Source organism: Salmo trutta, chromosome 32 (assembly GCF_901001165.1).
Source record: "Salmo trutta chromosome 32, fSalTru1.1, whole genome shotgun sequence".
Taxonomy (NCBI): domain Eukaryota; kingdom Metazoa; phylum Chordata; class Actinopteri; order Salmoniformes; family Salmonidae; genus Salmo; species Salmo trutta.
This window is the reverse complement of record NC_042988.1, coordinates 718526-784133: the sequence shown is the minus strand read 5'-3', so window position 1 is coordinate 784133 and position 65608 is coordinate 718526. Positions and strand designations below refer to the sequence as shown.

The 65608-nt window shown below is 42.4% G+C and overlaps 1 protein-coding gene across 1 annotated transcript; it reads right to left on the bottom strand.

Annotated features, from left to right (window-relative positions):
- Nucleotides 1-6390: 6390 nt before the first annotated feature.
- LOC115170642 (GDNF family receptor alpha-4-like) lies at nt 6391-29000 on the bottom strand. The gene is made up of 10 exons (XM_029726890.1): nt 28922-29000; nt 27980-28084; nt 21720-21845; nt 15890-16165; nt 15465-15545; nt 14403-14748; nt 12158-12267; nt 9362-9496; nt 7272-7435; nt 6391-6967 (listed from the first exon to the last, which is right to left on the bottom strand). The coding sequence occupies exons 1-10, from the start codon at nt 28998-29000 to the stop codon at nt 6827-6829; spliced, it is 1563 nt and encodes a 520-aa protein (XP_029582750.1). The 3' UTR covers nt 6391-6826.
- Nucleotides 29001-65608: the final 36608 nt, after the last annotated feature.

Here is a 65608-nt window from a genome sequence, read left to right as displayed (position 1 = left end):
AGCTGTGCAAAGCATAAAAAAAACTCACCCATCTCAATGGACAACAATAAAAACAGGGGCATGCTTTTGTAATGTGTTTTTTTTATGTATGTACAAGGTCAATATAGTATTACCTTTCCCCAATTCCCAGATTGAGAGAAAATACAAAGTTGATGTGAGCATTTGTCACGGGCTTTAGAGAAGGAATGCAAAGGGGTTTACCTCTGTGTTTCATTGTTAGGGGTTGAAATCATGAAATGGCTACAAACAAGTCATTACATAGGAGAGTAGAGCACAGAGAAAATTGTATTTACATGTTTCATGAACTCGGGCTATACTTTGTTGCAGTGTTTACAACAATGAGCTTGGCCAAATCGATCACATTTCTCCCAAGCAAAGGCAGGCGTTGGAAGGTAATTGAAAAAGCAAGCAACTCCTTGGAATACCACAATGTGATTGGTAAGAAACCCTAGGTAGACATTTTCAGGTGAACTCGGAACTCTGCAATAAATGGAAAGGGGTTACAACACCCCCCCGGGGTAAATGGAAGGAAATACAGACATATTGGATCAAGGGAATGGCAGAGGGGAAAAAAGATGTTGATCTTCAATTCACAATCAGATTTGTAGTTCAAAAGAGAGGGTGGCTTGGAACATAAAAGATGGTCACCATTAGCTTTTTTATTCTTCAAAATAATTTTCATCCCATCATCCTCCTCAACTTGTTAGGCCATCAGCCGCCACTGAGTTTCATCACTGTTCGAGTAAAACAAACAATTTTCACTCATCCTGTAGTGTACATAGGTTGTATCTTCTTGCAGGGGGTAATGTAATCACCTTGCAGTACGTAAATCATGTAATATCAGACCCATCTAAAAGGGAGGCCATCAAAGCAGTGTCCCTGCAGTGTCTGGTAATAAATAATTGAGGGATTCCATGTGGCCACATCAATCCATAACTAACGTTATACCATGAAATGTCCATTAACTGTGCATTCCTTTGGAGCTTTTACATGGGAGATAGTGCAACCATTTCAATTACTTGTGAAGTTTGGAAACCCCCGACTGTGACATAGCTGAAAAATCGCAGTCAATCCAATTAATTAAACTCTACTCGTACTGTTGAATTTCAGGTAACTTTTTTGATGTTTGTCAAGGGAGATATGATATTTCCCAACTGACTGCTAAAAGCACCATCAAATAAATAGCAAAAATCAGCATCAAAGTATAGATTTTTTTTTTTTAACAAGCATAGGTCTACATTTGATATTTTTTGTTTACACTTTTGTATCCCAATTAAAATAAATCCAGTTCAATCATGACCATTTTAATAGAAAATGTCAATGACACTTCCGTACTTTCGACGATGTCCAACCTAGTTTTTATGTTAGTTCTAATGCTCTATTATAGCTATTTTAGTAAGATCTCTTGGTTAAAAGAGTACTCTTATTTCCTCCTCCCCTGTCATTTCCTTGAAATAGCATTTACATTATTTGAGCAAAGTAAGCCAAAAGTAAACAGACCAACTCAAATTAATGGGAAACATATACCTAACTTATTTTCTTTACTTATTTTGTACATAATGGTGCTGCTGCCGTCTCTTAAAACCGATATAACTTCTGGACATCAGAACAGCGATTACTCACCTCTATCTGGACAAAGATTTTTTTATTTATTAACGAGTCCGACGCAAAGGATATACTGCTTTCTCGGGAACGGGCCCAAATCCCTGTCATTTGTGTGAAGATAAGACAGAGGAAAAAGGGGGCGGAGGTCAGGCTACGTTCTGAGAATTCGTAGGCGAGTGAGTAAATTTCCACTATCATCCGTTCTATTGGCCAACGTGAAGTCATTGGAAAACAAAATGGATGATATACGATCAAGACTATCCTACCAACGGGACATTAAAACTGTAATATCTTATGTTTCACCGAGTCATGGCTGAACAACAACGCGGATAATATAGAGCTGGGGGGATTTTCCATGCATCGGCAGGACAGAGAAGCTACGTCTGGTAAGACGAGGGGCGGGGTGTGTGTCTATTTATCAGTAACAGTTGGTGCGCAATGTCTAATATTAAAAAAGTCTTGAGGTATTGCTCGTTTGAGGTAGAGTATCTTATGATAAGCTGTTGACCACACTATCTACCAAGAGAGTGCTCATCTATATTATTCGTAGCCGTCTATTTACCACCACATACCAATGCTGGCACTAAGGCCGCACTCAACCAGCTGTATAAGGCCATAAGCAAACAAGAAAATGCTCATCCAGAAGCGACGCTCATACTGGCCGGGGACTTTAATGCAGGCAAACTTAAATCTGTTTTACCTCATTTCTACCAGCATGTCACATATGCAACCAGAGGACAAAAAAAACCTCTAGACCACCTTTACTCCACACACACAGACAAAGCCTCCATTTGGCAAATCTGACCATAATTCTATCCTCCTGATTCTTGCTTACAAGCAAAAACTAAAGCTAGTACCAGTGACTCGCTCAATACGGAAGTGGTCAGATGATGCAGATACTATGCTACAGGACTGTTTTGCTAGCACAGACTGGAATATGTTCCGGGATTCCTTTAATGGCATTGAGGAGTATACCACCTCAGTCACTGGCTTTATTAATAAGTGCATTGACGACGTTGTCCCCACAGTGACCGTACGTACATATCCCAACCAGAATCCATGGATTACAGGCAACATCCGCATCGAGCTAAAGGCTAGAGCTGCCGCTTTCAAGGAGTGTGACTCTAACCCGGACGCTAATAAGAAATCCCGCTAAGCCCTAAGACAAACCCTCAAACAGGCAAAGCGTCAATACAGGATTAAGATTGAATCCTACTACACCGGCTTTGACGCTTGTCGGATGTGGCAGGGCTTAAATTATTATGGACAACAAATGGAAACCCATCCGCGAGCTGCCCAGTGACGCGAGCATACCAGACGAGCTATATGCCTTTTATGCTCGCTTCGAGGCAAGCGACACTGAAGCATGCATGAGAGCACCAGCTGTTCCGGTCGACTGTGTGGTAACTCTCTCGGTAGCCAATGTGAGCAAGACCTTTTAAACAGGTCAACATTCACAAAGACGCGGGACGGATAACCAGGACGAGTACTCAAAGCATGTGCGGACCAAAATGTTCAACCTCTCCCTTACCGAGTCTGTAATAGCTACATGTTTCAAACAGACCATGAAGCGCTTTGAAAGGCTGGTCATGGCTTACATCAACAGCATCCTCCCAGATACCGTAGACCCACTCCTAATTCGCCCCAACAGATCCACAGATGACGCAATCTCAATCGCACTCCACACTGCCCTTTCCCGTCTGGACAAAAGGAACACCTATGTGAGAATGCTGTTCATTGACTACCACTCAGCCTTCAACACCATAGTGCCCACAAAGCTCATCACTAAGCTTAGGACCATGGAACAAAACACCTCTCTCTGCAACTGGATCCTGGACTTCCTGACGGGCCGCCCCAGGTGGTAAGGGTAGGCAACAACACGTCTGCCACACTGCTCCTCAACACTGGGGCCCCTCATTTTTTTGAGGGGCCCTCCTGTACTCCCTGTTCACCCAGAACTGCGTGGCCAAACACGACTCCAACACTATCACTGCGTTTGCTGACGACACAACAGTGGTAGGCCTGATTACCGACAACGATGAGACAGCCTACGGGGAGGAGGTCAACAACCCCTCCCTCAATTTGAGCAAGACAAAGGAGCTGATCGTGGACTACAGGAATAGGCGGGCCTAAATCATTGTCTCTACTATTATTCTGACATTTCACATTCTTAAAATAAAGTGGTGATACTAACTGACCTAATACAGGGATTTTTTTACAAAGATTAAATGTCAGGAATTGTGAAAAACTGAGTTTAAATGTATTTGGCTAAGGTGTATGTAAACTTCCGACTTCAACTGTATAACTTGGCGGTGTCAGAGGAAGGCCCAAAAAAAGTGTCAAAGACTCCAGTCACCAAAGTCATAGACTGCACAGCAAGCGGTACCAGAGCATCAAGTCTAAGACCAAAAGGCTCCTTAACAGCTTCTACCCCCAAGCGATAAGACTGCTGAACAATTAATCAAATGGCCACCCGGACATAGCAAGCAGTTACCCCTGTATTTAGCCTCGTTATTGTTATTTTACAGTGTTACTTTTTATTATTTTCGTTTATTTGGTAAATATTTTCTTAACTTTTTCTTGAACTGCATTATTAGTTAAGGGTTTGTAAGCATTTCACAGAAAGGTGTGCACCTGTTGTATTCGGCGCATGTGACAAATAAAGTTTGATTTGATTTCACTTTTTCAGAGGACGGCTATTACTTCTGTATTCTTTAAATGTCAAGAACTATTTTCTGCTCAGTAAAAACATTTTGAAACCTAGAATTATTAATGTTCCTTTTATACTCCCACTGAATTCTGATGTTGTGGGTTTTCTTTATTCCTTATGCATGTTTTCCTGGGCTAAACAAAAGTATTGTCAGTAAGGATAGTGAAAGCAATACTGACGCATACCTGGGAGTGCAGCCAAGTCCAGTGTTGTTCAACACCACACTTCCAATATTGCTATCAACCACATTCAGAATCATAGGTCACACCATTGTTCTATTTTGTGGTGTGTTATGCATGCATGGCATGATACACCACAATGAAAGGTCAGTGTAATTATATTTGAGAGAGAGAGAGAGGTCTTTTTTCTGTCGTACAAATTCAATTTAATACAATTGTAGCCAGGTACCATTTGAGGTAAGCCATGTGGACCGATTTCATGTTTTTCCTCACAGAACTTTGTGTATGAAAATTTAAAGCTATCAGTCATGCAATGTGATGAGTTGAGTATAGTCACACCAAGCCAATGTATTCCTCTCACTGTATTCCACTATGGTGTTCTGCTTGAAACATATTATATTACAGACTGGGTCAGGGGGTTGAAAGGTTGAAAATGTCATGGAAGACACTTGACACTTAGCAGGACGTGTACCAGGAGTACACTTCCTGGTAATCCATCCGGCCACGTGGCTTTGTGAATGTTGACATGTTTAAAGGTCTTGCACACATCGGCTGAACATATTCCAGTGTGTGCTAGCAAAATAGTCCTGTAGCGTAGTATCATGTCATCTGACCACTTCTGTATTGAGCGAGTCACTGGTACTTCCTGATTTCGTTTTTGCTTGTAAGCAGGAATCGGGAGGATAAAATTATAGTCAGATTTGCCAAATGGAGGGTGAGGGTGATCTTTGTATGTGTCTCTGTGTGTGAAGTAAAGGTTGTCTAGATTTGAAGTAAAACATTATTTAAGTTTGCCTGCATTAAAGTCCCCGGCCACTAGGAGCATCACTTCTGGATGAGCTTTTTCTTGTTTGCTTATGGCCTTATACAGCTCGTGGAGTGCGGTCTTAGTGCCAGCGTCGGTGTGTGGTTGTAAATAGGTGGCTACGAATACTATAGATGAGAACTCTCTTAGTAGATAGTGTGGTCTACAGCTTATCATGAGGTACTCCACCTCAGGCGAGCAATACCTCGAGACTTCTTTAATATTAGACATCGCACACCAGCTGTTATTGACAAATATACACACCCCCACCCCTCGTCTCACCAGACGTAGCTTATCTGTCCTGCCAATGCACAGTAAACCCAGCCAACTCTATATTATCCGTGTTGTCAGAAACCCATTGTCCTCCCCCATTGAACATAGCATCGTTCATGACCATATTACCATGAACAGGTCACATATACCCTTTCTACTGTATGAACTGTACTGTATTCTGCTATTGTCTCTGGTATTTTCTTTTCACATTGTGCATTCCAGCATGGTTTCAGCAACTATGGTGTATGTGTATCGAGGGCAGCATAGTACATTTCAGCTTGTCTTGGCTAGGCTCAGTAGTGTGGCAAGGGTTCAATATTGCCCAAAATGTTGAGACACAAGCCTTTGTTCCTATATGGCATACTAATTCAGACACCCTCTGAGAAATGTCCATTTACAAAATGAGGAAAAGAAGGCAGTCCTTCCACACAAACACAGAACAATGGTACTGTACACAGAGAACATGTTTGCTCATAACTTAATTTTAACAAAGTTCTAGGAGAAGAAATTGTTTTATGATGAACACTTAGCTAAGCATTAGCGAGAACAAATGAACTGGCGATGACAGCATGACAAAGAGCCCAATCTTCACTGCGTGCATGATAATCATTAGGTCAGAGCTATCCCACGTATTCTAAAGTTTCCACATCTCTTGCAGCCGACAGCACTTGGAATGATCAGAGTCAGGGTATTTGTCCAGAATGGCTGAATAAGCCGTAGCTCCACTGTCCATCTCTACCATTCCAGTATTGATCAGAAACAATGTTCCTCATTCAGTCAAGTCGAAGAGAGCGGTATTAAAGCCCTTATATCCGCAAGGGTCTTTTCCAATCAGTTTGTGCAGTTGAGTACGAAATAAAGACTGTTCACTAGAGTCCGTTTCTCGTGAGCTTTCCGTTTATATATAGATCTTAAAGAATAACCGTGTAGTTCCCGATGGCATTTTTACAATTCAGTCTTGTGCTTGGCTAGCTGGATGGTAGGTTAGTCCACAAAAAAGTACTTTCATCTTGACTCGAAGCGATAACAATGTACAAGTATACAGATTGGTTTCAATCTGTCTCAGTCTCTCCAATTCATACACCTAAGGGACTTGCAAGTGCAGCTGAACCCCTAACACAAAAAAATAGGAAAAGGACTATGCTGTATATGTTTAGGAGAAGGAGTAGCCTATATGCTAAAGACAAAAATGTATCCAGAATTTGTGACCAAATCCTCGTGCTTTATGGGTGGTCCTTGGCAGTGTTTCCTCATTTAGTGACCATATAAGAGCAGAGGTAGGACCAAAAGGCCAGTAAAGGAAGTTGGAGGCAGTAGGCCAAGTGCGGGGGCAGAGTTTGGGAGCCCATCTGATGGGAGGGTAGAATCTCTCCGCAATTGGTCGTTTCCGCTGGCCTAAGGGTGAGAAAGAGAGATCAATGTGACAAAAAACATTGTAGCCCCACATGGTTAGCCTGAAACATAACAAAACTAGGTAGGTATTATTCACTGCCGAGGGCCAAAACTAAGCTATGCATTATCATTCAGAAATTTCTAAACGATGTGTCAAAGGTGATCGGGTGGGAGTTAATAGCAAAGGTATTACCTCCTGGCAACTCTTTCTTTAGATGAAATACTGTACAAACACCTGAAAAACGATCTATTATATTCCATTTTATCTCTGACCCTGATGAAACAATCAACAAAACAATCACCACACCTGTGTTGGAATAATTGATTCCGGAATGTTCCGTGTGGTCTCTACAGTAGCAGGCAGAGGGTTGATGGCATGACTCTCTCTGCCAGTGGCTGGGCTGAGGTGTCCCGATTCGCTGGACGTGGGCATCACGTCTGTCCCGCTCCCAAACGCCAGGAGGGCATTCCCTGTTTCACAAAATGAGAAAAGGCACAGTGTGAGAAGAGGAGACAATTTACCTGAGGCTCCCGAAATGGACATGATACGTCTTAATGAATTTTCAATCACGGCCACATTCAATTACTGCACAGGACTCATTCTGCATTCTGCCTGAGCGGCTCGGCTCGGACCAATTTGGATTTGCTCGGTGGAGAAGAAAAATACTCAGTATTCTCTTCATGTTTCCCCAACTGCACCTGTCTCTCCACATCCTCTCATTAGCTCACAGACTAGTGGCATCGGCCAAACAAGTCTGAGACCTCGCTCTGTGTCCTATTTTGTCATGGAGAGGACAGGCCATAGGACAGGTTGCTATCTGATGGCACTAGATTTACCCGGGAGGAAGATAGCCCCTGTCTGTTTAAACAGGTGAGATGAAAAACACTGTAGCAAAGTCAATAATAAGGATGATTAATTATTAGAAAGGGCATGCGCAAGATTGGAATAGAAATGGATGACCGTCAGGGTGAGTGAGTCACACACAACGATGCATGAAGCTCCTAAAATAAAGCCAAAAATGAATGTCTGGGTCATGCGGTTGAAGGCACTCTTCATCTTCTAAGATGGATCATGAACATATCACACATTTGCTTACACCATCAGAAGGTTAAACTAACTTGTCTCCCAACATGAGATATTACACAATCATTGCATGTAGTAACATTACTATTACTGTGCTATTATGGTTATTAAGTCTGTAATCGACACAAATGGTCTCCATAAGGAACTCTATACAAGTTGCATATTATCAGCCAATATTTACATCAACTGTTGAAACGGGAATGTATGCATAAGCCAATAAGCTGGGGTGAATTAATAAATGTTATTACTTTAGGTTAGCCCTGTGATTCTATTTCCTTTTCACTCAGGAAAGGCACTGTGAACACCCAGGTGGAATTACCAAGGATACGGCATGAAGGGGATGATTAATGAGAAAGAGAGAGGGGCGAGAGAGAGAGGGGTGAAAGAGAGAGAGGAGCGAGAAAGCGAGAGAGTGAAAGAAAGGAAGAAAGGGAGAAAGGGAGAAAGAAATAGCACGAGATCATACTCTGACTGGTAATTTTCCCACAGAGGAGATAACTCTATTTAACACAATCGTTCACTGCTATTGAGCCTACAGGTAACTAACTGCTGTGGGACATATCTGCCTCATTGTATAAAATGTTCCCCTAGTCAAATTACTTCTCCTAGTGAGCCCAATTTGCTGTAGTCCTTTGGCACAGGTATACATCAATGCAAATAGGCTAGGATGAACGAGGAGTAACATCACCCAATATATAACATTTGGAAATAAGAGAAAAGCTGCATTCAATCCAACAGATAATTAAACAAATCTAATTATGCTTGGTTTCAATGGTAGCTCTGTGAAGGTTTTTTGTAATTGCAAAAGCATTGTTATGTAGACCAATTAATGGAAAACCAAAGTGTTGTTTTTGAGATGTTGGATAAATCATTCCTCAAAGGGAGACAGCATATGAGAGACATGACAAAAAAACTGAAGGGTAAAATCCCCAGAACTCATGGAGTAAATCGTCCCATATAATTTACCATTGGAAAATACAGAACAATATTTTATAGGGCATCTTGAGATACAAGAAGATGTTGCTCTTGTTCTTCTCCCCTATAAACCTGGGTAGTGTAACATGCTCATTAGGGAATACCATAGCAAAAGGTTTCAAAATGTTTCCAATAGTACCTTGGGCCGTTTTCCTCCATTGTGTGCCTAGTGAACACAACACTACACTAAGGCTATATCCCAAATGCCACCCTATTCCCTAAATAGTGCATTACTCTTGACCAGAGCCTTATGGAACCTAGTCAAAACTAGGCCATTTGGGATGCAGGCTAAGTCACTGGAGACTGATTTTTGTGATGACTTGATGGGAGCCACTCACTGAGACAGACGTTGTTGGTGAAGTATTCCAGGAAGTCGGAGCACTCTACTCTCTGGTTTCCACTGGCAGAGCAGGAGCACCATGGGGCCACGCTAGATGTGGAGTTATCCACATAGTTGGGAGTTATCGAACTGCCTGCAGAAACAATATGTTCTCAGTTTAGTATCAAATATTAATTCCCTCGAAAGACCCATTGTTATAAGACTATTATGCAACCTGAAACATTTATGAACCTTATTTGCAATTCACAGTTCAATCGCACAAATGTGAGTGGGGATGTTATTCAAGAAATGAGCAAAAATGCAGCTATGAGTACAAGTGTGTTGAGGGTAATTCTTGCAGCTGTCTGTTGCTCGTTTTTATGGAGTCAAAGACACTTTAATTTGCGCTTTCTTTGAAAACAGTTGGAAGTGTTTGTGTGCCATTTCTCTCCCAAGTTTTGAAATGGAATGGAGAGTTTAAGTGCTTAATAAATACAGACCAGGAATGAAAATGCCAATTGTATGTTTGTTGGCTGAAGTGCACCACAGGAAGCTCTTGAAACATGAAAGAAATGGCCAATCTTTGAGCAGGTGCATAAAACAAAGTCTACATTTCATCAAAGACACTTCTCAAAGCGTAATAACAGCCTTTACACTTCAGAGTCTGCCTTCAGAGGTCCTTATGTGTACTGCATATTAGGACATACAGTTGAAGTCGGAAGTTTACATACACTTAAGTTGGAGTCATTAAAACTCGTTTTTCAACCACTCCACAAGTTTCTTGTTAACAAACTGTAGTTTCGGCAAGTCGGTAAGGACATCTACTTTGTGCATGACAAAAGTAATTTTTCCAGCAATTGTTAACAGACAGATTATTTCACTGTATCACAATTCCAGTGGGTCAGAAGTTTACATACACTAAGTTGACTGTGCCTTTAAACAGCTTGGAAAATTCCAGAAAATTATATCACGGCTTTAGAAGCTTCTGATAGGCTAATTGACATCATTTGAGTCAATTGGAGGTGTAAATGTGGATGTAATTCAAGGCCTACCTTCAAACTCAATGCCTCTATGCTTGACATCATGGGAAAATCAAAAGAAATCAGCCAAGACCTCAGAAAAAAAATTGTAGACCTCCACAAGTCTGGTTCATCCCTGGGAGCAATTTCCAAACGCCTGACGTACCATGTTAATCTGTACAAACAATAGTACACAAGTATAAACATCTTGGGACCATGTTCATACCGCTCAGGAAGGAAACGAGTTCTGTCTCCTAGAGATGAACGTACATTGGAGCGAAACGTGCAAATCAATCCCAGAACAACAGCAAAGGACCTTGTGAAGATGCTGTCGGAAACAGGTACAAAATGATCTATATCCACAGTAAAACGAGTCCTATATCGACATAACCTGAAAGGCCGCTCAACAAGGAAGAAGCCACTGCTCCAAAACCGCCATAAAAAAAGCCAGACTACAGTTTGCAACTGCACATGGGGACAAAGATCATACTTTTTGGAGAAATGTCCTCTGGTCTGATGAAACAAAAATAGAACTGTTTGGCCATAATGACCATCGTTTTGTTTGGAGGAAAAAGGGGAGGTTTGCAAGCTGAAGAACGCCATCCCAACTGTGATGCACGGGGGTGGCAGCATCATGTTGTGGGGGGCTTTGCTGCAGGAGGGACTGGTGCACTTCACAAAATAGATGGCATCATGAGGCAGGAAAATTAGGTGGATATATTGAAGCAACATCTCAAGGCATCAGTCAGGAAGTTAAAGTGTGGTCGCAAATGGGTCTTCCAGATGGACAATGACCACAAGCATACTTCCAAAGTTGTGGCAAAATGGCTTAAGGACAACAAAGTCAAGGTATTGGAGTGGCCATCACAAAGCCCTGACCTCAATCCTATAGAAAATTTGTGGGCAGAACTGAAAAAGCGTGTGCGAGCAAGGAGGACTACAAACCTGACTCAGTTACACCAGCTCTGTCAGGAGGAATGGGCCAAAATGCACCCAACTTATTGTGGGAAGCTTGTGGAAGGCTACCCGAAACGTTTTACCCAAGTTAAACAATTTAAAGGCAATGCTACCAAATACTAATTGAGTGTATGTAAACTTCTGACCCACTGGGAATGTGATGAAAGAAATAAAAGCTTAAATAAATAATTCTCTCTACTATTATTCTGACATTTCACATTCTTAAAATAAAGTGGTGATCCTAACTGACCTAAGACAGAGAATCTTACTAGGATTAAATGTCAGGAATTGTGAAAAACTAAGTTTAAATGTATTTGGCTAAGGTGTATGTAAACTTCCGACTTCAACTGTATATACACTGAACAAACATTAGGAACACCTTCCTAAGGAACATTCCTAAGGAACATGCTTCCCACAGTTGTGTCAAGTTGGCTGGATGTCCTTAGGGTGGTGGACCATTGTTGACACACGCAGGAAACTTGAGCGTGAAAAGAACTGCAAAGCTGCAGGGTTTGACACAAACTGGTGCGCCTGTCAAATACTGCAATACCCTGTACAAAGCCACTTCAATCTTTTGTCTTGCCCATTCACCCTCTGAATCGCACACATACACAAGCCATGTCTCAATTGTCTCAAGAATCAATTGTCTAAAAATCCTTCTTAAACCTGTCTCCTCCCCTTCATCTTCACTGATTGAAGTGGATTTAACAAGTGACATTAATAAGTGATCATATCTTTCATCTGGATTCACCTGGTCAGTCTGTCGTGGAAAGAGCATGTTCTTAATGTTTTGTATACTCCGTTTGCCTTCTTAATTTGCTCTCAGGCTCTGTACCCACCTATCAGGCCTGTGTAGGCAAGTAGGCAGGCTCCATAGTTCCCCTGCTTGCAGCTGTTGGCAGACGACTCGGCTGGTTGGCAGTCGTACTGGAACTGAGCCAGACGGGACCTACACAGATCCAATACAACTAGCACTGTTTAGTAGCGAGCAACGGCTGGACACAAATTACAACGATGGTAAAAAAGATTGTTTTATGCAATGGTTTTCACTGGTGAACGATAGGGTTGTGCTATGAATTTGGTACCTTACTAGTAAACTCAGCAAAAAAAGAAACGTCCCTTTTTCAGGACCCTGTCTTTCAAAGATCATTCCTAAAAATCCAAATAACTTCAAAGATCTTCATTGTGAAGGGTTTAAATGAATGATAAACAATTAATGAACATGCACCTGTGGAACGGTCGTTAAGACACTAACAGCTTACAGACGGTAGGCAATTAAGGTCACAGTTATGAAAACTTAAGACACTAAAGAAGCCTTTCTACGGACTCTGAAAAACACCAAAAGAAAGATGCCCAGGGTCCCTGCTCATCTGCGTGAACGTGCCTTAGGCATGCTGCAAGGAGGCATGACAACACCTGCACAGGATCGGTACATCCGAACATCACACCTGCGGGACAGGTACAGGATGGCAACAACAACTGCCCGAGTTACACCAGGAACGCACAATCCCTCCATCAGTGCTCAGACTGTCCGCAATAGGCTGAGAGAGGCTGGACTGAGGGCTTGTAGGCCTGTTGTAAGGCAGGTCCTCACCAGACATCACCTGCAACAACGTTGCCTGGCAAAAAAGTGCTCTTCACTGATGAGTCGCGGTTGTGTCTCACCAGGGGTGATGGTCGGATTCACGTTTATTGTCAAAGGATTGAGTGTTACACCGAGGCCTGTACTCTGGAGCGGGATCGATTTGGAGGTGGAGGGTCCGTCATGGTCTGGGGCGGTGTGTCACAGCATCATCAGACTGAGCTTGTTGTCATTGCAGGTAATCTCAACGCTATGCGTTACAGGGAAGACATCCTCCTCCTTCATGTGGTACCCTTCCTGCAGGCTCACCTGACATGCCCCTCTAGCATGACAATGTCACCAGCCATACTGCTTGTTCTGTGCGTGATTTCCTGCAAGACAGGAATGTCAGTGTTCTGCCATGGCCAGCAAAGAGCCCAGATCTCAATCCCATTGAGCATGTCTGGGACCTGTTGGATCGGAGGGTGAGGGCTAGGGCCATTCCCCCCAGAAATGCCCGGGAACTTGCAGGTGCCTTGGTGGAAGAGTGGGGTAACATCTCACAGCAAGAACTGGCAAATCTGGTGCAGTCCATGAGGAGATGATGCACTGCATTACTTAATGCAGCTGGTGGCCACACCAGATACTGTCTGTGACTTTTGATTTTGACCCCCCTTTGTTCAGGGACACATTATTACATTTCTGTTAGTCACATGTCTGTGGAACTTGTTCAGTTTATTTCTCAGTTGTTGAATCTTATATTAATACAAATATGTACACATGTTAAGTTTGCTGAAAATAAACAGTTGACAGTTAGAAGACGTTTCTTTTTTGCTAAGTTTATGTGTAAGGCTATGTGGCATACTGCAGTGAGGGGTATTTGTTTATTTTATTTATTTCATTCCACAATCCAGAATCATTAGTACAGCCACAGAGCAGAAAAGGGGGAAGTAGAAATAATGGTCATGACAAGAGATCGCACTGAGCAATAACTTTAATCCATCTTACATTTGATCTGCGTAAAATATTTAATGTGTTCATCCAGCAGACTCTCAGGGTTGTTCTAAACTATGTTGGTAGACAGCTTGGGGGTAGAATACTGAACCATTTTGTTGATTGCTTGTTCGGTTTGTCTGACCTGATACAGATGTGGTTCCCAAATAATCAGTCACATCCCCACTGTTGGGTCACAGCTGGTACTGTCTGGGTCATGAAAATCATGACTAAAGACTGGGTTGAAGCATTGGTTTGTTGAGTTGGTGGTTCACAATAAATATCAACAGTTTTTCGGTAGAAGCAAAAATACGTTTGGGAGCCAATGTTATACATCTTACACTGTGAGTGTACAAGGCTGTGAGAGATGAGCTGGCAGAAATCAACCTCTCGGAGCGAGTCACAATATGTTGCCAGAAAGAAGTGGTAGTAGCTCATTGTGGCCTATGTCCCAAAAGAGAAAAGTACATACATGGGTACAGTACATTACACATTAACAGTATGTTGTGTTATTAGAGCTTCTAACTCACCTGCACACATAGTCACCCTTGCACATACTCATCTGTATGAGGCAGCTGGGTTTGTCTGAGTCCTCATAGGAGCAGCCGGGAACAATGGTTTGCCTGCGTCGCTCGGCGCACGCCTTGTCCGTGCAAGGGCAGAAAAGCAGCTCATGTGTGTAGGCTGGAGGGACGCGATCAAAGAACCGGCGTAGGGCCTTGTTACACTTGGCCTTGTTGCAGAGGCCTGACTTGGCCAAGGGTTTGATGCAGGCAGATACGTACTCTGTGCGGAGCTTCTGGCACAGGTCGTCAACGTTACATGCCTTGGCTGCATCCAGGCAACGGTTCACCGTCGCCACGTTGGCCTCAGAGTCTGTTGGCGCAAGGAATAGGAGGAACCAGGAATCAGTAGCATAGAATAAGACGAGAATGACCAAGCAAAACATTTGGGGTAAATGCTATATCACCTATCAGTGATACATGTTGAAAGAATACAGATGGATAATCAAGTTCCTCTCTTGTTCTAAGGTTAGTGGTATTTTTTGTTTGAATGCATTGCATTCTTTCCTCTGAGGAGGCACACCGTCATACTGTAGTCCTAACCTCTTCAAATAACCAAACAAATATATAAGTTATGGGTAGATATATTTGATGGTTAGAGCCTATTTAGGACATTTGATCCTAATTTCAATTTCCAAAGCATGAAACAATAATCTCATTATAAGTGAAAAAACCCATTCAGACATACAGTCTTGAGGGAATTTGCCATTTAAAAGTAGTAAACGTCTTGAGAAACCTAAATAATTATTTACGGGTATTCATTGTTCCTCTGTACTTCTCTTCCTGCAAATGAAATGTTAAATCAGATGTAAATGAGATGCTTGGAAGCAAAACATGAAATTTTTTATGATGCTAATTGTATTAATTTTTAACTATGCCTTCAGGATACAATGTGGGTTATTCTATGCCTAAGGCTGCCCTCCAGGGGGACCTAAAAGATACAAGATGGGTTATTTTCAACATGAAACCTCTGGCTCATGGTCAAAAGGTTGCGGTAAGATCAAAATAAACCGAAGTCCATGTACTTACCAGCCGTGATGGAGGCCAGACGAACGGAGTCGTAGTCTCTCTCCATGGCTTTGTAAGGGTAACTCTCTACCAGGTTGAGTCCTGAGGGGATACGGAATGACACATTATATGACACAGTAATGGCACTGTATCCCTTTGGAGCTAATGAACAGGACTTGCACATTGTTCATTTCCTGTAGTTGTTTATTATGACTCCTGCAGGTTATTAATACAGCAAATACTCCCCCTCTCCAAGGACCTTCAGTAATTTGTTACACGGTGACGCCAGGTGTGGTGACTGATGACTGACTATGTGCCAGGCATCATGACTAAGCTGCATCAGCCAGATTGTGTTGTGGGTAGAGAGTTAAATCTGTAACCTGTGTTACATAAATGGACTTGGCCGCCATCCCATCCGATACAAATGACAGAGCTAAGTTGCTCACCGTGTATGACAGACTGATGGAGACTCCAGTAGATGCTGAGGCAGTTCTTCTCCTTCTTCATGCCCCGTTTGCACTGGCAGCCATGCAGGGGGCTGGAAATCAGGGCTGAGACGGCGTTGGCGCACTGGCTCCGGGCCCCGGGGCCCAGCTTCATGCTGCCATCGCCTGCCACGCACTGACGCAGGGTCCGCAGACGTGGGCTGCAGGTCTCATCGCTGGAGCATGAGTCCCCCGCAACCAGACAGTCTCTGCCTGCGGACAGGACCTCATGCAGGGCTACAGGACAGAGAAGGGGATGGAGAGGGTGGTGGAGAGAGAAGAGTAGAAGGCAGGGAGTGGAGAACAATTATGATGTGCTTTATAGATATGGGAAGAATAGGACTTGACCTGGAACACAAAGACTCATCTAATGTTCAGTGCCAGTTCATAATGATACACATTGTGTATACAGATTATTTCAGGTCACGGTTTCAATTTTGGAAACCTAATTTCTCATTATGCAGATCACCCAACCCATCACCTAAACCACTTGTATAATCCAATTAAATGAAAAGCATGAGGCTTGTGAAAACGTGATGAAATGTAGAAAATATTTGACTACAGGCTATCTGTTGGTATATTACACCAGAGCCCGTTCTGTCCTAAAAGATGTTTGAGGCTGAATTGTGTCACTGGCCTACACACAATATCCCATAATGTCAAAGTGGAATTATGTTTTTAGAAATTTTAACAAATTAATTAAAAACGAAAAGCTGAAATGTCTTGAGTCAATAAGTATTCAACCCCTTTGATATGGCAAGCCTAAATAAATTCAGGAGTAAAAATGTACTTAAGTCAAATAATAAGTGACATGGACTCACTGTGTGGAATAATTGTGTGTAACATGATTTTTGAATGACTACCTCATCCTCGTACCATACACATACAGATAATTGTAAGGTCCCTCAGTTGAGCAGTGAGTTCAAAACACAGATTCAACCAGAAAGACCAGGGAGGTTTTCCAATGCCTCGGGCAACGATTTGTAGATGGGGACCAATGGTGACTTTAAAACAGTTAGAGTTTAATGGCTGTGATAAGAGAAAACTGAGGATGGATCAATAGCATTGTAGTTACCCCACACAATACTAATCTAAATGACAGAGTGAAAAGCCGCCTGTACAGAACAAAAAAATATTCCAAAAGTTGCACCTGTTTGCAATAAAAAAAAGGAAATAAGTTAACTTTATGTCCTCAATACAAAGTGTTATGTTTGGGCCAAACACAACACATCACTGAGTACCACTCTTTTCAAGCATGGTGGTGGCTGCATCATATTATGGGCATGCTTGTCATCGTCAAGGACTAGGATTTTTTGGGGGATAAAAATAAATGGAATCGAGTTAAGCACAGGCAAAATTCTAGAGGAAAATCTGGTGAAGTCTGCTTTCCAATAGACTCTGGGAGACAAATTTACCTTTCAGCAGGACAATAACCTAAAACACAACATCAAATATACATTGGAGTTGCTTACCAAGATGGCATTGAATGTTTGAGTGGCCTAGTTACAGTTGTGACTTGGCTGTCTATCAATGATCAACATGACAGAGTCTGAAGAATAAAAAAAATACTAACATGCAAATATTGTACAATCCGGGTGTGCAAAGCTCTTAGAGTCATACCCAGAAAGACTCTCAGCTGTAATCGCTGCCAAAGGTGATTCTACAAATGTATTGACCAGGGGTGTGAATACTTAAGTAAATTTGATATTTCTGTACTTAATTTTCAAAACATTTGCCAAAATTCCCAAACACATTTTCACTTTTTCATTATGGGTTATTGTGTGTAAATGGGTGAGATATTTAACACATTTTTAATTCAGGCTGTAGCACACATGTAGAATAAGTTAAGGGGTCATCAGACTTGGCCCCTTTTTTCTTCACTTCCTGTCTGAATGACGTGCCCAAAGTAAACTGCCTGTTACTCAGGCCCTGAAGCCAGGATATGCATATAATTGGTACCATTGGAAGGAAAACACTTTGAAGTTTGTAGAAATGTTAAAATAATGTAGGAGAGTATAACACAATAGATATGGTAGGAGAAAACCAACCAGAATTATTTTGAGAGAGAGACCATGCTCTTCCAATGGCCAGTACACTCAATTCTAGCTCCCAGGATGCAATTCCTATGGCTTCCACTGGGTGTCAGCAGTCTATGTTCAAGGATTCAGGCTTGTAACTTTAATAATGAATATGAAGTAACAGTTTTAGTACAAGGACACCGGCTTGGAAATCCATGTTTGCGTGCGCCAAGAAGAACCTACTAAATTCGGTTTCCTATTGAACATACTTCTTTCCATAAGAAATATTATAGTTTGATTACATTTTAGGGTATCTGAGGAGTAAATAGAAACGCATTTTGACTTGTTGAAACAAAGTTTAGGGGTAGATTTTTGGACTCCTTTCTTTGCATGGTGAATGAGTGGATTATTCAAATCGATGGCGCCAACAAAACTGACTTTTTGGGAAATAAAGAAGGATTCTAACACGAAACTACAAGTTATAGCTGGGACCCTTTGGATAACAAATCAGAGGAAGATTTTCAAAAAGTAAGTGAATGTTTAATCGCTATTTGTGACTTTATGAAACCTGTGCCGGTGGAAAAATATTTTGATGTGGGGCGCCGTCCTCAAACAATCGCATGGCATGCTTTCGCTGTAATAGCTACTGTAAATCAGACAGTGCAGTTAGATTAACAAGAATGTAAGCTTTCAACCGATATAAGACACTTGTATGTACCTAAATGTTTAACATTCATAATTTCCATGATTATTTATTTGAAATGTGCGCCCTCCAGTTCCACCGGAAGTTGTCCCGCTAGCGGGACGCCTTTTAAGGGGTATGAATACTTTCTAAAGGCACTGTAAAATCCCCATTAGGAAGACATTCTATTTGACCCAGTCCCTGACTCCACGACAGGGTTGGAGAAAATTGGGAAATTATATTCTTTACTACTAATAAAATCCTCAGAGAAAGAAATTTGGGAGTGATCTTAGACCATTCCCCCATACCTTCATCTGCTCTTCAATTCAAACCACAGGTTTTTGAAGGTGTTCAAGTCCGGAGACTGAGATTGCTGTTGCAATATGTTGATTTTATGGTCAATTAACTATTTCTTTGTGGATTTGATGTGTGCTTGGGGTTATTGTCTTGCTGGAAGATCCACTTGCGGACAGATGTCAGCCTCCTGGCAGAAGCAACCAGGTTTTTGGTTAAAATCAGGTCCGCCTCCAGGCATATGTGACATAAGCGGTCACTTAGATCCCCTGGCTGTAAGGGACTCAGTCCCGTGTAGCTTTGTTGGTAGAGCATTGCACTTGCAATACCAGTGTTGTGGGATTGGTTCCCACAGGGGACTAGTATGAAAATGTATGCACTCACTCACCCCGCCCTGTGCAACTGGGTCCTGGACTTTCTGACGGGCCACCCCCCAGGTGGTGAGGGTAGGAAAGAACATCTCCACCTCGTTGATCCTCAACACCCAGGCCCCACAAGGGTGCATTCTCAGCCCTCTCCTGTACTCCCTGTTCACCCATGGCTGCGTGGCCATGCACGCCTCCAACTCAAATCATCAAGTTTGCAGACAACACTACAGTGGTAGGCTTGATTACTAACAACGACGAGACAGCCTACAGGGAGGAGGTGAGGGCCCTCGGAGTGTGGTGTCAGGAAAATAACCTCACACTCAATGTCAAACAAACAAAGGAGATGATCGTGGACTTCAGAAAACAGCAGAGGGAGCACCCCCCTATCCACATCGACGGGACAGTAGTGGAGAAGGTGGAAAGTTTTTTAAGTTCCTCGGCGTACACATCACGGACAAACTGAAATGGTCCACCCGCACAGACAGCGTGGTGAAGAAGGCGCAATAGCGCCTCTTCAACCTCATGAGGCTGAAGAAATGTGCCTTCTTTTTGTCACCAAAAACACACAAACTTTTACAGATGCACAATCGAGAGTATCCTGTTGGGCTGTATCACCGCCTGGTACGGCAACTGCTCCGCCCACAACCGCAAGGCTCTCCAGAGGGTAGTGAGGTCTGCACAACGCATCATCGGGGGCAAACTACCTGCCCTCCAGGACACCTACACCACCCGATGTCACAGGAAGGCCAAGAAGATCATCAAGGACAACAACCACCCGAGCCACTGCCTGTTCACCCCGCTATCATCCAGAAGGTGAGGTCAGTACAGGTGCATCAAAGCTGGGACCAAGACTGAAAAACAGCTTATATCTCAAGGCCATCAGACTGTTAAACTGCCATCACTAACATTGAGTGGCTGCTGCCAACATGCTGACTCAAATCTCTAGCCGCTTTAATAAAAACAAAATTGATGTAATAAATGTATCACTAGTCACTTTAAACAATGCCACTTTATATAATGTTTACATACCCTACATTACTCATCTGTATATACTGTACTCTATACCATCTACTGCATCTTGCCTATGCCGTTCGGCCATTGCTCATCCATATATTTATATGTACACATTCTTATTCATTCCTTTACACTTGTGTGTATAAGGTAGTTGCAGTGAAATTGTTAGATTACTTGTTAGATATTCCTGCGTGGTCAGAACTAGAAGCACAAGCATTTCGCTACACTCGCATTAACATCTGCTAACCATGTGTATGTGACCAATAAAATTTGATTGAAAGTTGTTCTGGATAAGAGCGTCTGCTAAATTATTAAAATGTAAACAACTCAACTTACTGTTAAGAGTTAAAGTAGTAGAATACAGAAGTTTGACATTTGGTTGTGCATCAGCAGTTCTCTTGTTTTGTCAGTCGCTGACAGTCAATTAGCCATGTCAGCTAACAATTTTTAGATCAGTAAGTTAGTCTAGCCAGTTAACTAAAGTTGTAGTAATCATGGCCAAATAACGACCCTGGGGCCCTGACCTGCAGGGGGCACCCATTGATTTTGTTGGTCACTTTGACTCATATCATTACCATTGCATACATCATGGCAAAATGTGTATAATTGCAGGAAATTAGCTTTAAAACAGAAAAACAAATTCTCCACCCCATGGCAAAATGGATAGAATTGCTAGAAATTAGCAATAAAACTTTGGGGTGGCAGGTAGCCTAGTGGTTAGAGCATTGGGCCAGTAACCGAAAGGTTGCTGGATCGATTACTTGAGCCGACAAGGTAAAAATATGTCGTTCTGCCCCTGAACAAGGCAGTTAGCTCACTGTTCCCCAGTAGGCCATAATTGTAAATAAGAGTTTGCTCTTAACTGACTTGCCTAGTTAAATAAAGGTTCAACAAAAAAAAGAGGGAGATTTTACTGTCATTCTGTTACCAAACTTTGTATCTGAACTGTTCATCAAGTAAATGTGTTTGGGTGTTTTAGGGGCCTATTTATCAATATTGCATATAAATTATTCTAAATACTACTTACGACCGAATTTAGAATGTTCATAGGCATAGAAAATGCATCAAACAATCCTACGATCATCACCATTGATAAATACCAATTGTTCTCAGCCTCAGTGCTCATGCACAACCTAATTAACCATATATGGTCAAAATCATCCCTTTAAAGCCTGTGGGGAATATACAATGCGTACCATGAAATACAACGGTGCAACCAAAAAAGTGTTTTTTTATTTACTGAAATAGAGGTGCTAGTGTCAGAGGTTGCGAACAACCAAAAGGTTTTATTTGGCTCGATCAGTTGCGGCTTGACCAGTCAAAATCTAAACACAGCGACAAAGAGAGGACCATCAGGACAATTCAAGTTGCTTTAGCAATGGCAAATATACTTCAAAGTAGTAGGCAACACTCACCAATAAGCCATCCATCCTCAACAGCTCCCTCCTGTAGGCATATAGACCAACATTGTTCTTCTGCAGAACGAAGGGGTTGTACATTGCACCTGGCCACCACATTCAGCACCGTCTCTTGCACATCACCTGCACATTAAGTGAGTGGAAGCCTTTTCTGTTCACATAGCTGAACTCATTTTGGGATGGTGCTTTAATGGCAATGTGGGTGCTGCCTATTGCTTCGTTCGTATTTGGGAACTCAATGCTGGCAAACGCCCTTCACTCATCAACCCCGAACTTGTCTCGTCATCATTACACACACCTGGTTCCAATCCCCACTCTATCACTGTATATATACTCCCTCTGCCATTTGTTTTTGTCGGTCATTATAAATGTTAGTTGTTTTCCTGAGAGTAATCTCTCCTACTATTTCCTGAGTACTTTATATTTTGTACTTTGGGTTCGCCCTGTGCCTTTTTGTTTATGAAGATATATTTTGAGCACAACAGCGTTTGGGTTTCGTCCAGCTTTGTTCTATGGTGCTTAAATAAATTCAGTAGTTCTAAACCTGTGACTGCCTCCTGCCTACTCCTCTCTACACCTGTCACAACGTCGACTGAAGGTGGCGCCTCTCCTCTTTCGTGCGGCGCTCGGCGGTCGTCGTCGCCGGCCTACTAGCTGCCACCGATCCTCTTTTCATTTTCTTTTGGTGAGGTCTGGTTTATGTTTGCACCTGTATTGTGTTAGATCGTTAGTGGGGGGGTTATTTAGTCTCTCTGTTTAGGTTTGGGGATTGTGCAGGATTGTTTTTGTCTGGTTTGGTTAGGTTGGGGTTTAGGCATTCCCTCTGCATTTTTGTGTGTTAAGGCATATGAGTTTTCTGGGCTGCGCCCCTACTCTGTTTTCGGGCTCTTACTGTTATTGTCTTTTCGCCCTGCCTTACATGTTGTTGGCAGTTTTGGACTGTTGCCTATTAAAACGTGTGTTCACGGACCTTGGTCTCCTGCGCCTGACTTCACCCTTCCTGCTGCTTTGAGTTCCTGACAACACCAGTGACAGGTTTCCTCTGCCAGGATGCTGAAACTTGGCCGCAAGTGAATCTTCCAGCAAGACAATAACCCCAAGCACATATCAAAATCCCAAAATAAATGGTTAATTGGCCACAAATCAACATTTTGCAATGGCCATCTCTGCATCAAATCTGTGGTTTGAATTGAAAAGGGCAGTCCATAAACGCAGACTAAGTATATCAAGGATCTGGAAATATTCTGTATGGATCTAAGATCACTCCCAATGTGTTCTCCAATCTCATAAAACATTTTAGAAAAAGGCTCAGTGCCGTTATCCTTGTCAGGTGAGGTATTGAAAGCTTTTGAAAACAGGGGTGTTAATTTTGACCCTTTTTGAGAGAAACAAATGTTGCTTGTTAAACACAATTTTATTATTTGAGCAATTGCATTAGTTTAAAATTATAACATTTCCCAGTTTTTTTTATAGCTCAGTCTTTGAACTATTTATGATTTTATAATTTTTACTCATCTTTCTCTAGGCTGTCAATAATTTTGGACCCACTGTATGTTTTGTGCGGAGCATTCAGAGGACATAAAGACTGTAACAACACTGTAGATATATATCTATCTCGGCTGTGTCCCAAGTCCTTTTAAGGCTCTCTATCTGTCTCAATACGTCGACATGACAGCTGACAAAATGAGACTTCTATCTTAAAGTTTTTTTCTGAATCTGCTCTTTCTGTAGAAGGATTAAGCAGGGATAACCGCACTTGATACAACCCTGGCCGGTGGTGCACTCATCAAATGAAACGCAATGAGACAATGCATGATTTATACCCGACTTCCACATTCCCTTTCTTTCCATGCTGCTTTGAAGCATATTAATGAGGGATTTTCAAATACATTCATTACGCTACTCTTCATACTCTGTCTTTTCATTTGTATTTCTCGGTCTAATTTAAGAGTAGTCTTTTTTCAGGGAGCCTTGTGCTGATTGATCAAATCATATGTTATTGGTCACGTACACATATTTAGCAGATGTTATCGCGGGTGTAGCGAAGTGCTTATATTCCTAGATCCAACAGTGCAGTAATACTTAATACAAAACAATACACAAACCCCAAAATGAAAATAAAAAAAATAAAGGAATTAAGTAATATATAAATATTAGAACAAGTAATGTCAGAGTCTGGAATATAAATATACACTCAGTGGCCAGTTTATTAGATACAAGTACTATGCTGGTACTTCCTGGTTTGGGGGCTTATCTAAACTTATGAAGGGGAAGCTCCAGATAGCCCAGAATAAGCTGATCAGGGTAGTATTGAAGGTGAGTCCACGTACTCACATAGGCAGGAGCTGCTTTCAGGAACTAAACTGGCTGCCTGTTGAGGCTAGGGTGTCCCAGATTAGACTAGGTTTGGTTTACAGGAGTATTTATAGTCCTGCGCCCAGATATCTAAGTGATTACTTTCCTCGTGTTAGGGATGCACACAATCACAGCACCAGATCAGGTGTTGCTGATGTGTGCTTATACAGGCTCAGGAGTAATGCTGGGAAAGGTACTTTCTTGTATACTGGAGCCTCAGAATGGAATGAGTTGTCTCTGCCTATAAAAACAACGTCCTCTCTGGACAGCTTTAAAAATAAAGTAAAAATATGTTTGATGTCTTCTGTGCCAATATGAATAACCCCTATGATGTAACTGGAATGAGATATATGTTCTTCTATGTTTTTGTTTTATTATTTCACTTCCATACTGTGTTTGATCTTGTCTAGCCATCTTGTCTCAAGAGGACCACAATGGAAATAAGTCCCAGACTTTATTGTGTTATCCTCGATTATTTTATTAATGTCTTGTCTAGCCATCTTGTCTCAAGAGGACCACAATGGAAATAAGTCCCAGACTTTATTGTGTTATCCTCGATTATTTTATTAATGTGCTTTTATTTTATTAATGTGCTTTTAAGTTTTATGTGTGCTTGTTTTTTTTAAGTGGTCGAATTAATAAACTAAACTAAAAAACACCACCTCATTCACTAAAATGGTTCGCTCCTACAGACATTGAGTCACGTGGCCGTGGCGTGCTATATAAAGCAGGCAGACAGGTATCAAGGCATTCAGTTACTGATCGATTGAATGTTAGAATGGGCAAAACAAGTGACCTAAGCCGACTTTGAGCGTGGTATGATTGTCGGTGCCAGGCTCTGCTTTCAGTATCTCAGAAACATTCGGCCAACTGGGCTTTTCACACACGACAGTGTCTAGGGTTTGCTGAGAATGGTGTGGCCAACAAAAAATATCCAGTCAGCAGCTATCCTGTGGGCGAAAACAGCTCATTGATGAGAGGTCGAAAGAGAATGACAAGAATCATGCAAGCTAACAGGCGAGCCACAAACAAGCAAATAATGGCACAGTACAATAGTGGTGTGCAGAACGGCATCTCGGAAAGCACAACTCGTCTGTCTTTGTCACGAATGGGCTATTGCAGCAGACTACACCAGGATCCAGGTTCCACTCCAAGAAGAAGCTGCTCCAGTGGGTAAACGATCACCAACACTGGACAATTGAGGAGTGGAAAAACCTTGCCTGGTCCAACAAATCCCGGTTCATGTTGCATCATGCAAATGACAGAGTCTGGATTTGGCGCAAGCAACATGAGTCCATGGCCCCATCCTGCCTGGTGTCAACGGAACAAGCTGGTGGCGGTGGTGTAATGGGGCAGGGAATGTTTTCCTGACACATGCTAGGTCCCTTGATATTAATTTGGTAGCATTGCCTTTACATTTTTTAACTTGGGTCAAACATTTCAGGTAGCCTTCCACAAGCTTCCCACAATAAGTTGGGTGAATTTTGGCCCATTCCTACTGACAGAGCTGGTGTAACTGAGTCAGGTTTGTAGGCCTCCTTGCTCGCACACGCTTTTTCAGTTCCGCCCACAAATATTCTACAGGATAGTGGTCAGGGCTTTGTGATGCCCACTCCAATACCTTGACTTTGTTGTCCTTAAGCCATTTTGCCACAACTTTGGAAGTATGCTTGGGGTCATTGTCCATTTGGAAGACCCATTTGCGACCAAGCTTTAACTTCCTGACTGATGTCTTGAGATGTTGCTTCAATATATCCACATAATCTTCCTGCCTCATGATGCCATCTATTTTGTGAAGTGAACCAGTCCCTCCTGCAGCAAAGCATCCCCACAACATGATGCTGCCACCCCCGTGCTTCACGGCTGGGATGGTCTTCTTCGGGCTTGCAAGCCTCCCCTTTTTTCCTCCAAACATAACGATGGTGATTTCAAGCAAAGAGGCACTGCATTTGAAGATAGTCCTTGAAATACATCCACAGGTATACCTCCAATTGACTCAAATGATGTCAATTAGCCTATCAGAAGCTTCTAAAGCCATGACATCATTTTCTGGAATTTTCCGAGCTGTTTAAAGACACAGTCGACTTAGTGTATGTACATTTCTGACCCATTGGAATTGTGATAGAGTGAAATAATCTATCTGTAAACAATTGTTGGAAAAATTACTTAGTAGATGTACAAGTTTTAATGACTCCAACCTAAGTGTATGTAAACTTCCGACTTCAACTGTATATGTACGTATAAAAATGAACGTACATTGGTGCGAAAAGTGCAAATCAATCCCAGAACAACAGGAAAGGACCTTGTGAAGATGCTGGATGAAACAAAATTATCTATATCCACAGTAAAACGAGTCCTATATCGACATGGAGATGGTGTTCTTGGGGTCATAGGCAGCATTCCTCCTCCTCCAAACACGGCGAGTTGAGTTGATGTCAAAGAGCTCCATTTTGGTCTCATCTGACCACAACGCTTTCACCAGTTGTCCTCTGAGTCATTCAGATGTTCATTGGCAAATTTCAGACGGGCATGTATATGTATTCTTGAGCAGGGGGACCTTGCGGGCGCTGCAGGATTTCAGTCCTTCACGGCGTAGTGTGTTACCAATTGTTTTCTTGGTGACTATGGTCCCAGCTGCCTTGAGATCATTGACAAGATCCTCCCGTGTAGTTCTGGGCTGATTCCTCACTGTTCTCATGATCATTGCAACTCCACGAGGTGAGATCTTGCATGGAGCCCCAGGGCAAGGGATATTGACAGTTCTTTTGTGTTTCTTCCATTTGCAAATAATCGCACCAAATGTTGTCACCTTCTCACCAAGCTGCTTGGCGATGGTCTTGTAGCCCATTCCAGCCTTGTGTAGGTCTACAATCTTGTCCCTGACATCCTTGGAGAGCTCTTTGGTCTTGGCCATGGTGGAGAGTTTGGAATCTGATTGATTGCTTCTGTGGACAGGTGTCTTTTTTACAGGTAACAAGCTGCGGTTAGGAGCACTCCCTTTAAGAGTGTGCTCCTAATCTCAGCTCGTTACCTGATTGAGAGGGGGTCAAATACTTATTTCCCTCATTAAAATGCAAATCAATTTATAACATTTCTGACATGCTTTTTTCTGGATATTTTTGTTGTTATTCTGTCTCTCACTGTTCAAATAAACCTACCATTAAAATTATAGACTGATCCTTTCTTTGTCAGTGGGCAAACGTACAAAATCAGCAGGGGATCAAATCCTTTTTTCCCCACTGTACATAGAGCAGCAGTCTCTAAGGTGCAGGGTTGAGTGCCGGGTGGTAGCCGGCTAGTAACAGTGACTAAAGTTCAGGGCAGGTTACTGGTTGGAGGCCGGCTAATGGTGACTATTTAACTGTCTGATAGCCTGGAGATAAAAGCTGTTTTTCAGGCTCTCTGGCCCAGTTTTGATGTACCTGTACTGTCTCTGCCTTCTAGATTGTAGCGGGGTGAACAGGCCATGGCTCAGGTGGCTGAGGTCCTTTCTTGTCCTTCCTGTGACACCGGTTGGTGTAGATGTCCTGTATGGCAGGCAGTGTGCCCACAGAGATACATTGGGCTGAACGCACCAAACTCTGGAGAGTCCTGCGGTTGCAAACGGTGCAGTTGTGGTGATATGATCCTTAACTAGCCTCTCAAGGCACTTCATGATGACAAAAGTGAGTGCTACAGGGCAATAGTAATTTAGTTCAGTTACCTTCGCTTTCTTGGGTACAGGAATAATAATGGACATTTTGAAGTAAGTGGGGACAACAGACTGGGATAGGGAGAGATTGAGTAAACACTCTGCACATGCTCTGAGGACATGGCTAGGGATGCTGTCTGGGCCGGCAGCTTTGCAAAGGTTAACAGCAAAGGTTAAGCTTTACAAGATTAACAAGACTTAAATGTCTTACTCGCATTGGCCACGGAGAACGAGAGCTCACAGTCCTCGTGAGTGGTGGTGGCCCGTGTCGGCCACACTGTGTTTTCCTCGAAGCGAGCCAAGGCTTTTAGCTTGTCTGGGAGCAAGGCATGGTGTCCGCGACATCCTGTTCACCCCGTTACCACCAGCTGGTTTCCCTTTGTAATCCGTGATTGTCTGGAGTCCCTGCCACATACATCTCATGTCTGAGTCGCTGAATTGCGATTCCGCTTTGTCTCTGTACTGACATTTTGCCTGTTTGATTGCCTTATGAAAGGTAGCTGGACTGTTTGTACTCATCCATGTTCCCAGTCACTTTGCCGTGCTTAAATGCGGTGGTTCGCACTTTCAGTTTTGTGCGAATGCTGCCATCTATCCACATTTTTTTGGTTTGGACAAGTTCTAATCGTCACAGTGGGAACAACATCCTCTATTCACTTCCTGATGAACTCAGTCAACGAGTCAGTGTATACTACAATTTTATTCTGAGGCAACCCGGAACATATCCTAAATACCAGTCCGCGTGATCAAACAATGAAAATGGTTGTCATGATTGAACTTGGTTGATGTAGATGGGTGCTCATTGCTGAGGCTTTTACAAACAGTAGTGAAGTACAGGGGTCTTCACGCTGAGCATGCCAAGATAAGATAATGATCAAATGGTGGCTCTGGATGGTGAATTAAATGGGGAAACAACGGCGAGTGGCTAGAGTACACTGATGCTGCTTTCAACTGTAACATCAGTGTTACACTAGTGTATACAGTACACCCTTGTGTTATACTATGGGAAATTGTGTTACCATAGCTAGGGCTGACAGTGAGGACTTGTGAAGAGCAGAATCAACAACCTCTGCATAATCAAAACAGTTGCTTTGAGAGAAGGTGTTAAGATTCACGGTTAGCCATTGTTATGTAAATGGCAGCTGAAAAGTACCATTGGCCTGGCTTTGGCCCCAAGAGACAGCAGGTCCGCCGGAGGCATGGCCCAGTGAGACATGCGTGCCGGCCCGCATAGATCGAAACAGAAAGTCTGAGCCTTTTGGGTAAAATGGAGGTAAATCCTGTATGGAAATGTGCCATGAAATTACGATTAAGTCTTGAACCACATGGACAGCACACTATTTCACATCATCTACGTAATTATCGCAGCACATGAACAGCTACAGTCATCTACAGTGTTTTAATTAGGATACATGTGAATTGCTTAACATTGATATAAATAGATGCATTTACGAGAACTTAACATTAATATGTTGACCCCCACCTGTTTTAGAAGGTGCTTATTTGCTGATAAAACATTTTGAGTGCCGATATCTTCTTACAGAGTTTAGGTATAGCTGTAGAGCAGCGATTTAGTGGTACGCAGTGCCTAGTGTTTAATTGGCTATATACAGTTGTTCACGTTGAACGTATCTTCAGTTTCATTGTGCTCTGAAGTGTTACGTAATTCCTGACTACATTCATATGAAGCAACAATATATGCCAAAGTGTTTCGGAGGTGGTACTGTGTACCACGTTTATGTGAGTAGCCTTGCCTGAGACCTGAAGACTTATGGTAGCTCCCTGAGCTCATACCTAGGCTTTAGCTCAGCTGGCTAACATAAGACCTGGTGCCATGACCCAGATGGTTCTCTGGGAAGTGGAGGTCAAAGTGGGGTGAAATGGAACAGAGGTGGGGAAAAACCGGTTGAATCAACAAATGTCATTTCAACAAAAAAAATGTAATGTGATGACGCTGAATCAATGTGGAAAACGGATTCGATTTGAAAAAAGTAATCAACGTAAGGACTTTTAACCTACATTTTTAACCAATGACGTTGTGGCATTTGTTGATTTCACATTAGTTGACAACTCACTCAACCAAATGAAAGTCAAAACTAGATGTTGAAATTACATCTGTGCACTGTTGGTAACCTTGCCTGAGACCTGAAGACTTAAATTAGCTCCCCAAGCCAATGTCTAGACATTCATTTAGTGGTCTTACAAAGTCTTGTGGCATGCAGGATACCCAAGTTTGAACCCAGTCGGTCACCAAAGCACCACATGCTTCACAACAAAGATGTTCTATGGATACCAAATAGATAGAGAGCAAATTGTAGTTTTAGTAGATGAGTCTGTGACTTTGTTAAATACATTACTGATCCAAATGAGAATTTGTTTTGTATATACAATAAAATTTTACTGTGAGCCAGGTTGTGTGGAACTAACTTCCTGAGACGAAAGGAGATCCCACAACAATAACTCCAGTCAACACCACCACCTACAATCGTCATGACAACAACAATGCTCCATTTGAACATGCTTCCTCCATTTCTACACTGTGGGAAATTGTGCAGCAAAATTACACCGTGAAAGTTCTATCAATTTCCCACCGACACACTGTTCGATGAGGGGCACCTAAAACATTCAGGTATCGTCAACATCTTTTTATCATGTTATGTGTAATTGTAACAACACTGTTCGTTACCTTAACTCCTATAGGAGTATTGACCCTGAGTAACAGCATAGCACTTGTCCTCTATTCAACCAAAGTCAGCTAAGCTCAATGGATAGACTAATGTTAGCCCTTGTTGAACAAAAAAGTGGAATCTCAAAAGCGAGCCAACCGCTCGGAAGGACAGATGGTCAGTTACAAATTTGAGGCAAAAGTCCCAGCCCTTCTCTATCACAGTTTGTGTCAGTTTGTGCTGCCTGGGCAAAAGTTGTAATAGACACCATACATCATGAATGCAAATGAGGCGCTTGATTTGACATTTCCAATAAGCCCCATCTCAATTTATCAGTGAGTTTCGCCAATTAACCAGGTCAGTAATCAATGCCTTCAGAGCCTTAGTTAAGTCCTCAGTTTCCTTGCCACATAAATCATGGGGAGATTAGCCGATCAGTTAGCCAGATGGCCCACTTCAGCAGAGATCAAATGGAAAGGAAACTTAATGAACTCTGGTGGAATGTTAGACCTTGCCTATCCCTCTTTCCAACATACTTACAAGGCAGTACGGCTGTGAGGAAATGTATCGGTGTACTTAATGCCTATCAGAAAGAGTTTTAGAACTCTGAATGTACAATTACCGAGTTTGACATAAAAGCCATATTCGGGAGGGATTAGTTTTACTGGGGGAGGTCGGATAATGTAATTATTTGCACGAGCGCAAAACACCACATCGTAATTTTAGTCGCATGCGAATCTGCCATTTCAGTTATTTTTTTACATGGCGGGAGAGTACCAATTCCAGCAAGAAAATAAAAAAAATGTTTGTCGGGTAACTCCAAGGTCCTCTGATAATACTAGTCCTTTGCGTATTGCCATCCCTGTGTTTGACAGGTGCTGCTCGCAGTTTGTGCAAGAAAACAAAAACTGCTTTATATAAATTGATGCTTAAAACAAAGTGCTGTGCATACATTTCATATGACTGGCCTACATTTATCAACTTTCACAGTGAATAATTTTGTTTTGTGCCAATTATTTGAAGCTGAACCTTGCCAAATGCGTCCGTTTAATTAAATGTGCAATAAAAAACTATTGTGCCTAGCCCTATTTAATGAGACCCTGACTGTTGATGTAGGCAATAGTTCGCAAAGCAGGTCATCCCTGATTCCCCAGTGAGCTAAACTTTTTGGAAATGGCAAGTTCACTTTCTCATCCGTAAACGCATCTTAAGTGAAAATGCACTGCTTAGCAGCACATATCAGCAGGATGGGGGGGCATTTTCATTAGTAGGGACGTCGCTAAAATAATGATTATGATCACCCTTCCTCAATTTAAATAATATGAGGACACCAAGCAAGAGTTATCAGTGTAGCTTATTATCATCTACACATTATGTTGAAATACCTTCATGTTTAAAAACCTCCAGGCGTCCGTCATAAGTACATTTGAATGGAGAAAAAAAATGACGGGCAGTTTGGAAAAACTAAGCCCGTGCAAATTGTCCTCTGGAATAACACATATTCTAGGTAATAATTACACAGAACAAAAATATAAACACCACATGAAACAATTTCAAAGATTTTACTGAGTTACAGTTTATATAAGGAAATCAGTCAATTGAAATAAATTATTTAGGCCCTAATCTATAGATTTCACATGACTGGGAATACAGATATGCATCTGTTGGTCACAGATACCTTAAAAAAAAAGTAGGGCCGTGGATCAGAAAACCAGTCAGTATCTGGTGTCACCACCATTTGCCTCATGCAGCGCGACACATCTCCTTCACATAAAGTTGATCAGGCTGTTGATTGTGGCCTGTTGTCCCACTCCTCTTCAATGGCTGTGCAAAGTTGCTGGGAACTGGAACACACTGCCGTAAACGTAGATCCAGCACGTCACAAACAGGCTCAATGGGTGACATGTCTAGTGAGTATGCAGGCCATGGAAGAACTGGGACATTTTCAGCTTCCAGGAATTGTGTACAGATCCTTGTGAAATGGGGCCATGCATTATCATGCTGAAACATGAGGTGATGGTGGCAGATGAATGGCATGACAATGGGCCACAGGATGTCATCACGCTATCTCTGTGCATTCATATTGCCATCAATAAAATGCAATTGTGTTTGTTGTTCGTAGCTTATGCCTGCCCATACCATAACCCCACCCTGGGGTACTTTGTTCACAACGTTGACATCCTCAAACCACTCACCCACACAATGCCATACACTCTGTCTGCCATCTGCCCGGTACAGTTGAAACCATCCGTGAAGTGCACACTTCTCCAGCGTGCCAGTGGCCATCGAAGGTGAGCATTTGCCCACTGAAGTCAGTTACGACGCCAAACTGCAGTCAGGTCAAGACCCTGGTGAGGACATCGCGCATGCAGATGAGCTTCCCTGAGACGGTTTCTGACAGTTTGTGTAGAAATTCTTCAGTTGTGCAAACCAACAGTTTTATCAGCTGTCCGGGTGGCTATCTCAGACAATCCAGCAGGTGAAGAAGCCGGACGTGGAGGTCCTGGGCTGGAGAAGTTGCCCGTGGTCTGTGGTTGTGAGGCTGGTTGGACTTAATGCCAAATTCTCTAAAACGACATTGGAAGTTGCTTATGGTAGAGAAATTAACATTACATTTTCTGGCAATGGCTCTGTTGGACATTCCTGCAGTCATCATGCCAATTGCACGCTCACTCAGAACTTGAGACATCTGTGGCATTGTGTTGTGTGACAAAATTACACATTTTATAGTGCACCTGTATAATGATCATGCTGTTTAATCAGATTCTTGATATGCCACACCTGCCAAGAGGATGGATTATCTTGGCAAAAGAGAAATGCTCACTAACAGGGATGTAAGCAAATTTGTGGCCAGAATTTGATAGAAATATGTTTTTTGTGCATATGAAACATTTCGGGATCTTTTATTTCAGCTCAAGGGACTAACACTTTACATGTTGCGTTTACATTTTTGTTCAGTATACATAACCAACACCTATAGTAATACTAAAGTATCAGTGAGATAAATCTTTCACAACCATCCAAACCCTAATAAACAATGTTGGATCCTTGTTTGTTAGTATTTAATCTAGCCTACTGGTATGTGTCTGCATATCTGATATGTCAGGAAAAGTATGAGTCAGCATTTAACTTTTTTATTATTATTTTTTAAACCTTTATTTATGCAGGAAGTACCATTGAGGTCAGAATACTTATTTTACAAGTCAGACCTGGAAAATGCAATACAATTACAATGGGAAGGGGTGGAAGGAAGCACTTTGAGAGACTTCTTCAATTGAACTTTAGATTTCCTCTCATTTTTATTGATTCCCTGCTGGTCTTATTAAAGTCCTTAATAATAAACTCAGCAAAAAAAGAAACGTCCCTTTTTCAGGACCCTGTATTTCAAAGATAATTTGTAAAAATCCCAAAACTTCACAGATCTTTATTGTAAAGGGTTTAAACACTGTTTCCCATGCTTGTTCAATGAACCACAAACAAATAATGAACATGCACCTGTGGAACAGTTGTTAAGACACTAAAAGCTTACAGACGGTAGGCAATTAAGGTCACAGTTATAAAAACTTAGGACACTAAAGAGGCCTTTCTACTGACTCTGAATAACATCAAAAGAAAGATGCCCAGAGTCCCTGCTCATCTCATCTGTGTGAACGTGCCTTAGGCATGCTGCAAAGAGGCATGGGGACTGCAGATGTGGCCAGGGCAATAAATTGCAATGTCCGTACTGTGAGACGCCTAAGACAGCGCTACAGGGAGACAGGACGGACAGCTGGACGTCCTCGCAGTCTCAGACCACGTGTAACAACACCTGCACAGGATCGGTACATCCGAACATCACACCTGCAGGACAAGTACAGGATGGCAACAACAACTGCCCGAGCTACACCAGGAACGCACAATCCCTCCATCAGTGCTCAGACTGTCTGCAATAGGCTGAGAAAGGCTGGACTGAGGGCTTGTAGGCCTGTTGTAAGGCAAGTCCTCACCAGACATCACCGGCAACAACGTCGCCTATGGGCACAAACCCACCAACGCTGGACCAGACAGGACTGGCAAAAAGTGCTCTTCACTGATGAGTCACGGGTTTGTCTCACCAGGGGTGATGGTCGGATTCGCGTTTATTGTCAAAGGAATGAGCGTTACACCAAGGCTTGTACTCTGGAGCGGGATCGATTTGGAGGTGGAGGGTCCGTCATGGTCTGGGGTGGTGTGTCACAGCATCATCAGACTGAGCTTGTTGTCATTGCAGGCAATCTCAATGCTGTGCATTACAGGGAAGACATCCTCCTCCCTCATGTGGTACCTTTCCTGCTGGCTCAACCTGACATGGCCCTCCAGCATGACAATGTCACCAGCCATACTGCTTGTTCTGTGCGTGATTTCCTGCAAGACAGGAATGTCAGTGTTCTGCCATGGCCAGCGAAGAGCCCGGATCTCAATCCCATTGAGCATGTCTGGGACCTGTTGGATCGGAGGTTGAGAGCTAGGGCCATTCCCCCCAGAAATGTCCGGGAACTTGCAGGTGCCTTGGTGGAAGAGTGGGGTAACATCTCACAGCAAGAACTGGCAAATCTGGTGCAGTCCATGAGGAGGAGATGCACTGCAGTACTTAATGCAGCTGGTGGCCACACCAGATATAGACTGTTCAGGGACACATTATTACATTTCTGTTAGTCACATGTCTGTGGAACTTGTTCAGTTTATGTCTGTTGTTGAATCTTGTTATGTTCATACAAACATTTACACATGTTAAGTTTGCTGAAAATAAACGCAGTTGACAGTGAGAGCATGTTTCTTTTTTTGCTGAGTTTAGTAGTACTTAGCCACTGGAAAGACAAATTAAAGGGTTGAGTGAGTAATGATGAATCATCCAAATGTTCTTGAGCTTTCCCAGAATGCTTTGAGCATAAGGCACCTAATCATGGGTACCATTATAGTATCCACATGCACCACTTGAGATTCCTCAGACATTTATGTAGCTATGTGCCTACAGCCTTATTTTGAGAACTAGAAGCATATGTGAGGGGTCTACCTTATATTATTTTGTGAATCGATTTGGTGATGATAATTCACAATGGTGCTGCGTGTTTGATTGAATCATTAATTTGGTTTCCCTTTTAATTCCCAATGAATGTAATCTTTAGAGATTGTTAAAAATAAAAATGATATTTATATTTCCTTCATCATAATATGACATTAACCATGTGTGCCCAAAAAGCCTTTAGGCTTTACTTTGTTGTGTTTTTATCCTTGATTTTTAATGTATGTAATGTCTCTGGCTGGAGCAGCATACTACTGTTAATTATCTAATAAATTCAATCAATCAGCATACTTTACAGTAAAGAGGGGCTGCAGAGAATGACTTACTGCACTGAGCTTTCTTCAAGTCCCTCTCTACTGTAAAGTAATATGATACTGTTTGGCCACAAAGGATTAACATGAGGGGGTGTGGGGTTGTTTCTTGTAAATTAAATCTTGTGAATTGGTGCACAGGATAAGACGATATTTGCATTTCTGGCACAAAAAAACATGAATTATAGACATCAAAGGCAAATAGATTGCTTTTGAAGAACTGAGAATGCAAAACACTGAAGTTCTCATAAAATGGAGGCAATGTCAGCTCTCCTCAATCTCCATATTCAACATCAAACATATTCTGGTATGCTGGAGAGGTAGCCAAAAGGAAAGACAGATTAACCTGCATTGCTTTTACAGAGAATACACTTTTCTCACGCTGATTTTCAGGGGGAAATGTGTCCTCATGCGATATTAAAAAGCAGATTTGCGAAATGCTCTTTGTCAACTGTAACATTAGTCTCTTGAAAAAATAATGCACTCGTAAACTATAGCCATTCAAAAGCGCTGTGACTTTCAGCATAGCTACTATGCCTTTGATCTCGTACAAAGGCAATCCAGGAATGAAGGATGACTGTGCGATGGGCATGGACAGTCACATGAATCAAAGCAATTGAGCACCTGAAAGGAAATGGTACTGTAGCTTAGGGTCTCCCTAACTCGGTCCTGGGGACCCCACTGGGTGCACGTTTTGGTTTTTGCCCTAGGACTACACAGCTGATTCAAATAACCAACTCATCATCAAGCTTTGATTATTTGAATCAGCTCTGTAGTGCTAGGGCAAAACCCAAAACGTGCACCCAGGGGTGTCTCAGGACCGAGTGCTGTAGTGTATGCAATCTAGAAGTTTAAGATCATGGGCCCATTTGAAAGATGGCAGCTTGAACACAGCACACACACATACGCACGCGCCCACACACGCACTCGCAAAAAAACCCACACACACATCCCCAACCCCATATCTGATGAAGAGTGAGAAGCAGCAAGATTTAGACATTGAAAGATCTTGATTCCCCTAATTGGCATCTTACACTCCACCTAGATAAAATCATCATGTCAAGAATGACAACTGTGTAGGTCTCTGATAACAATCTATTTTCCCTATCTCCAGTCGATGCCTTTGTTGAGAGGTGCTTTCATTTGAAAGGTGAGGGTTTTGTCCATGGGAAGCCGAACTGAAACAAACACACACTGCTTTCGTATCTCCACTCTGGGCATGAGTGTGCTGTGCAACATTACCATGGGGTATTCAAATCCATCCATAATAAACAATATTGTAAGTGCACAATACAGTACATGTAATTATTTGGTCATAAACCAAGTAGCAGTGAATGATCCACACTCCTGCCCCCTTTCCACTCCTTAATTGTGTAGTCTACGCATGCTCGTACACTATGCATTTTCCCCACGGCTTTCTGGCATTGACAAACATGGTCCTAGTTATTAATCATGGCCCGTCACTGGAGGCAGGAGCATAACGTTGCCATAATCTCAAACTCCCATTACAGGGACTCAATAAATACACAGACTAGGCTCCTCTGGGAATATGAGAAAACATCTGTGCCTCGCAATCTTCCTGTTGATTTCCTACATGGCACTGCTTCCCTGATAAGTTTCAACATATTCCAAATTCCAAGCCCCAGTGCACATTTACAAATGCCTATAAATTGCAGTGTAATGCAGCTGCTTCTTTGAAATCATTGTAAGCGAAAATAAACAAAAGATTATATCAAGAGACACCCTCTATCAGTTATTATTCAGCCTGAACTCGGTGCTTCAAACGAGCATCCATATCAGCTTGATCCAAAGGCTAGATTTTGAATGATTGACACTGTAGCCATGTAGCTGGCTGCATGCAAGGCTTGTTGGAGTGTTTGTGGAGTCTGCCATGTGTGCACACATGTAACAGCCTGTGTGCCCAAGCCTTAACCCCCGGTTCCCCTTCAGGTGTTTTCCAAACTGCCAGGGGCTTATATATCACCGCATGGTTGCATGCTGCTAGCAGTCAGGGTGCACTTTGCTCATTGCCAAACAGAGTCAAACACACAGCACAGGACAACATACATAAGGACAACAACAAACCTTTGTTCTGAGGCAATAGGCTAATAACTCTCGAAACCCATGGCATGTTTGATTTTATTGAACTGTAAGGAAGACGCCGGTCTCCACAGAATAGGCACTCTGGACCCTGTATATACAATTAGTGACAGACAATTTGCCACCTCAAAGGGTGACACGAATCTTCATCCACAGCCAATTTGCTAAGGATAATAGGTTGGTGGTTGGACTGTGACAGCAATCATTTATCTCCCCCATCTAAAGGCACACGTAAAGCGATGAAAGGACAATGCAGGAGATCACAATTGCTCGATGGTTTATGTACTGCACTAGAGAATGGTACAAAAGGGCAGTACGTGGCCTGGCAGATGCCGTCAATGCAAAGGAGGCATCTGAATTATCAATGCTAACGCTATCTACAGAGACAGAACAGTGTCCTGTGGAGAACAAAGGAAGATGCATGAAACAGTTCAGTAAGATACATATTATTTGAGGGACAAAATGGAAGAAAAGAAAACATGAAATAAATGTCAAATAATTATAAAGCGGAGGGTGTTTCTTAGGAGATATTTGAGGATGGATTATTGTGTGAAGCTAGCATGCTATCTTAGGGCATGGTCCTTGATTAGTTATTCATTCATGCCATGTTGATTTGTTGAAAGAAACGTATTCCAATCACATCTAGAACAACAATAATTTCCACCTGGAAGCCCTTCACATTGCAACTCCCTTTAAAGGAATAAACAGCTGCTGACATTTCACGAGGAGGAGACACAACTAGTCGTTAATGAAAATGTGTAATCGTGGAAGCATTAATTTATGTATGCAAAATAGAGCATATTTTCTTCAGACTCTGCCTTGGAGATTTTGATGGTATCAAGTGGTGACCAATTCTAATGATGTGTGTGATGGCTTGTCGAGTCTCAATGTCACGCCACAATGGCGCTTTATCTCAAGAATGTAACGGTGACATTATAACAGCATAGTCTATTGGTTTGTAATGGTCGCAATTAACTTATTAGAATATCGTCCTACGCTTGGTGAGAGTGAGAGCGTGACTCACCGGATTTCTCCCTTTGAAAGTAATTAATGCCCACCAGCACATAGCAGAGGGTCACATGGTGTCCAGAGCACCAGTTGTTTGGACTGCCAAGATGAAGGGTTTCGGAATGTGACATTCACACTTTCCCTGAATCATCAATAGAGCATTTGCACATATCAACATAAAGTAAAAGGGGGGCAATTAACAACCACATTTATAATGAGACCGATATGTTTCCTCAAAAATATGCCACAAGTTATCTTAGTCTATATCATTAATCAATCCATTAGGAGTAGCCTAATAACTATTCACTTCAGACATCAATGGGATCTCATGCACAGTGCAGAGCAAGTAACACTTTTCTAATCACATCCAAGAAGAAACATGATCTTTATCTCACAGGTTGTGACACACAAAGACAGACACACAGAAACACACTAAGAAAAATGTCTTATTATGGGTTCCACAAAGTCTTGTAGACTGCACAAATAGAGTGATACTGAATAAATTACTTGGAGGAAAAAGCTCAATCCTGAGTTCTCCAATATCAATGCTGATGGAGAGGTAACCTAGTGCGCTCAGTCGGTGATGTAGCAGACAGAACCACCAGTTGTGGCTGTCACTCCAGAGCCATCGCAGTGGGAGGGAGGAGCCAGATGTTAACTATTCGATCAGTGTGAATAATGAGCACCTTTGCTGATGAGACTCTTAACTACGGCGGCGCTACAGCTCTATGTGGTCCCCTTGCTGCCGAGCATGCTGGGTAAAGTGCCTGCTTTCACACCAGGCTTCGCTTTGGCTCCGCCTCCTGTCCATCTCAGGCGTTCGGCGTCCCCGACCTTCTAGCTGCTGCCGAACCTGCTGCTGGCAAACGCCCTTCACTCATCAACCCCAGACTTGTCTCGTCATCATTACACAAACCTGGTTTCCATCCTCACTCTATCATTGTATATTTACTCCCTTTGTCATTTGTCTTTGTTGGTCATTGTAAATGTTGCTTGTTTTCCTGAGAGGAATCTCTCCTACTGTTTCCTGAATACCTTATTAATTTGCACTTTGGGTTTTGTCCCGCTTGTATATATATGGTGCTTTAATAAACTCAGTAGTTCTAAACCTGCGACTGCCTCCTGCCTACTCCTCTCTACACTTGTGACACCCGCAGGCTATGGAACCGGCAGCAGGCATAATGCGTGTTTGAGGTAAAAAAGAGAGAGACAATTAATTGCGATACTCTTCAGTTATGAGGCTTGATGACAATCAGCTTTAATTGAGGTCAGGCGAATAAGGTAGAATCTGGTTTCATCTGGTTCGGTCTTAATCTTCACTCAGATCACCATTGTTTTATTCCAATGGAACATTTATTGTCATGACTCATGTTCTTGAGGCCAACTCTGCAGAGTAGTCAGTAGCTGGCACAGCCACAAAGTCATAAAATTAGATTTTAAACCTAACATTAACCACACTGCTAACCATAATGCCTAACCCTAACCTTAAATGAAGACCAAAAGCACATTTTTGTTTTCATGAATTTTTACAATCTAGCCAATTTTGACTTTGCAGCTGGCCCATCTAGTGGAAATCCCTCAGTGGTGCTGGAATGGATAGCTGCCGTTTTACAGGCTATTTAGTGTGTGTTTTTTTGAGCTAATCTTAACTTTTTTTGTACATTAATGTTTCTGCCATCAAATCCTATAACCGAAAAGAGATTTTGGACGTCAAAACAGCGATCACTAACCTCGATTTGGATAAAGATTTCTACTACAATGAGTCGACAGCGCAGGAAATACTGCTCACCTCGAACCAGCCCCTAATCCCCGAGACTCGGAAGAGAAAGAGACGGCACAAGAGAGGCCGACGTGCGGGCACCCTGACGAAACTACGTCGGAGAGTAAATAAACTGCCTCTACCATCCATTCTATTGATGAACCTACAATCACCGGAGAACAAACTGGACGAGCTCGGTTCGAAACTATCCTATCAACGGGACCTGAAGAACTGTAATATTCCAAGTTCCTCGGAGTCCTGGCTGAACAAGGACATGGATAATATACAGTGGTTCTTCCTTTAAAATTTGTGTCGTACTGCAGCCCAGCTTGTGGGCTGCTGCAAAATTCTATGGCACATTATTTAAGTGTCAGCCATCGTTGCCATTAATGGTAGTAAGTGCTAGTTTGCCCTCCAGAGGGCATCTTTGAGAAGCTAAGTCATTGAAATGACATGGAGCTGTAAGCCTAAGAGAGGGAGCCTTGAATAGAACAGACTATATGGGATAGATTTTTAGAAATGTAGCTTAATTAATTTGATGAATATTATTTATTTTTCAATTCCCCCAAAAAAGAACATGCATTTCTTACTGTAGCCAATGTACTGTAGGCCTAAGGTTTTCTGTTAGGAAAATATGACACTGTACAACGTGTTTCTATTCCAAGAAAACTAAAAGGCATTTGTTACTGTAGCTGTTTTAGCGTAACTTACTTTTTGGCATAAAGACCTACTTAAATATACGGTACAATCAATCACTCATTAATTTGTGCATGTCATCCATGTCTTTAAATACAGTCAAGCATTTTAATTATAAAACTAAATAACAAAGGGAGCCTTGATTAATTTTACAATCACTACTAAAGTGATTTAATTAAGGGTTTCAGTTCAGACAATATGTTGCTGTACAACGTGACCAGTCGGCAGTAGGCCTAGGCTACTAAGTGACTGCGAGTGAAGAGCAAAATAATCCTTACATTTCCACATAAAAATCTGATTGATTTATAAAGACCAGGCTCAATGCTCTGTCATTCAGTGATATTTATTCCCTTAGTAATTCGTTATGGATCCATCCAGATGTGGTTAGAAAACAGTGCATTTGGTGGGCTATGCAAAAGATATGGGAGAAGTGACATTAATAATGTACATTTAAAGTCCCTAAACTCGGCAAGAGTCTATTGTCCTGCTGATAGCCCATAAAGGGTGGATGGCTTCTAGCCCATCAAGGACACGTTGTTTGCCGAGTCCACAAACAGGAGGTGGAGTTCCAGAGCTCACAGGTGTGTCTAGCATGGATTGTGACTCCATCTCGTTCCGCGCCCTCTTCAACGCGCCATTCTCCGCCTGACTCACCGCCAACGACGCGTGACTTTCCGCCAATACCACCTGGCTCTGGACCAATGCATCAGGTGATTCATTTTAGAATCACGGCTAAAGCGATTTAATTAAGGGTTTCAGTTAGGAAAATATGACACTGTACAACAGGACTGGTCGGGAGTAGGCCTAAGCTACTAAGTGACTGCAAGTGAAGAGCAAAATAATCCTAACATTTCCAAATAAAACTCTTTGATTTATCAAGATCAATCCCCATGCTCTGTCATTCGGTGATATGTATTCCCTATTGTCCTGCTGATAGTTGAAATAAACATCTGCATTTTGAAAGAGTATTTTTATCATTATTTTATTAACAAAGGCATAAATACTGTACAGTATTTGCTTGATCTGACATTTTGCGGTTGCATGAGGTTTGGAGTTAGAAATGTAAAATGTAATACATTGCAAGTTGGGGGGATTTTTTTGTACACCTACTGTAGCCGAGCTATTAGACTATCTTTTTGTAAAGGTTGTAGAGTCTATTTTCCTGCTAATAGCCCATCCTGGAAACGTTGTTTGCAGAATTCACAGGTGCTATGCATGTGAAAAACAAAATGCCTCCAGCTGTCCATCACTACTGTAAATTAAAACACAGAATATCTAAGGGGCTTTTATATAATTACAATGCATGGTTAATAATAATAATAATAATAACAATCGTTGGATAACAGATCGGCTATCAGAACTCAAGAGGCGGCTTCTATCTTCAATATAATCATCAACTCAGAAGGTTAAACCCATAGGTTTTAGGCCTGCAGTAGGTTATAATAAACTGAAATTTGCGTGTCAATTCATAAACCATGTGCCATGGAATCGTTACATCGAAAATCACTTCCTATCTATTTTGCAATCTATATGGCACAGCTGTCAATTTTTTGGTTCTTAAATGAAACTGGTATATATTTTAATTTATTACATTTTCTTTAACCAATTTTGGTCTTTAATGCAGGGCCGACAGACAAGTTCCTTACTTTTTCCCCCTTACACTTGATAAAGGTTCCAATTGCAAAAGTTTTTTTTAATCAATTAGTATATTTGAGTTTAACAACAATATTTGTTGTATTATTTGTTCTGTATTTTCTGGTGGATTAAACTGAAATTGCAAACAACTTTCTATGGCTTGTTTAAAAAAATAATTTCAAAGTTTTCAAATAACCGAAAGTGAGCGGTTATAATCTGAATAAATGCCATTCTTGAACATGGGGTGAGACATTCTTACTCATTTGTAAGTAAAGCCAGTTTGTTATTTAGAATGATTTATTCTTGTTTTAAGAGGGAGAGAAACCAAAAGCCCACTATGCCTATTTTTCAAAAATCGTCAGTCCACATGTCAAGTGTAATTCCCCCATTGTATTTACCCAAGTTCTCTCTTAACTCCAGGACAAACGACAGTTTTTTGTTGTTATTGCCTGATGCAGGACTCTAGTGCCAGAGAAGAGAGACTCTCTGACTGAAAACACCTCCATTAATTTACAAAAAGATTGGCAATTTGTGCCACAGTTTAGACTACCGATAGATCAGCATTCTAACTCCCCCTTGTGATAGTGTGGTGCAATGACAGAATGCCACCATCTACCACTAACGGTCACGGCATAAGCTCGTAACTTTTAAAGGAAGAATCTACTGTACATCTAGCTGTTTTTTAATGCGTCGGCAAGACAGGACAGCAGATTAGGGTGAGCTTAAGGGGGGAGGTGTCTCTTTGTTAACAACAAATCCAATCCAGATGTGTTGGTCATTACTAAGACGTGTTTGAGGAGGAGTGTTTTGAATACTGATGTTAACCTTTCTGGTTATAACCTTTTTCGGCAAGACAGATCTTCCAAAGGTGGGGGAGTGGCAATCTTTACCAAGGATCACCTTCAGTGCTCGGTTGTCTCCACCAAGTCTGTCCCCCAAACAATTTGATTTGCTGGTTTTAAGCATTAAACTTTCAAATAGCTCTTTGTTGACTGTTGCTGGGTGTTATTGTCCTCCATCAGCACAGGCCTGTACCCTACCTGCCCTAAGCTCTCTAATGGCCCCTTACACTAAATCTGAATTTGTCCTGCTAGGTGACCTAAACTGGGACATACTTAAACCACCTGACCGAGCCCTAAAGCAATGGGACTCCCTAAATCTTTCTCAGATTATTACCAATCCCACAAGGTATGACTCCAAACATCCAGAAAAGGCTACTCTCCTCAATGTTATCCTCACAAATAATCCTGATATGTATCAGTCTGGTGTTTTCTGTAATGACCTTAGTGATCACTGTTTTACAGCCTGTGTTCGTCATGGCTGCTCAGTGAAACGACCTGTCCTGATTTGTCATAAACGGTTGGTAAAAAACCCTTCTAATGCGAATAGCCCCAATGCTCCTTCCTCTTTTTCCCCTGCCCCGCTACAAAGTTTCTCCCTGCAGATGGTCACTGAGTCTGAGGTGCTAAAGGAGCTCCTTAAACTTGACCCCCCAAAAAACTCTGGGTCAGATGGTTTAGACACTTTCTTCTATAAGATTGCTGCCCCTATCATCGCCAAGCCTATATCTGACCTTTTTAACCTGTCACTCTTCTCTGGGGAGGTTCCCATTGCTTGGAAGGCAGCCACGGTTCGTCCTTTATTTAAAGGGGGAGATCAAGCTGATCCTAACAGTTACAGGCTTATTTCTATTTTGCCCTGTTTATCAAAAGTGTTGGGAAAAACTATATTCTTGATGTCTATAGTATTCTCTCTGGTATGCAATATGGTTATGGATGTGTCACTGAAACCTTAAAGGTCCCCAATGATGTCACCATTGCTCTTGATTCTAAGCAATGTTGTGCTGATAATTTTATTGACTTGGTCAAAGCTTTTGATACGGTAGAACATTCCATTCTTGTGGGCCTGCTAAGGAGTATAAATGTCTCTGAGAGGTCTTTGGCCTGGTTTGCTAACTACCTCTCTCAAAGAATACAGTGTCAGCCACTGCTTGTCACCAAGGGTGTACCCCAAGGCTCGATCCTAGGCCGCACCCTCTTCTCAATTTACATTTACATCAATTTACAACAACATAGCTCAGGCAGTAGGAAGCTCTCTCATCCATTTATATGCAGATGATACAGTCTTATACTCAGCTGGCCCCTCCATGGATTTTGTCTTAAACGCTCTACAACAAAAGCTTTCTTGCTGTCCAACAAGCTTTCTCTGCCCTTAACCTTGTAATGAACACCTCCAAAACAAAGGTCATGTGGTTTGGTGAGAAGAATGCCCCTCTCTCCACAGATGTGATTACCACCTCATACAAGTACTTGGGAGTATGGCTAGACGTTACACTGTCCTTCTCTCAACACATCAAAGCTGCAGGCTAAAGTTAAAACTTGGTTTCCTCTATCGTAATCGCTCCTCTTTTACCCCAGCTGCAAAACTAACCGTGATTCAGATGACCATCCTACACATGCTATATTACAGACATGTAATTTATAGATCAGCAGTTAAGGGTGCTCTCGACCGGCTAGATGTTCTTTACCATTCGGCCATCAGATTTGCCACACCAATGCTCCTTATAGGACACATCACTGCACTCTATACTCCTCTGTAAACTGGTCATCTCTGTTTACACATGGCAAGACCCACTGGTTGATGCTTATTTATAAAACCCTCTTAGGCCTCACTCCCCCTATCTGAGATATCTACTGCAGCCCCCATCCACATACAACACCCGTTCTGCCAGTCACATTCTGTTAAAGGTCCCTAAAGCACACACATCCTTGGGTTGCTCGTCTTTTCAGTTCGCTGCAGCTAGCGACTGGTACGAGCTGCAACAAACACTCAAACTGGACAGTTTTATCTCAATCTCTTCATTGAAAGACTCAATCATGGACACTCTTACTGACAGTTGTGGCTGCTTTGCGTGATGTATTCTTGTTTCTACCTTCTTGCCCTTTGTGCTGTTGTCTGTGCCCAATACTGTTTGTACTGTGTTTTGTGCTGCTACCATGTTGTGCTGCTGCCATGTTGTGTTGCAACCATGTTGTTGTCAGGTTGTGTTGTTACCATGCTGTGTTTTCATGTGTTGCTGCCATGCTATGTTGTTGTCTTAGGTGTCTCTTTATGTAGTGTTGTCTCTCTTGTCGTGATGGGTGTTTTGTCCTATATTTTTATTTTACTTATAAAAATGTTTAATCCCAGTGCCCGTCCCCGCAGGAGGCCTTTTGCCTTTTGTTAGGCCGTCATTGTAAATAAGAATTTGTTGTTAACGGACTTGCCAAGTTCAGTAAAGGTTCAATAAAATAACAGATAAATAAATAAACAACAGCTACTGCGCGATCTCTACTGATAAGGAAGTCTCAAGTTTTGCTCGCCTGAGTTTGAATACCTCATGATCAATGTTCCCTAAAAATGCATGAAATGAAATGAAATGTATGAAATGTATGCATTCACTACTGTAAGTCGCAATGGATAAGAGCGTCTGCTAAATGACTAAAATGTAAATGTAAATGTAAACAGCACGCATGCGCCCCGTAGCTCCCCCAGGACTGCCACAGCAGAAGAAATATCAGCCCACAGAGAGAAGCACGAGATTGAACTTCACTCAACTTTCTAGAGTTTTCCCTGTTAACACTATCAACGTTTCTCTTTAATGTGGCAACTGTGATCGATTCAATGCAATATTAGCCACTTACAATGCAACATACCGAAACAAAACAAACTATGCAAGAGATGTTGTTGTAGGCAGAATGCATCAGAGTAGAATTCTATTGCACATGACTCAAGCTGTACTCTACACAGACCGTGCGGCATAACCAATCAAAGCTGCAGTAGTCCTATATGCAAATAGACCATTGCCATATATGGATCTGTGCCATTTACTTTGAACTTGGGTTCTGATGAGATCTCTGAATTGCATTCGGGTGTGCAGTCTGGCAGTGTCAATTATGCATGTGCTTTGAATTTATGGCGACTTGTGTAAAGTGAATAATCTAGACTAAAGGCTTCCATGCGACAACCTGTTTGGCAAAAAATGTAATAGCACATTATCCAATCTGCTGCTGGCATGTTGTGTATTTTGTGGAATTGCATTAGTGCGACATAGGGGGTACATTTTGTAATTTTCCCAGACTTACATTTTTCGGGAAGGTCACGGGAAAGTCACAGGATCCCGGTTACCAGTGTTAATCGCTACTTTCAACAGGTTAACATTCACAAGGCAGCAGGGCCAGATGGATTACCAGGATGCGTACTCAGAGCATACGCTGACCAGCTGGCAAGTGCCTTCACTGACACAAGCAGACCACCATAGTCCCTGTGCCCAAGAACAATAAGATAACCTGTCTAAATGACTATCGCCCCGCAGCACTCACATCTGTAGCCATGAAATGCTTTAAATGGCTGATCATGGCTCAAATCAACACCATCATCCCAGACGCCCTGGATCCAGTCCAATACGCATACCGCACCAACAGATCCACAGATGACACAATCTCTATTGCACTCCCCATTGCCCTCTCCCACCTGGACAAGAGGAACACCTATGTGAGAATGCTGTTCATTGACTACAGCTCAACATTCAACACCATAGTGCCCTCCAAGTTCATCACTAAGCTTAGGAGCCTGGGACCCTGCTACTGGATCCTGGACTTTCTGACGGGCCGGCACGCTGATCTTTAACATGGGGGTCCCTCAGCGGTGCGTGGTTAGGCCACTCCCGTACTCCCTGTTCACTCACGACTGCATGGCTGAGCACGACTCCAACACCATCATTAAGTTTGCTGATGACACAACGGTGGTAGCCCTGATCACCAACGACGATGAAACAGCCTATAGGGAGGACGTCAGAGACATGGCAGTGTGGTGTCAGTACAACAACCTCTCTCTCAACGTCAGCAAGACAAAGGAACTTATCGTGGACTACAGGAAACGGAGGGCCGAGCACACCATTCACATCGTCAGGGATGTAGTGGAGTGGGACGAGAGCTTCAATTTCCTCGGTGTCCACATCAATAAGAATCTATCATGGTGCACACACACCATCACAGTCGTGAAGAGGGCACAACAACATCCCTTTTCCCTCAGGAGACTGAAAAGATTTGTCAAGGCCCCTCAAATCCTCAAAAACTTATACAGCTGCACTACTGAGAGCATCTTGACTGGCTGCATCACCGCTAGGTATGACAACTGCTTGGCATCCGACCGCAAGGTGCTGCAGAGGGTAGTGCGTATGGCCCAATACATCATTGGGGCCTGAGCTCCCTGCACTCAGGACCTCTATACAACGCTGTGTCAGAGGACGGCCCTAAACATTGTCAAAGACTCCAGCCATCCTAGTCATAGACTGTTCTCTCTGCTACCGCACGGCAAGCCGTACCGATGCACCAAGTCTGGAAACAACAGGACCCTAAACGGCTTCTAACGCCAAGCCATAAGACTAGTTAGTCCAGGTAGCAATTTGGTTAATTATTTAACTATCTGCATTGACACTTTTTGACTCATCACATACGCTGCTGCTACTGTTTATTATATGTCACTTTATTCCTTCTTATGTACATATCTACCTCAATTACCTCATACCCCTGCACATCGACTCGGTACTGGTACCCCGTGTATATAGCCAAGTTATTGTTACTCATTGTGTATTTATTATTGCTTTTATTATTATTATTATTATTATTGTGTTATTACTTTTCTATTATTTCTCTGGTTTCTTTCTCTCTGCATTGTTGGGAAGATCCAGTAAGGAAGCATTTCACTGTTAGTCTACACTTGTTGTTTATGAAGCACATGACAAATAAAATGTGATTTGGTTCCGCCTCCAGGGCAAGACAATAAACATCAACCTGCATCACAGATGCCCTTTGGGAGCCGATGGTGATTTGCAGTGGTTGAATTACAAGGCCCCCACCGAGTCTCTTGTGATTCACTGCATTAGAGCTCCCCATGGAAAGGCCAAGCACTGATCGCAGGGGCCCTTTACAACTTTAACCTCAAGATCAAAAGGAAAGTACTTCACTGAGTCAATACGAGCTGGAATCAAAGAAGTTGGATACCGACTTTGTTGAGTCAGAGTAGCTTTTGTACAAGACATTTTAAACTCTTTATACTCTTTCAAGTCTGGCTAAGAGGGGGTCAATCAATCGAGCTTTGATGAAACAGATTCTTGGTCCAGTTAAGGAATGAATGACAACCGATTTTAAGGTTTAAGACGGAAAACATGATTCTCATTCAGGAGTGATAATTATTCTTGTAACACAGAGAGTGAAACAGAAAATCATGTTGAGACTCGTAAACCGACTCAGGGAGAAAATGGAGTCCAAAGTTTCCCCCTCTCCTCATTAGCATAAAATACAAATCATTCATAATATGGAAATGTGACAGAAGCCACCTGAACCCTACTGGTTTTAGACAGGTGGGGAGTTACTGTTAATCTGTGTAATGAAGATAATTGCATTATTTTCAAGTCATTGTTTTGGGATAAAAAGCAAACTACTAGTGTCAGGATAATTTCCTGCGCATCAATATTTACCATTTATGATATGGAAATGATGGTAACACTTTACTGTAGGTGTCCTTATGTATGCATTAATAAAGCCTTTATAACCGCATTTGTCATACGCTGTGATAAGTAGGTTTAAATAGTTATGAGCAATGACATAAGATGTTATAAAACTAGTTATAATGGGTGTCATAGATGACTGTTCATTCTGTTGTCGTATACTTTAATGTCAACTGCTAATAGTTGACTAGAACCCAAAAATTTGATCATTTTACTCCAGTGCTAGCCTAGCTTCCCGTTAAGGCTAGGGCTGATTTCAATTTACTGCTAACCTACAAAGCATTACATGGAGTTGCTCCTACCTATCTCTCCGATTTGGTCCTGCCGTACATACCTACACGTACTCTACAGTCACAAGACGCAGGCCTCCTTATTGTTCCTAGAATTTCTAAGCAAACAGCCAGAGGCAAGGCTTTCTCCTATAGTGCCCCATTTTTATGGAATGATCTGCCAATCCATGTGAGAGACGCAGACTCGGTCTCAACCTCTAAGTCTTTACTGAAGACGCATCTCTTCAGTAGGTCCTATGATTGAGTGTATTCTGGCCCAGGGGTGTGAAGGTGAACGTCAAGGCACTGGAGTGATGAACCACCCTTGCTGTCTCCTCCTGGCCGTCTCCCCTCTCTCCACTGGAATTCTCTGCCTCTGACCCTATTACGATGGCTGAGTCACTGGCTTGCTCACGCTCTCTCATCTTCCTGTCCTCAGGCTCGTGCGGTGGGGGAGATCTTCGTGGGCTATACTTGGCCTTGTCTCAGGGCAGTATGTTTGTAGTCTGTTGATATTCCTTTGGTGGTGTGGCGGCTGTGCTTTGGCAAAGTGGGTGGGATTATATACTGCCTGGTTGGCCCTGTCCGGAGGTAGCTTTGGACGGGGCCACAGTGTCCTCCGACCCCCCCTGTCTCAGTCTCCAGTATCTATGCTGCAATAGGCTATGTGCCGGAGGGTCAGTCTGTCATATGTCCACTGTTCCCCAGGTGCCGAAGATGTGGATGTCGATTAAGGCAGCAGCCCCCCGCACCTCTCTGATTCAGAGGGATTGGGTTAAATGCGGAAGACACATTTCAGTTGAAGGCATTCAGTTGTACAACTGACTAGGTATCCCCCTTTCCCTTTGGGTGGCAGGTAGCCTGGTGGTTAGAGCGTTGGGCCAGTAACTGAAAGGTTGTTGGATCGAATCCCCGAGCTGACAAGGTAAAAATCTGTTCTACCCCTGACCAAGGCAGTTAACCCAATATTCCCCAGGTGCTGAAGATTTGGATGTTGTTAAAGGCAGCCCCCTGCACCTCTCTGATTCAGAGGGGTTGGGTTAAATGTGGAAGACACATTTCAGTTGAATACATTCAGTTGGACAACTGACCCCTTTCCCTAATTCTTCTGTCTGGTGTGCTGTGTGATCTTGTTCCCGCTAATTCTCTCAGCTCTCTCTCCTCTCCCGGAGGACCTGAGCCATAGAACAATGCCTCAGGACTACCTGGCCTGACAACTTCTGGCTGTCCCCAGTCCACCTAGTCGTGCTGCTGTTCTGCCTGCGGCTATGGAACCCTGACCTATTCATACATGCAGCTTCCCTTCCGTCATTACTAGATGCTCGTCTAGATACTAAATAAAGCCTTACTCACCAGAATAGTATCATAAATCGATAGAATTATCAATGCATCATCAACAATCTAGTTGACATCGGTAAAGTTCTCTTTCATTTCTGCTTCTCTCACGGAGCGAGGATGTTTAGGGACCAGTGAGATTTCCAAATGACATCAGTTTGACTGGTTTAAGGGAAAATAAAAGCTGTGAAAACAATAGTATTTCAGTTCGTCTTGGATGCATATTTTATGTGGTTGAAAATTAAATACTGTCAGCTTTTATGTCGCTGGAAGAATTTGAACGTTTAGGCTACACAACAGGTCCCCAAGCGTGCAATCACATTCTCTCGGGTTGAAAGAAAGAAATCCTGTCTCTCCACTCCTGTTCCAGAGACAAAATGTACATTTGGCCAATCATTTTACTGCGAGGAACACTTAATTCTGCATGTGTTAATATTATAATAGGCTACATGTGAGGCTTACAGTCAGATTCTGTAACGGCCGTTGTCAAAATGAGACCAAGGTGCAGCGGAGGATGTTTTCATCTTGAAAGACTTTAACCTGTTAGGGCTAGGGGGCAGTATTTACACGGCAAGATAAAAAACGTACCCGATTTAATCTGGTTACTACTCCTACCCAGTAACTAGAATATGCAGATAATTATTGGCTTTGGATAGAAAACACCCTAAAGTTTCTAAAACTGTTTGAATGGTGTCTGTGAGTATAACAGAACTCATATGGCAGGCAAATAACCTGAGACGATTCCTTAAAGGAAGTGCCCTCTCTGACAAGATCTTGTTTTTCTTGTCTCTGTATATTGAAGACTGAGGATCTTTGCTGTAACGTGACACTTCCTACGGCTCCCATAGGCTCTCAGAGCCCGGGAAAAAGCTGAATGATGTCATTCCAGCCCCAGGCTGAAACACATTTGCGCTTTTGGCAAGTGGCCGATAAGAGGATAATGGGCTTAGGCGCGTGCACGAGTCGATCCCGTGCTTTATTTTCTTTCGTCTATTTACCTAAACGCAGATTCCCGGTCGGAATATTATCGCTTTTTTACGAGAAAAATGGCATAAAAATTTATTTTAAACAGCGGTTGACATGCTTCGAAGTACGGTAATGGAATATTTAGATTTTTTTTGTCACGAAATGCGCCGTGCTCGTAACCCTTATTTACCTTTCGGATAGTGTCTTCAACGCACGAACAAAACGCCGCTGTTTGAACATAACTATGGATTATTTGGGACCAAACCAACATTTGTTATTGAAGTAGAAGTCCTGGGAGTGCATTCTGACGAAGAACAGGAAAGGTAATCAAACTTTTCTAATAGTAAATCGGAGTTTGGTGAAGGCTAAACTTGCTGGGTGTCTAAATAGCTAGCCCTGTGATGCCGGGCTATCTACTTAGAATATTGCAAAATGTGCATTCACCGAAAAGCTATTTTAAAATCGGACATATCGAGTGCATAGAGGAGTTCTGTATCTATAATTCTTAAAATAATTGTTATGCTTTTTGTGAACGTTTATCGTGAGTAATTTAGTAAATTGTTAGTAAATTTGGCGGAAGTTTGCGGGGGGTATGCTAGTTCTGAACGTCACATGCTAATGTAAAAAGCTGGTTTTTGATATAAATATGAACTTGATTGAACAAAACACGCATGTATTGTATAACATAATGTCCTAGGTGTGTCATCTGATGAAGATCATCAAAGGTTAGTGCTGCATTTAGCTGTCTTCTGGGTTTTTGTGACATTATATGCTAGCTTGAAAAATGGGTATCTGATTGTTTCTGGCTGGGTACTCTGCTGACATAATCTAATGTTTTGCTTTCGTTGTAAAGCCTTTTTGAAATCGTACAGTGTGGTTAGATTAACGAGAGTCTTGTCTTTAAATAGCTGTAAAATAGTCATATGTTTGAGAAATTGAAGTAATAGCATTTCTAAGGTATTTGAAAATCGCGCCACAGGATTCAACTGGCTGTTACGTAGGTGGGACGATTTCGTCCCACCTACCCTAGTTAATCATGCTCTCTCTCTATCCCTCTGTCACTCGTCTGCAGGTATGTTTTGATGTGAGAGAGGAAACCAGTCCCGTCATCGCCACCTCACGCGCTCTTAAAATAACCTTCGGGCTAACTGGGGGCCCACGGCTGGTTAAGAGACCAGCAATTGTGATGAACTGAGAGAATATTAGGGTAGCACTGTAATTCATGAATCATATGCTGTCTGCCACTGTTCTTACCTCTTTCCCTTTCTGTCTTCTACACCTCTCTCCCCACCTTGTCTTTCTTCCTCATTTTTTAATGCACACCATATGTGCATTGAAGTACAGATTGAACTTGTATTTATAATCTAATATTACAATTATTATAATTATAATGCATTTATGTATTTATAACACCTGAATAATGAACTTCTTTCAATAAAGCGTTTCACATTCTCCACTGGTTGAAATTAAGTATCTCATTGAAATACTATCCTGTGTCCTCAGATTAATGCAGATGAAGGGAGTTAGATATGCATAGTTTCTCTTTCTGTATATATGAATAACAAATCAATCATGTTTCTAATCTATTGCGCAGTTACAATGTGTAATCATTGATGTCCCAGGAGCAGTAAACACTGTTGAAGTATATAATTGTCATACATACATGCAGACACAGCATCATTCAAACAATGGAGTTTGTTAAGACTGAAAAAGAATGTCTCAGAGATTCCTACCTGAACCGCACCTTTATTTGCCAAGGAAGAGTACATGATCAGTGAATATATTCAATGTACAGGCTACAATGTGGGAATCTCATGTGTGGTAATAACTACAGTACATGTGTATATAGGACTTGCATCCTTGGCACAATAAAGTTATTATATTCTACTCTATTCATAGGCTTCATTAATGCCATTCAGACTTGAAGTTGAACAACTATGATAGCCGAGGTTCATAGATTGGTATGAATGTTAGTTCAGAACCTAACGTTTTAGGGTCCATACACAGATCGGCTACATACTGTAGCTAGCTACACATCCATTGGCATACAGTTATTTTTATCCTCCACTACACAATAAGCAAGTAACTAGTTAGCTATCTATGTTACTTCAGCTGCATTGCAAGGCAAGCTCACACAATTGTACATTCAATTTGCAGTAAATGCTTTAGCTAGCTAGATTCTTTACATCCACTGTTTCACAAGAGGACAGCCTGGTTTGCTGGTGTTTTCAGGAGTCCCTAAAACATTAAACAACACAAATGACAAATTATTTATCCTATCACCAGCTAGCTGGCTAATGTTAGCTAGTCAGATAACTTGCTAAATAGCAATTTTCGTAAATTAACTTTATGACAAACATATGTGCACAAACGTTTGTCTCTACATTAACTAACATATTCCTCTCGATTGGAATTTTTTTGCTTGACTCGTTATGACGTTATAACTTACATGTGGTTCCACCATAATGTTTTGTCAGCCATCTTTGTTGAAGAACGCCACCAGAACACAGGTGGCTCGCATCAAAATGTGTCATTGGAACCACTCGTTATGATTGGTCATGTTAAAACATTGGGACCCAAATGCATAATGTGTGCTCTAACTCCCCCTTGATGTGGTCTGGAGCAATGAAGCCATGACGCTGGGTACCTCTAAGTCCCGCGGTGTAAGCTCACAACTTTAAAAAGATGAACCACTGTTCTTGGCTGTTTTTAGGTATGATGTAGTTTGTTGATTTAAGACGACATGGAAGTATGTTAAAAATCATAAATTAAAAGAATACAGCCATTGTCGGGTTATGAGTAAAGTAGGCAATTTAACATGGGAGTAATGGAAGTACCATACAGCTGTACCTTACTCGGGGGCGTGGTCACGTTAAAGCCGTCCACATACTTCTCAGGTGAAACAGTTCGGAACAGTTTGTGTATATATTATCACGACATTTAGTGCCATGTTTGTTCCTTTTGGTCTTCGACAAGGGATTTTTCAGCTGTTTGTGCATCCTACATTTTTTCTCGAGGCAAGCCGAAGTCGGTGGCCGAACTCTACGCTCCTTCGTCGGTGATTGGTCAACAGTAGAGATTGTTTAATGAAGTGTTTGTTGTCATTCAACGAGAGACAAATAGTTTACGCAAATGTTTCCACTTCATTAAAAATGCACCAAACATCTTAGTTAGATGTAAAATTGCGTGACTAAGCTCTCCTCTGCAGAAACGTCAAAATGAATGTAATATTTCTTGAGATATCTTAGAGTAATTCTAAATATTTTGAGGAAGTGTATCTTGGCTATGGCATCTCAAAATGGACATAGCACTATTTCTGCTTTTTTCTTGTTTTTCAAGCGAAGATCTTTTAAGGGAGTATGCGAGTACACTTGTTCAATTCATCTAGCCGAGTTCAGCTAGGTGCCTGCATGCTGATGCCTTAAATCATGCTTCACCAAGTGTATCTACAGTGGCTTCAGAAAGTATACACACCTCTTGAATTTGGCCACATTTGTTTGTGTTGCAAAGTGGGATTAATTGTCATCTTTTGTCAACAATCTACACAAAATACTCTAAGTGGAAGACAAATTCTAACATTTGTAAATAAATAAATCAAACCCTAATATAGCTTGATTAGATACAGATGAAGTCAGAAGTTTACATACACCTTAGCCAAATACATTTAAAACTCAGTTTTTCACAATTCCTGACATTTAATCCAAGTAAATATTCCCTGTTTTAGGTCAGTTAGGATCACCACTTTATTTTAAGAATGTGAAATGTCAGAATAATAGTAGAGAGAATGGTTTATTTCAGCTTTTATTCTGGGTCAGAAGTTTACATACACTCAATTAGTATTTGGTAACATTGCCTTTAAATTGTTTAACTTGTGGCAAACGTTTTGGGTAGCCTCCCAAAAGCTTCCCACAATAAGTTGGGTGAATTTTGGCCCATTCCTCCTGACAGAGCTGGTGTAACTGAGTCAGGTTTGTAGGACTCCTTGCTCGCGAATGCTTTTTCAGTTCTGTCCAAAAATGTTCTATAGGATTGAGGTCAGGGCTTTGTGATGGCCATTCCAATACCTTGACATTGTTGTCCTTAAGCCATTTTGCCACAACTTTGGAAGTATGCTTGCTGTCATTGTCCATTTGGAAGACCCATTTGCAACTAAGCTTTAACTTCCTGACTGATGTCTTGAGATGTTGCTTCAATATATCCACATAATTTTCCTTCCACATGATGCCATCTATTTTGTGAAGTGCACCAGTCCCTCCTGCAGCAAAGCACCCCCACAACATGATGCTGCCACCCCCGTGCTTCACGGTTGGGATGGTCTTCTTCGGCTTGCAAGCCTCCCCCTTTTTCCTCCAAACATAACAATGGTCATTATTGTCAAATAGTTCTATTTTTGTTTCATCAGACCAGAGGACATTTCTCCAAAAAGTATGATCTTTGTCCCCATGTGCAGTTGCAAACCGTAGTCTGGCTTTTTTATGGCGGTTTTGGAGCAGTGGCTTCTGCCTTGCTGAGCGGCCTTCCAGGTTATGTCGATATAGGACTTGTTTTACTGTGGATATAGATACTTTTGTACCCGTTTCCTCCAGCATCTTCACAAGGTCCTTTGCTGTTGTTCTGGGATTGATTTGCACTTTTCGCACCAAAGTACGTTCATCTCTAGGAGACAGAATGTGTCTCCTTCCTGAGCGGTATGATGGCTGCATGATCCCATGGTGTTTATACTTGTGTACTATTATTTGTACAGATGAACGTGGTACCTTCAGGCATTTAAGAAATTGCTCCCAAGGATGAACCAGACTTGTGGAGGTCTACAATTTCTTTTCTGAGGTCTTGGCTAATTTCTTTTGATTTTCCCATGATGTCAAAAAAAGGGGCACTGAATTTGAAGGTAGGCCTTGAAATACATCCACAGGTACACCTCCAATTGACTCAAATTATGTCAATTAACCTATCAGAAGCTTCTAAAGCCATGAAATCATTTTCTGGAATTTTCAAAGCTGTTTAAAGGCACAGTCAACTTAGTGCATGTCAGCTTCTGACCCACTGGAATTGTGATACAGTGAATTATAAGTGAAATAATCTGTAAACAATTGTTGGAAAAATTACTTGTGTCATGAACAAAGTAGATGTCCTAACCGACTTGCCAAAACTACAGTTTGTTAACAAAAAATATGTGGAGTGGTTGAAAAATGAGTTTTAATAACTCCAACCTAAGTGTATTTAAACTTCTGACTTCAACTGTATGTAAGGGATAAATACTGATGTCCTCTACATTAATGGACAATGGAGTGGGACAAGGTGGAACCGTGTCCCTTTGCAGAGTTAATTTTTTCCAATGTAATGTACAGAACGGAGGCGTTTATCCGCTTATACCACAGTTGCCAAAGAAAACAATACTCAACCACAAATTTACCAGTATAATTTGTTGTTGTTGAAATTATTTTTATTAGCAAATTCCTACTTTCTCATATTTTGGTTGCTAGAGATGCAACCCAGTTGTTCGTTCATTGTTCAGTCTATACAGTCCATTTTGCACCCCTTGACTTTTTCCACATTTTGTTACATTACAGCTTTATTCGTAAATTGATTTAAAAAATATCCTCAATCTACACACAATACCCCATAATGAAAAATCAAAAACAGGTGAGTGTTTTTTTTTGCAAATGTATAAAAAAACTGAAATAACTTATTTACATAAGTATTCAGACCCTTCGCAATGAGACTCGAAATTGAGTTCACGTGCATCCTTTTTCCATTGATCATCCTTGAGATGTTTCTACAAATTGATTGGAGACCACCTGTGGTAAATTCAAATGATTGGACATGATTTGGAAAGGCACAAACCTGTCTATATAAGGTCCCTGTATCGATGTGTGCTGAGAGTCGGGAAGCAAGTTCAGGGTGTGAGTGTTTTTAATAAATAAATGAAACAAACACCTAACACAAACAACACACTGACATGAAAACAGAGTCAATAACACCTGAGGAAAGAACCAAGGGGAGTGACAGATATAGGGAAGATAATCACGGAGGTGATGGAGTCCAGGTGAGTGTCATGAGGCGCAGGTGCGCGAGACGATGGTGACAAGTGTGCGGGATAATCAGCAGCCTGATGACCTAGAGGCTGGAGAGGGAGTATACGTGACAGTACCCCCTCCTCGACGCGCGGCTCCAGCCGTAGGACGCGGTCAAAGGGGACGAACCCGGGATTCAGGAGCGGACCGGTCAACCCTGCTGATGTGCGAGAACCTGTCACGCCACCTGAGGCATGGGAACCTGTTGAGTCAGCTGGGGCGTGGGACCCTGACAGATCGGTTGAGGCAGGGGAGCCTGGCAATCCGGCTGAGGCATGAGAACCTGACGAGCCGGTTGAGGCAGGGGAGCCTGGCGATCTGGAGGAGGCATGAAAGCCCGACGAGCCGGCTGAGGCAGGGGAGTCCGGCAATCCGGCTAAGGCATGAAAGCTCGACGAGCCGCCTGAGGCATGAGAACCTGATGAGCCGGTGGAGGCAGGGGAGCCTGGCGATCCGGAGGAGGCATGAAAGCCCGACAAGCTGGCTGAGGCAGGGGAGCCTGGCCATCCGGCTAAGGCATGAAAGCCCTACAAGCTGGCTGAGGCAGGGGAGCCTGGCGATCAGGCTGAGACATGAGAGCCGGACGAGCTGGCTGAGGCATGGAAACTTGGCGATCTGGTTGAGGCATGAGAGCCTGTAGCAGTTCCCGAATGTAGCAGTTCCTGGACCCGACGTCATTACTCTGACACAAAAAATTGAAATAAAAAACACTCACTTAGGTGAGGTGTTATTCTGTACCGATGTGCGCTGAGAGTCGGGAAGCAAGTTCAGGGAGTGAGTGTTTTAATAAATAAACGCAACATAATACAAAAAAAGAAACACGAACAATGCACAGACAAGAAACTGAAACAGAAACAATAATGCCTGGGGAAGGAACCAAAGGGAGTGACATATATAGAGAAGGTAATCAGGGAAGTGATGGAGTCCAGGTGAGTCTGATGATGCACAGGTGCGCGTAACGATGGTGACAGGTGTGCGCCATAATGAGCAGCCTGGTGACCTAGAGGCCGGAGAGGGCGCACATGTGAGAGTCCCACAGTTGACAGTGCATATCAGAGCAAAAACCAAGCCAGGATGTCGAAGGAATTGTCCACAGAGCTCCGAGACAGGATTGTGTCGAGGCACAGATCTGGGGAAGGGTACCCAAAAATGTCTGCAGCATTGAAAGTCCCCAAGAACAAACATTTCTACAAACCTGTTTTTGCTTTGTCATTATGGGGTTTTGTATGCGTTTGTTTAAGCTGTTTTCTATTGACATTCATTTGGATATATCCAAATGAATGATGATGCCCGATTTTGCCTTCCATAGCTAGAAAAGTTTGCCTTCTCGCCAGGACACTCGACACTGTTAATTTTTTCCACATTTTGTTATGTTACAGCTTTTTTCAAAAATATATTAGAGTTTAATTCCCCTCCTCAATTACACACAATACCCCATAGTCACAAAGTAAAAACAGGTTTTTAGAATTTTCTTAACATTTTTTTACATTTTTTTTGTCATTTAGGAGACGCTCTTATCCAGAGCGACTTACAGTAGTGAATGTATACATTTCATACATTTTTTAATTTTGTAAATTATTTTTTTTAGTGTTTTTTTGTATAAAAAACAAAATTGAAATTTCACATTTACATAAGTATTCAGACCTTTTACTCAGTACTTTGTTGAAGCACCTTTGGCAGCGATTACAGCCTCGAGTCTTTGGTATGATGCTACAAGCTTGGCACACCTGTATTTGGGGAGTTTCTCCCATTCTTCTCTGCAAATTCTCTCAAGCTCTGTCAGGTTGGATGGGGAGCGTCGCTGCATAGCTATTTTCAGGTCTCTCCAAAGATGTTCGATTGGGTTCAAGTCCGGGCTCTGGCTGGGCCACTCAAGGACATTCAGAGACTTGTCCCGAAGCTACTCCTGCGTTGTCTTGGCTGTGTGCTTAGGGTCGTTGTCCTGTTGGAAGGTGAACCTTCGTCCCAGTCTGAGGTCCTGAGTGCTCTGGAGCAGGTTTTCATCAAGGATCTCTCTGTACTTTTCTCCGTTCATCTTTCCCTTGATCCTGACTAGTCCCACAGTCCCTGCCACTGAAAAACATCCCAACAGCATGATGCTGCCACCACTATGATTCACCGTAGGGTTCCAGGTTTCCTCCAGACATAACTCTTGACATTCAGCCCAAAAACTGTAATCTTGGTTCCATCAGACCAGAGAATGTTGTTTCTCATAGTCTGAGAGACTTTAGGTGCCTTCTGGCAAACTCCAAGCGGGCTGTCATGTGCCTTTTATGGAGGAGTGGCTTCCATCTGGCCACTTTACCACATAGGCCTGATTGGTGGAGTGCTGCAGAGATGGTTGTCCTTCTAAAAGGTTCCCCCATCGCCACAGAGGAACTCTGGAGCTCTGTCAGACTGACCATCGGGTTCTTGGTCACCTCCCTGACCAAGGCCCTTCTCCTCCGATTGCTCAGTTTGACCGGGCGGCCAGCTCTAGGAAGAGTCTTGGTGGTTCCAAACTTCTTCCATTTAAGAATGATTGAGCCCACTGTGTTCTTGGGGACCTTCAATGCTGCAGAAATGTTTTGGTACCCTTGCCCAGATCTGTGCATTGACACAATCCTGTCTCGAAGCTCTACGGAAAATTCCTTCAACCTCATGACTTCGTTTTTGATCAGACATGCAATCTCAACTGTGGGACCTTATATAGACAGGTATGTGCTTCTCCGAATCATGTCCAATCAAATGAATTTACCACAGTTGGACTCCAATCAAGTTTTAGAAAGATTTCAAGGATGATCAATGGAAACAGGATGCACCTGAGCTCAATTATGAGTGTCATAGCAAAGGGTCTGAATACGAATGTAAATAAGGTATTTCTGTTTTTCATTTTTATAAATTTGCAAAAAATTCTAAAAACCTGTTTTCACTTTGTCATTATGGGGTATTGTGTGTAGATTGATGAGGAAAATGTTTTTATTTAATCAATTATAGAATAAAGCTGTAACGTAACAAAATGTGGAAAAAGTCAAGGGGTCTAAATACTTTCCGAATGCACTGTACCACAACATGGTGTGATATGGCTCTCTGGAATGTTGCTGAAGCGTAATCCCTGAAAAAAGGTAGCCTTTACTTTTATTGAATGGCACAGCCCGGAGTTGATTATCTCGATTTTACCGCAGCTACTTGCCGCAGACAACAATACTAATGCACACATTTTATTTACTGGAGAGAAAACTCATTGTTAGCTTGCTTTGTGCATCTCTGCAGCTAGATAGCTAGGTAGGTCACAAGCAAACTCAATGATCTCTCACCAATATATACTGCTCCAAAAAATAAAGGGAACACTAAAATAACACATCCTAGATCTGAATGAATGAAATAATCTTATTAAATACTTTTTTCTTTACATAGTTGAATGTGCTGACAACAAAATCACACAAAAATAATCAATGGAAATCCAATTTATCAACCCATGGAGGTCTGGATTTGGAGTCACACTCAAAATGAAAGTGAAAAACCACACTACAGGCTGATCCAACTTTTATGTAATGTCCTTAAAACAAGTCAAAATGAGGCTCAGTAGTGTGTGTGGCCTCTACATGCCGGTATGACCTCCCTACAATGCCTGGGCATGCTCCTGATGAGGTGGCGGATGGTCTCCTGAGGGATCTCCTCCCAGACCTGGACTAAAGCATCCGCCAACTCCTGGACAGTCTGTGGTGCAACGTGGCGTTGGTGGATGGAGCGAGACATGATGTCCCAGATGTGCTCAATTGGATTCAGGTCTGGGGAACGGGCAGGCCAGTCCATAGCATCAATGCCTTCCTCTTGCAGGAACTGCTGACACACTCCAGCCACATGAGGTCTAGCATTGTTTGCATTAGGAGGAACCCAGGGCCAACCGCACCAGCATATGGTCTCACAAGGGGTCTGAGGATCTCATCTCGGTACCTAATGGCAGTCAGGCTACCTCTGGCGAGCACATGGAGGGCTGTGCGGCCCCCCAAAGAAATGCCACCCCACACCATGACTGACCCACTGCCAAACCGGTCATGCTGGAGGATGTTGCAGGCAGCAGAACGTTCTCCACGGCGTCTCCAGACTCTGTCATGGCTGTCACATGTGCTCATTGTGAACCTGCTTCATCTGTGAAGAGCACAGGGCGCCAGTGGCGAATTTGCCAATCTTGGTGTTCTCTGGCAAATGCCAAACGTCCTGCACGGTGTTGGGCTGTAAGCACAACCCCCACCTGTGGACGTCGGGCCCTCATACCACCCTCATGGAGTCTGTTTCTGACTGTTTGAGCAGACACATGCACATTTGTGGCCTGCTGGAGGTAATTTTGCAGGGCTCTGGCAGTGCTCCTCCTGCTCCTCCTTGCACAAAGGCTGAGGTAGCGGTCCTGCTGCTGGGTTGTTGCCCTCCTACGGCCTCCACATCTCCTGATGTACTGGCCTGTCTCCTGGTAGCGCCTCCATGCTCTGGACACTACGCTGACAGACACAGCAAACCTTCTTGCCACAGCTCGCATTGATGTGCCATCCTGGATGAGCTGCACTACCTGAGCCACTTGTGTGGGTTGTAGACTCCGTCTCATGCTACCACTAGAGTGAAAGCACCGCCAGAATTCAAAAGTGACCAAAACATCAGCCGGGAAGCATAAGAACTGAGAAGTGGTCTGTGGTCACCACCTGCCGAACCACTCCTTTATTGGGGGTGTCTTGCTAATTGCCTATAATTTCCACCTGTTGTCTATTCCATTTGCACAACAGCATGTGCATTTTTTTGTCAATCAGTGTTGCTTCCTAAGTGGACAGTTTGATTTCACAGAAGTGTGATTGACTTGGAGTTACATTGTGTTGTTTAAGTGTTCCCTTTATTTTTTTGAGCAGTGTAGTTGTTTCCATCCAGCCTTGGAAACATAAGGTAAAATGTGGAACATATGGGAGTATTTCACTTGTTTTAGTTTTGCCACTTGCGTAACCGCATCATTGTAACAGACAGACTAGTGAAATTCATGTCTATCACTGTCCACAGCGAGTCATCAAATGTGGTAAAGAAAGAGCTCTCAGCAAGAATCTAAGCAAATGCTAGCTAGCCAGCAAGCTAAATTTACCTGGCATGTTTCTTCCTGTTATAAAACAGCAAGCAACTATCAACTAGCTATGCTGAACTTTTGGGCTTGTTAGTTTGTTTTCTCACATCGACCAAGACTGCTGAACTTTCTCTCAGTCTCAGTAGCAGGAACACCAGTCTGGAAGGTTTGCGGCTTCACCAATGGCCTTATAGAGATGGGAGAACGCTACAACAGTTTCAACATTAACTTTTGTTTCACACAGCACCGCCATATGTTGTGTCTAACCTCAAACAGGTTTCTCAGGTTCAAAGGGCATGTACAAGACTACTGAGGCAGGTAATCTCAAGCAGCAGCCGGTTCTCTGCATCTACACTGCTCCCTCCAACATGGCTCAGGCACTGCAAGAAATATCAGGCGCAGGCTTATTATGATGCAGGCCATAGGATCTGTAGGGCAATGAATCAACTGCAAAGAGATAACAAAGCTGCTTGGGACTGAGACTCGGGCTCTTGTAGTTTCCACTGCCCATTTTTGGGAGGCTGATGAAAGGATTGTTTGCCAAAGGCTTTTTCCCACATGAGGTCACAGCTCCGACCGGTAATGTTATCGAATCTAAGTCAGTGGGTGACAGAGGCTGGCAAGAGGGCCTCCCAAACTTCCTCAACTACTGCCTTATATGGATGGAAGCAATGAACAGTATATGGGCCATGGGATTGGGCAGGCATGGCTTACTCCCTATCTATGAAATGTCATTCCTTCTCACGCCTTTAGAGAAGATCAGAAGCACTGACTTTACAGTGCAATTAAAGTATCAATTTGTGAAAAATTACACCAAATCTGTTGAACTTTTATCAACAAACTTTGTTCTTGCATGAAAAACTAGTGCTCTGAAAAATAGGCCTCTAATATTACAATCATTATGACCAGTCGTCCAGACCATAATTGTCGATACCTATATTGCAAACCCTTCAAGAAAATCATTAGCAAACAAAGGACGGCCAGTGCTGTCTCATTTGGCTGGTTAACTCAAAGTCTGTGTTAAATCCCCTGCCTCTGAGAAAGAGAGTCAATTGGCCTAATATGCAGTGGTTCTTCTCCAGGGGCAGATCCCTGGCAGTGGAACTGTGTTAGCCGCCACTCACACAGACCTGTCAAATGCTTACTGACATTCTTTCAATCCAATTAATTAGGGCCTAACAAGCTATGGGAATGGGTGGGATTGAGTCTGGAGTGATGACAGAGGCAGAACCCTTTTACAGATCCACCAGACAGCATGTCAGAGACTTCACCTTAATGAGGTGGGTGAAGGAACTTGGTGGCTCATGTCATGTACCTTTGCTGACCTAGAGGGTAGATGTACTAGCGACGTCTGGGGTAAATTTGGGGTTTCTCCCCCTGTAACACTTTAGTAGAGTGCTTAAATGTCAAATCCTGGCCATAGTCAGTCACAGTTATAGTAACGCTTTGATTGCACTGCATGGCTTTGTGAAACATCCCCAAACCGAAATAAAGAGCATAGCTGCAATATAATAATTTTGTGACTAAGACCAAATTGGACATATCACAATGTTGGATGAGGGGAAGACTTGTTCTGTGCACATAGGATTTTCAATAACCATTTGCCTTCTCTTCCCTGAGGCTTAAATAATGAATCAAGTAGCGGTGAGCAGAGGTGGCAGCCTATCCTGCATAGAGCAGCTGTTGTAAATCCACTGAATCTTCCAGAGACAGGTGCCCTCCAGCCGGTAATGGTTTGTTTCCTTTCCTGGAACACTGGAGAAATCCGGCAGCACCACTCCAATCTCAATCATTACAAGGTTATATAGCATTTCCAATGCCAGCATTGATGTCCTATGACTTTGTAATAGATACAATTACTGAGTGACCAGAGTGAAGACAGCTGGGCCTGTTGGGTCAAAGGATTAACGGTATGTCTGTTTCTTGATGCCATTACGCAATTTCCTATATTTAGGCTGCTGTCCATAAAAGATATCAGATTTCTTGGTATAGGCCAGACAGTACTGATCCGATTTGTTATTTGGAGCCAAACATTTCCAGTCAGACTTTTATATCAACACCCACAATGAGTCCACTTGACTGGTTTAATTTATTTGATTAACTGAAGAGCCCCTCATGAAAATAAATGTCACTGGATTAATTTAGGTTAAAAACTATTTGGTGCCATGGCCTGACTGGTATATATACTTTAGGCTGTGCCTACTGATAAGACTGTATTTTATTCACTGTGCTTATAGGCAAACATTGTAATGGCCCCATAGTAATTAAATACCAGGGAGATTGAAGCCACATTTATGTTTAAGAAAATAATAAGAAAATAAATTAATACATGCATAGTGGTGAATATAAA

Bases quoted from the DNA above. Each gene is read 5' to 3' on its own strand.
- LOC115170642 (XM_029726890.1), bottom strand. From the start codon at position 29,000: ATGCGGGCCGGCACGCATGTCTCACTGGGCCATGCCTCCGGCGGACCT. The intron at 28,085-28,921 runs GTACTTTTCAGC...CCTTGCTCCCAG, and splicing joins GGGCCAAAGCCAGGCCAATG to ACAAGCTAAAAGCCTTGGCT. The intron at 15,546-15,889 runs GTGAGCAACTTA...GTATCCCCTCAG, and splicing joins CCATCAGTCTGTCATACACG to GACTCAACCTGGTAGAGAGT.